At 37.0% G+C, this 72,089-nt stretch overlaps 4 protein-coding genes, 1 long non-coding RNA gene and 4 pseudogenes across 8 annotated transcripts; 5 read left to right on the top strand and 4 right to left on the bottom strand.

The window, feature by feature from the left end:
- The first annotated feature begins 1,260 nt into the window (after positions 1–1,260).
- Positions 1,261–5,196, top strand: LOC143595824 (protein argonaute MEL1-like; annotated as a pseudogene). Its single transcript, XR_013146597.1, has 17 exons — positions 1,261–1,405; positions 1,477–1,569; positions 1,668–1,774; positions 1,886–2,021; positions 2,105–2,221; positions 2,316–2,426; positions 2,513–2,575; positions 2,685–2,804; positions 2,898–3,069; positions 3,141–3,262; positions 3,337–3,474; positions 3,562–3,908; positions 3,996–4,135; positions 4,218–4,284; positions 4,370–4,464; positions 4,555–4,586; positions 4,680–5,196. The product of XR_013146597.1 is annotated as a protein argonaute MEL1-like (transcript).
- Positions 5,197–6,083: 887 nt separating this feature from the next.
- Positions 6,084–10,181, bottom strand: LOC143595830 (aspartic proteinase 36-like). Its single transcript, XM_077074753.1, has 10 exons — positions 9,702–10,181; positions 8,950–9,079; positions 8,589–8,839; positions 8,274–8,501; positions 7,170–7,335; positions 7,013–7,086; positions 6,836–6,932; positions 6,611–6,677; positions 6,445–6,516; positions 6,084–6,354 (listed from the first exon to the last, which is right to left on the bottom strand). Exons 1-10 carry the CDS (start codon positions 9,950–9,952, stop codon positions 6,188–6,190), a joined length of 1,503 nt encoding a protein of 500 aa, XP_076930868.1. The 5' UTR covers positions 9,953–10,181; the 3' UTR covers positions 6,084–6,187.
- Positions 10,182–14,961: 4,780 nt separating this feature from the next.
- Positions 14,962–18,105, bottom strand: LOC143595820 (pentatricopeptide repeat-containing protein At3g09040, mitochondrial-like; annotated as a pseudogene).
- Positions 18,106–22,385: 4,280 nt separating this feature from the next.
- LOC143595819 (cyclin-dependent kinases regulatory subunit 2-like) lies at positions 22,386–23,552 on the top strand. The gene is made up of 2 exons (XM_077074746.1): positions 22,386–22,546; positions 23,230–23,552. Exons 1-2 carry the CDS (start codon positions 22,433–22,435, stop codon positions 23,380–23,382), a joined length of 267 nt encoding a protein of 88 aa, XP_076930861.1. The 5' UTR covers positions 22,386–22,432; the 3' UTR covers positions 23,383–23,552.
- Positions 23,553–28,460: 4,908 nt separating this feature from the next.
- On the bottom strand, positions 28,461–28,958 carry LOC143595823 (uncharacterized). The gene has a single exon (XM_077074748.1). It carries the CDS (start codon positions 28,956–28,958, stop codon positions 28,461–28,463), a length of 498 nt encoding a protein of 165 aa, XP_076930863.1.
- Positions 28,959–32,805: 3,847 nt separating this feature from the next.
- Positions 32,806–34,203, top strand: LOC143595818 (uncharacterized). Of its 2 annotated transcripts, XR_013146595.1 has the most exons (4): positions 32,866–32,927; positions 33,045–33,177; positions 33,741–33,859; positions 33,947–34,203. It is a non-coding gene; the product is annotated as an uncharacterized LOC143595818 (long non-coding RNA). The 2 variants fall into 2 exon arrangements; XR_013146594.1 differs by lacking the exon at positions 33,045–33,177 and having other exon boundaries at positions 32,806–32,927.
- Positions 34,204–36,561: 2,358 nt separating this feature from the next.
- On the top strand, positions 36,562–40,913 carry LOC143595829 (pheophorbide a oxygenase, chloroplastic-like; annotated as a pseudogene). Its single transcript, XR_013146598.1, has 7 exons — positions 36,562–37,086; positions 37,476–37,711; positions 38,157–38,283; positions 38,390–38,526; positions 39,458–39,617; positions 39,716–39,994; positions 40,656–40,913. The product of XR_013146598.1 is annotated as a pheophorbide a oxygenase, chloroplastic-like (transcript).
- An 18,024-nt stretch (positions 40,914–58,937) lies between these two features.
- LOC143595817 (histone H2B.2-like) lies at positions 58,938–59,457 on the bottom strand. Its single transcript, XM_077074745.1, has one exon. The coding sequence runs from the start codon at positions 59,368–59,370 to the stop codon at positions 58,960–58,962; it is 411 nt and encodes a 136-aa protein (XP_076930860.1). The 5' UTR covers positions 59,371–59,457; the 3' UTR covers positions 58,938–58,959.
- A 7,105-nt stretch (positions 59,458–66,562) lies between these two features.
- On the top strand, positions 66,563–68,745 carry LOC143595822 (pentatricopeptide repeat-containing protein At3g09040, mitochondrial pseudogene; annotated as a pseudogene).
- The last annotated feature ends 3,344 nt before the right edge of the window (positions 68,746–72,089 follow it).

Below are 72,089 nucleotides of genomic sequence, written 5' to 3'. Positions count from 1 at the left end.
CCTGACTTGCGAGGAGGTTACAGACCTACCCGCATCATACCCAAAGATCAAGCAGGAAAGTCGGGAATTTCTGCAAGTGACATAAGGACTTCCGCGGGAAGAATCCCCATGGAAAACCTTAAAACTAAACCCTTTTCAAAAACCCTTAGCTCAAGTCCAAAAGTTCACCTCACTTATTAAACACTCATGAGAAGAACATTGGACTGGGGGGACTTGAAGAGGTAGGTCCCAGCAGAGCCCAGTTGGACCCACAGGACTCACCTTGAAGAGAGACGTCTGCGCAGAAACCAACTGGATCCGCAGGACCCACCATGCTCAGAGACATGACGTCCTTACGCGCAGTACGCAAGCTGTTCCCGCAGGAAATGCCTCCCAATGGTGAAGTACTCCGCCTGTTCCCGCAGCTGCGGATACAAGCCATCAGGGAAGGCCACCCGCGCAGCAAGGCTACACGCACAAGGCACTTAGCTCTCAATAATTCAGTAGTCACCTGAAGGAATGAGCAAAGCCTGGGAACAATCCCGCACAAAGGCGGGAGGGGGAATACTCCCGCCCAAATGAGCCAGTCCGTACGATACTGGAAGATCTTTTGTACTGTACCTGACGAGGTATGGGCAAAAGATCTGACCAGAGATACGACAGCCCATTGACAACAGTATGGCAAGCAGCATGCTCTTGTACTGTATGTCACTATTAGCCGCTACCTACTCACCAACTCCTGTCATACCACGTGCATAGCCTGCAGTTGGTGGAAAAGGAATAGTACACAGCAGGCCTGGTCACTGTCAGCCGCTGCCTACCCACCAACTGCCAGCATGGCACGTGCGTAGGCCACAGTTGGTAGAACAGGAATACTATTCAGCCGGCTATACCCTCTTGGAAACCTACCTTCGGCTATAAATACCCCAAATGGTATGATCATCTCATCTTATCTTGTATCTTATATCTTATACCTGATATCTGCTCTAGCAATCTCTTAATATACACTTATATTCAAGAGCAATCTAGTCTGATTCTCACGCCGGAGGGTGGTCACAAGGAGGTACCCCCCTTCTCAGTGACGAGCTCACGGTGTCTGTTTTGCAGGTTATCAGAAGAACCATCTTTGCCGGATCTAACCCCTCGTGGGAAACATCTATTTAACCCCCAGATTATCCGTAATCTGCCCGGGGTAACTTAGTGTTTCTTCATTATCCTTTTGTATATTCATTGCTTATTTATTCAACTATTATTTTGTTCTAAATTGATCTTGATTTGCAGCCGTGAAGTAATTGGGAGATCGTTGTTTAGCCCTGTATTTGGCAAAGGTTTGCTTGGAGATGGTATAGAGTTCTGGAAAGGTTTTTACCAAAGTTTAAGACCAACTCAGATGGGACTTTCACTTAACATTGGTATATGTTTTAAAACTCTTGCTGTATTATAATATTATAAGTTCGAAATGATATATTATTCTTCGTTACTCTTTATTGCAGATATGTCTTCTATGAATCAAAGTTGGTATCTGATTTTGTGAAGGAGTTTCTCAACAAAGATATATCAAGACCGCTTACCGACCAAGACAGAATCAGGGTATAATTCTGTTTTATGTTTTAATTTCTTGTCTGAATAGTCTGAAAAAATGATTGGAACAAGTTAACAGTTTATTTTGTGGGAATTGTAACTCTCAGGTGAAGAGAGCTCTTCGAGGAGTTAGGGTTGAAGTTCGCCGTGGGAATGATTACTTGAGGCGCTACAAGTGTCAAGACATAACCCGCCAACCACTTAACCAACTAACGTGAGTTGTAATAATCATTATATTATTTTTTAGTCTTATTATAGTCGACATGACTTTGTGATCATATGTTTATTATTTTTGGCTATTTCTTTTGTTGATTTAATTTGTTAGTTTTGTGGATGGTACCGGAGCTACTGTTTCGGTTGTTCAGTACTTCCGTGAAAAATATAACACGCAACTTCGCTTTCCATTGCTTCCTGCAATCCAAGCAGGCACAGAAGCAAAGCCTACCTATGTGCCAATGGAGGTAAGCTGTTATTATATTGTTATTAGTAAGTATTTTAACTAAATCATCAAAACTTCTGCTAACTTTCATTTGTGTAATTATAGCTTTGTACATTGGCTGAAGGCCAAAGGTATGCTTCAAAGCTGAATGAAAAACAAGTGACTAATTTGCTAAGGGCCACTTGTCAACGCCCAAATGAGAGGCAACGAAGTATTGCTGATGTATGTATTTCTTTAAATCATAAACTTCACTTTTATAATACTTTTTACTCCATTATAAAATTTTAACTTTTTTTTGTTGGTTGGTGTCGTTTAGATTGTGGAGAGTAACAAATACAATGATGATGCTCTTGTGAACAAGGAATTTGGCATGCGAGTGAGAGAACAGTTTACGTGTATCGATGCACGAGTTCTCCCACCGCCACCGGTAAATTCATACCTTTCTCTCCTCTTTAATAACATTATTCTTATATTGTTATTAATTTTTAATTTAATATGGCTCTTGTTTTCCAGATCAAGTATCATGGTACTGCTGAAGTTAATCCACAAGTTGGACGGTGGAATATGATCGATCTGGTGAAGTTCTATTCACATTCTTTCAGTATTAAAATTTTTCCTATATTGTTGACTTATAAATTAAAGATTATTAGTGTTATCTTTTTTAACCTTCTCTTTTTTTGTGTAGAAAATGATCAATGGGGGTACTGTTAATTACTGGGCAACAGTGAACTTTTCAAGGCAGAGAGTCGATGCTGTTGAGCGTTTTTGCAAAGGTCTTGTTCAAATGTGCCAGGACAAAGGAATTGTATGTATCTATCGCTTTATACTATTATGTCACCATGTTTATGCCAAAACATTTATTGCATTATAATAATTTTAACATCTTGTTATTTTGAAGGTTTTCAATCCCCAATCTGTGATACCAATCTATAGTGCGCCACCTCACAATATTGAGAAAGCACTAGTTGATATTCAGTCTCAATGTAATGCAAGACTAGCAAGATCTGCACCACCTGGAAGCCATATCCAGTTGCTGTTTGTAATCCTTCCTGAAACTAAAGGAACATACGGTAATTTGAATTTAATTAGTGTTGTACACATTTGCTGTTATTATCATTTATATTTACCCTTTATTTTCCAGGAAGAATCAAACGAGTTTGTGAAACCGAGCTGGGAATTGTTTCACAATGCTGCAGGCCACAACATGTTATGAAAATGGGCAAGCAGTATTTTGAAAATGTTGCCATGAAGATCAATGTTAAGGTATATAACAAGTTAATAGCATTCCTTTTTCTATTTTTGCATTAATATATTAATTTCTATTTATACTATATTAGGCTGGAGGGAGGAACAGTGTGTTGTCTGCATCTCTCAATGGTAGGCTTCCTTATGTTACTGATCGTCCAACTATCATCTTCGGTGCTGATGTCACCCATCCCACAAAGGGAGAAGACTCCACTCCTTCTATTGCTTCCGTATGTTACATTTCTATTATCTTATTATTTCTATCTCAAAATCCATTTGACTAAATAAGATTATATGTTTTGATCCTCTTTTAACAGGTGGTTGCTTCCATGGATTGGCCACAAGTCACCAAGTACAAAGCTTTGGTGTCTGCTCAGCCACATAGGCAGGAGATAATTCAAGATCTGCACACTGTAACTACTGATGCACAAAGGGGTGTTGTTCATGGAGGGATGATTAGGCAAGTGTTTACTACCTTTATAAAAACAAATATTTCTTTTGTATTCAAGTTTAGAATAATGAATTTTTGGTTTTGCAGGGACCTTTTGATCTCCTTCAAAAAGTCAACTGGACATAAACCCCACAGGATTATCTTTTACAGGGATGGAGTCAGTGACGGTAGTTCAATGATGTTTTGTTGAATGAGATGGACAAGATTCGGAAAGTAGGTTTCTATTATCATTATTACTATTACTTTTAAGTTTTGCGTTTAACTTTTAATTGGCGGTTCTAAAACGAGGTTGTTTTTCAGGCTTGCATATCATTGGAAGAGAACTATATGCCTCCTGTTACCTTTATCATTGTTCAAAAGAGGCATCATACGCGTTTGTTTCCTGCGAGACATGGTGATCGGGCTACTACTGATAGGAGTGGCAATATTCTTCCTGGTTTGTAATTTATGGTTTCTTATTTCTTTATATTTAAAATGTTCTTTTGTATTCTAATTCTTTATTTATTGATTAAATTTGTTCAGGAACGGTACCAAGATTTGCCATCCCAATGAGTTTGACTTCTATCTCTGCAGCCATTCTGGAATTCAGGTGAGAAATTGTTTTCCACTTGGATGCCATTCCTTTTACACACACACACACACGTATATAATCATATATTATATGAGTTTTGTAGGGGACCAGCCGCCCGGCACACTATCATGTTTTGTATGATGAGAACAAGTTCACAGCAGACGGGCTGCAGATGCTGACTAACTCCTTGTGCTACACGTATTTCAACTAACCCTGATATTTTTATAGATATATAGTTTTGATGTGTAACTTATCTAACCCATTTGTTATTTGTGTTTTCAACTTTAGCTATGCGAGGTGCACACGATCTGTTTCAGTGGGTATGTATATACATTCTCTGCCTTTTGTTTCTCTTCGTCGTTTTAACAGATTATAAGTTTCTAACTGTTTGATTTTTAATATATTAACTGCAGTTCCACCTGCGTACTATGCGCATCTGGCTGCATTCCGAGCCCGGTCCTACATGGAAGGAGGAGATCTGTCTGACTCTGATTCTCGCAGCGGACAACGTGCAACAAGAGACAGGGTTGCTGATGTGCGCCCGCTCCCGGCTATCCATGAAAGCGTTAAGAGTGTCATGTTCTATTGCTGAGTAGCCTGAGTATTGAGTTGGTTTTAAAACAATCTGAGGTTTTGTTGGCTATCTATCTATCTATCTTCCTAGCACACCATGTGAACAACTTACTTTGCTTTTGCTAAAGATGTTGGATTTAAGTTTTAACATGCTTTTGAGCATGCAACTTTTATGCTTTGTTGTTACCTTTTAAGAATGCAAAGTATTTTCCTTTTGGAAAGAAGCTTTTTTCAAAGACCATTTGATATCAGTCAACAATTATTTGTGTGGTTGTGTTAGCGTATATTTGACCTATTGCACGAGCCTTAGGGTTTTGATGATGATTTAATTGTTAGAATGTGATTCACTCATGGCATGAGCCTTGGTAATCACCATAAGATAGTCAATCTAGCTTTTATTGGAAAGCTTGCTGTGTAGTCTGTATAATACTCAATGCTAACAGCCTTTGTATAAAGAAGATTGTCATCAAACTTGTGTTCCGGATCCCAACTAAATGGTATGATGTATCATGTATCTATCAGGTTAAATGGGGTTCAATTAGACTTGTTTCATATCTACAAGTTTAAAGTTTAAATAGGGTTCAATTAGACTTCTTTCATGAAGTTAAATAGTTAATAAATTCATCTTGCAACAATATACAAGTGCGAATCATATGTAGTAGCAATTTTATGCTAAATAAACATAACTAGCTTATCTTAATGTTAATTTTCGCTTTCAAATTATTTGTATTGTTGGTTTTATCGTAGTACACACTTGAAGAATCACTTCCCAACATTAAATGAACAACGAACCGATATAGATAGAAACCCTCTCAATCATAACCGTAGTTCATGGCACATTTTTTTTACTGATAACAGATGAGATGTATTAACCATTAACCAAGCAGAGGTGCCACTTCAAGTTTCATCTTGTTCTTACAATAGACAACAACCTGTCAAAATTATCGTTTTTCCAAGACTCGACCAAAAATAAACTAATTTTGTCATTTTTAAAATCCGTGGGATTCTGGACATACGATTTCGAACTTCTTCCCTGATTTAACTCATGATGTTGCAACTTTTTTACAGTTCGACCCTGTAACATGTAAATCTGGATTTTTAAAACAAACAACCCAAAACACTCCACAAAACAAAATAACAAAGTCTCAGAATGTTTAAATGAGCAGCAGTTAATTTGTATATAAACGTAATACGTTTACAACGTACAAATACGTATAAATGTATAAATCTCAATTAGCTATTGCTGTTACAAATAATAAATATTAATGAACAATTCCTTTTTTTTCTACTATACAAACAAAAGAATCAAACTCTAGAAAAATTCTGACAAGTAGAAATCCAGTTTTCACTAGGAAAAAGCAACAATTAATGCTAATTGTAGCACGAAAGCCACAGAACCGGTTAAAATCAGTCTGTAACGGGTATCCTGCAATGAAGTGCTACCACTGAATTGGCCCGACACATATTCACTTCTACCACCACTTGAGGTGGTTGACACATTTACGGACGATGTACCTAATAAAATGAAGAAACAAAGTTCGACTTTTCAGGGTCCAATTTTATAACTAACAATAAAGAACTGTGTTTCAAATGAACATAACTTACAGTCATAATTCGCCCAACCTATCCGTTGACCACCAAGATCATATACCACAATTTTGTCTTTTAAAACAAGGTCTGCATTGTTCATATACAAAGTCAAAACCAATAAAAAGTTAAAAGAAATTCATTTAAAATTCGAAATAGTATATAAATGAAAAAAAACTTGTACCTCCTAAAATTGTAATTCCTTGACCTCTAATTTTCTGGAAACCTATACACCACAATGCAGCTCCACCCTACACAGATCACATAATATGTGATAAATCTATTTTGACTGGATCAAACATAAATAATAATAGTATTCAAACTACATGTCAAGTCAAAAAAAAAAATTTAGGTGCAAATAATGTCCACTTATAAATGATAATAGTATTAAAACAGCACAACATCTTACCACTGAGTTCTGCTGTAGAAGATAATCCTGGGGTCTTAAAATCATTGAAGCATCACCCGCGAAGTTCAAGCTTACTGTAGGAAACATATCAGGTGTACTGAAATATAATTAAAAAACTAATTTTAGTTAACGAAAAAAATAAACTATAATTAAAAAAATTATGGGAAATATAAAAACCTGGAGGCAACTAAATAACATTGACTATCCTTTGACACGAGCGGCCGGACAGATTGTGAAACCGACCGTGTAATCTGCAATAACAAAAGCGTTTTCTCATAATTCTTGTTATTTTGAAGTGAAAAGTAATCTGATAACTTTGCCCTTGACAACTTACAGCATCTACAAAAGGGTCATAAGCCTCTTCCGCCAGGTAAGCAAGGGTAGTTCCGGAATCAATTATGGTTCCTCCTCGGTTGCCTGACGTGGCAAACATTGACGGGTCAATGGATAACGTATGACCGTTGACTGAAATGCTCAGCAGATTTAAGTTGTAATGTGGCCTGGAACATGATGTTAACATGTCTATGAGGGGTATAATGGTCAAACTGTAGGCCGTAGCATACCAATAAAGTCAAAGGTCAAAACTTTACAAATCGGGCCCTTTCATATCATTAAAACAATAATGTTAATAATGTCAAGATAAATAAAACGTGTAGAATGCTTCAATCAAGATTTTTGGTTCTTTTGAGTTAGAAATATAAATGCCATTAACAGTTATGTGTCTCTAGAAGTGTAAACGAGGCAAGCCATCGAGATCGGCTCGCAAAAAGTTCCAATCGAGCCAAGCTTAAGTGAGCTTGAGCTTAAAAAGAAGCTTGTTTAATCAAGCCCGAGGCTGAGCTTCACTTATCGAGCTCCAGCTGGCTCTCGAGCGTAAACGAGCCTATTATTTATATAATTTACTTTAATATATATTTTTATTAAAATAATTATTATATTTAAAGATACGATGAAAATAACTAAATAGCATACATTATGTCATATATAAAAATTATAATATTTATATACATAAATAAGATATTTATAAATGTATATGAATTAATTAATTATAAAAATAAGCAAAGAGTCAAGGTCAGGCTGGCTCATGAGCCTAAAGAAGCCTATTATTTATATAAATTTGGTTCAGTATATTAAATAGTAAATACATATATTTACAATAACTAAACAGAATATATTACGTTGTATATACAAATTACAATTAATTACACACACATATATACCTATATAATTATTAATTGTATATGAATTAATAAAAAATAATAAACGAGCCGAGCTCTAGGTGAGCCCAAGCCAAGCCCAAGCTGTTGAAATAAAGCTCGAAACAATCTGAGCTCAAGCTCTTGTAATTCAAACGAGCCACTCGGCTTGTTTACACCCATTTATTTGAGGGGCATAATGGTCAATTCAATACCGACTGAAAGTCAGAAAGAAAACTTACTGTGACGGAATAAGAGGAGTATACACCATGCTCGGCTCAATTATCTGTCCGAGAACTAAAATTCCACCACCCGCACCGTTCCCTACAAGACAATGAGAAAACGCGTCCGGTGCGACCCCTTGTGACGAAAGTTGTGAAATTACCGATAGGCCCTGCTGACCAAACCCAAATATCCCATCAACAGCCCTGTCAGATTTGGTCAAATCTCCAGTTTGACTCATACTGCATCTGTTTCACAAGCCAACAACGTTTTCACAACAAATCCTAAAACAAGTTCACGAATAATAACAAAACTGTTAACAAGTATCAACTCACCCGAATACAATAGATGCTGAGGCATTTGATGAACTCGAATCCCCGACAACTGTATCCAAATGGATTTGATCCGATACATAAAAACCTGATGTTCCGCTACCGTCTCCGTACTGGAACGTGTATATGCACCGATCGTTTGATTTAGAACAACTGGAATCTAACGATTGGCTTCCTAAAGAACATTGTGGGTCTGAACAACGGATTAAAGAAGCTGTTGATGAGCTAGATGGATCATAGAATTGAATTGGGATCTGTTGAATATGGAAAATAATAATAATAATATTACTAATCTAATGATTCTTTATAGTTTATATACTAAAATTATAATTATAATATTAATAAGAAATGGTGAAGTTAGTACTTGGAGTCCACTAGATCTAGGGCAACCGTCACACGAATCGCAGCTAATCCATAACACGTCGCTTCCGGTATCGATTTGTACATAATATTCCTTTGGTGGTGAACCCAATTGAACTCTTGTGAAATAAAGCCTACAATTTCAACCAACTTTTTCAATATAAATAATAAAAAATAATAATAATAATAATAAGAACAAGATTGGATTTACAAAAAGCCCAAAAACTAAAGGAATCAAAGCAAGAATCTTTTCCTTTTGGTTTATAATTGGTGAACCCAATTGAACTCTTGTGAAATAAAGCTTACAAATTCAACTAATTTTTCAATATAAAATAATAAAAAGTAAAGAAAATAATACCCTTTATCAAGAACAACAAAGAACAAGATTCAACTAAATCCTACAACAAATTCAATTAATTTTTCAACATTAATAAAAAAAAATTAAAGAAATTAGCACCCTTTAACAAGAACATATTAAACAAATTTAAAAAACTAAAATCTCAATATAACAAAATAAATTAAATAAAACAAGACCCTTTAATAATAATAACAATAAAGAAAAATATTGGGTTTGTTTTACAAAAAGCCCAAAATGTAATGGAATCAAATCAAGAATTAAAGAAAGAATCTTTTCCTTTAGGATAATAATAACAATAAAAATTAATAAAACACATAGCTTCAATTCAAAGCAGCTTCATAAGAATTCAATTTATTATGAATAAAATATGAAACAAACAATTGAATTAAAGAAATTACCCAACACGAAACGGATCATAAGTCCCTTGAACCGGGAAATCAACAACACTGGCTACAGACTGCAAGATTCTAGGGTGACGTAATCTATCTCTGTATTTAAGTTCACTCAATTCAACATGATGATTATGTGGGTAACCTCTCTCCAACGTAAGAGTTGTTGGAAACCCACAAAGAACAAAACCAGTCTGCAACAATACAGCAACAATTAAGGTCAAGATCACCGGGTTTCCGGCAAGAAAATGAGCCTGCATTACTTTGCTTTCACTCAGGACTTTCGTCGAACACTTGGTGTGCAACCACAAATTGATTGGATTTTGGGTGTTATTTGAAGTGGGTATTTGTGGGCAAGAATCAAGGAGGTGTTGATTGTTTATTGGAGGTAAAGAAGATTTGAAGAATTGGATTACGTTGGCTGGAGTATGATATGATAGGGATACTTTAACACAAGTGAAGAAATGAATGAAGCCACATGTTCATTTGATGGTTTATAATAATATAAGTAATAGCCCTTTGATTTATAGCCATTATACAATTGAAGTCTATTTAGTATTTACTCTTCTAGTCTCGGTTTCAAGGAGGGGCGTGTTAGCTTTAAAACCAATTTTATATTAAAAACTGTGACAATTGACTACTTGTATACAGTGCATTGTTTAACCTTATGGAAATGAGAAAGTTAGCGGGTAGATGGGTTATGTATTACATTTAAAGTGAAATAAAAAAATATTGCATACAATTCTTGTTGCTTAAAGATAACGGCTTTTTATGATATACAAATTATTATTACTGCTAATAAAATATAATCAAATTTTACATTGCAGCATGATTATAGCTTTTAAACAGACAGATGAGTAAACCTATAAAAACGTTTATTTAAAAAGTAGTTTTATGGTGGCAAGGGACTCAAAATCTTGGTTAATTTAACATAGTACAAAAGTATACGGTGAATAGAATTTGAAAAGAACCAATGATAAATAAAAAGCAATCAAAATTACGAGAATGTTCGCTTATATATTTTGTATTAATTGTGATACATAAGACGATTATTTAACTGATAATTGGGGTATATTTCAAACTTCTGTCTTATATTCACAAATATATTATATAGTGTTTGTACTTTGGTCATATACATGGGAGTTTAAAGATAAAAGTGTGGGGCTGAAACTTGAGGTTCCAGAGATGTCAAGTTATTATATACAAAGGGGGTACTTGTTACATTACCCTAACCAATTTTGTTACGCTTTCTATTTTATAATTTCAGTTGAAGGAGTTCATTATTTAGCTTTTCTTGGTGTACTTTACACGTTTCATTATTTAATCCTTAGTTTTATTTTTATTAATTTAATAAAGTAATTTTACATAATACTATAATCATAAGTTCGTATTTACTTAGTGTTTAACCTCCTAATTCTTGCACACACACACGTATGAAAAATGAAAAGGTAACCGAATGTTCAATTTATCGTTTGATGAGAAGTCGTTTATATTTATTTATCTAAAATAAAATGAAGAAATTTATTTGTTTCTTTGGTTAAATGAACGAATATGAACACGTGTTGTTTTTCATTTATGTTTGTGAATGGTCGTTTACGTTGTTCATATTCGTCCATTATGCTTTTTCGTCGGCATTCGTTTATTTTCGTTTGTTTACATACACATTAATGCTTGACTACGGATGGTCTAAATATTACAGCTTTATCATTATTTATATTAACCCAAATATATAATAATCAATTAGTTATCAATTAACAAAATAATTAATGCCAAAATTTATATTACGGGTCAATATCTTTCTTGGCTACAAATTTTAAAGCTCAAATGGAAAAATTGAAGTCGAAATGACCTGAATCCAAACAGAAAACCGGAAAAACCAAAAAACGATATTTTGATTTTTGGTTCGGTTTTAGACCAACCAAAACCGGCCCAAGCAAACCCCTAGTTGGGATGTAGCTAAACAGATGAAACAACCACACACCATCTTCTCCGTCTCGTTCTAATCTATAAATTTATGAAGAACTCGTTAGTAGTGGTCCAAGTCTGAAGCCCGAGGAACATCTATGTATTCGAGGAAGAAAGAAGATCCATTAGAGTATTAGACCACTACTATGGAGATAAAATATCCCTTGTATTAGAGGTGCATAAATCGGGTATTAGAAAATAATCGGGTTTGGATATGGAACCGGGTTCAAGTATGATCGGGTATTAGCAATACCCTGGTCGGGTTCGGGTCCGAGTATTACCTTTAACAACCATACCCTATGTATCGGGTTCGGTTCGGGTATAGAACAAGATATTCTAAAACCGGGTATTTGAATACCGTATTTACGGGTATTGAAAAAAACCATATTTTCGGGTTTTTTCCCGGGTATATATTGGAATTTTTTAGGGGTTGCACTTTTTAGGGGTATTTTTCGGGTATTTTCAAGTTATTTTTCGGTTAATTTCGGTTATAGATCGGGTATTAGAAAAACTCGATTTCGGATATTGGAAAAACCCGGTTCCGGGTATGGAACCTGTTCGGAGTTTCGGGTATTACCGGGTACAAATCGGGTCCGGTTCGGGTACGGGTTTTGCTACTAAAATGCATACCCTATCCGTACCCTACGAATAGGGTTGGGTATTAACAAAACCGATTCCAGTTCCGAGTTCAGGTTTTTTTTTTCACCTCTACCTTGTATAGTTGTATCAGGCTTCTATGTGTTAGGCCAAACCTATTGGGCCGCACCCAACTAGAGGTAAACTCTACAGTCTACACTCTACACTCAACACATATAAATTTTTTTAAAAAAAAATACTAGCTAATGATTTCTTGCGATACTAATTATACGTATATTTAATAGCTATGTTCTGCTCTTCTAGTAGCCACTTTTTGTTCGAAATGATAAAGTTACAAAAGCAAAGTGGTGAGTTTATATGACAGGTTCACAAAAATAAACAAAATAAAAGTAAAAAATAATGCTCACCAATTTATATAATCTTTTATTAAATTTTGCTTTAAGTGACATTATCTTTGAGTTTTATACTAAAATAGAGTGGGAGGAAAAATTATTTATCAATATAGGTGATTTAAAAACTATTTACCAAATTAGGGAATATAGTGCAATTATTTATTACTGGATGAAGTATATAATCGTGAGCTTCATTTGAATTAATTTTAAATTTAAGTTGTTCTGCCAATTTTGTTTTTTCAATAAAATCTTCTTTATTATTATGCGGTTTATATTTTTTTTCCTTTAGGCCCTACAGTATAACTTATCGCTTAGGGCGTTAAAGCTGAATTGGCAAAAGTTAACAAATGGGACACCACTCTCTTCATGAGTTAATGGACGTTAAATGCAAGATAAGTTAAAATGTTAACGGGTTTTAAAACCCTCTATACTCACACACAATCATTTAAGAATTGTTTTTAAATTAAATTGAGATGTGTTAAGTGAGGTTAAACCATTTCCTTTAGACCGGATGGAGTAAAAACGGGCCTAAATGGAGCTAAGGTGAATGAATGCATATATACCCCATGACCTCAGAGAACGTATTATGGAATTTAGTGTTGTGTGCCACGATCTGGCACCACACCCACGTTTCCATACCTTCAACTCGATGCCATGCAAATTTTATATGTTCTTTGTATTGTGTAGTTTGATAATTATCTGTTTAGTATCTTTGTAGTGGGTAGTTTATTAGGTAGTGGGTCGGTTATGTATCTTGGCTATATAAGCCACTAGTTCTTATGTGTTATGGATTATGAATGAAAAATGATGATTTAACGATCAAAGTCTCTTCCAAAAATCTATGATTTCTAATCTGGGTTCTATCTATTTTCTTTGGACCAATTGATTAAAGAACGAGGTTCGTATCATCTAGGTCCGTCATTTATGATTAGCTTTCCCTATTATACATTTTAATTGAATTTCTTAATTAATGATACAGGTAGAAAAAATAGTTGTTATGAGGATAGTTACAGCCTTACAGGTAGGAATATTAGTTATTGCTGCACCAAAACATGTAAAATGCAGCTTAACAAGATCAAACGAGTCAAACAAAAAAGTGCTTACAAGAAAAGCATGTTAAACGGGTTGAAAATTAGAGGTCATTAATTAAACATGTACGAGCCTGACCCAAAGCTTTACATACCAAGCTTGAGAAGGCTAAACGAGCCTGTTACTTGTATTCGAGCTTGAAAAAAAATATTAACAAGGCGAGCTCGAAAGCCCAAACTCGGCTCTTTACACCCCCTTATGATCATAAATAACAGAAACATGTTAAGTAAAAACCTTTAACTTCTCAAATTGAGAACCTAATACATGTGTTCTGTTATTGAACAATCTCCGAAACATGTGAATTGACATCCAAGCCCTCTTCACGGATTAGATCATCATCATTATCGTCTTTTCCCAAGCATCCATTATGCATTTAGTGCCTTCTGACCAGTAATTCACATGGTCCACCTGCAAACATAATAATATCATATGATGAAGTTGCCAAATGTGTTTTTGATCTCTATATATATACAATGTCTAAAAAGTCAAAATATTTGTATCAAGATTCAAGGGGTCTAAGTAATATTATTAACAAAGATAAAATATTTATGGTCACCATTGTTTTATGATTATAACAATTTAGTCTCATTCCCATTCCTACACCCTAAAGGGAAATCAAAACCTATATTTCAGTCAACATACAGAACCACCTAATGTGATGTGTTTTATATATGGCTAATAAAATAGTTTTCCATATATGTATTCAATATTACACAATTATGTGGCAACCTCAATTTTCAGTTGACTAATTGTGTATAGTTTTATATAATAGCATAATACCATAAACATTATTAAACGTGATGACAGAATGTCTACACTGCTAAGAGATGAAATCTAACATATACTGTATTTGTATATCATGGGACATACTTGCAATTATGATTTTGAAAAGATAATACTAAACAGTTGATATATTGGGTTGAAGTCTTGAATTTATTTCAATACATTATGACTGGAAATTTTCTCATTCGTTATTCAGAATATTATATTTCCAATATTTTAGAGTAACAAACTCAATATTTTAGTCATCATGGCTTTTATTTCAAAAGTTTGATCTTTGACTCCTAACGATTAATTTGTTTTGATGTTTCTGTAACATTGTTTTTATTTCGGATTATCAGATTCTCGCCTAGACTTAGTTTATAGTCACCATTAGAATTGCTTTGGATAAAAAAATCCAAGATTCAATAGCCAAAATTATGGTTTTTGGCAACTGAACATTTAAGAAGATCAACTGTATGAATAATAAATGAGAAAAGAAAGGAATAAAGATAAAATGCACCTTATATCATATACATCACAATTCTCCTGCTGTAACACGGTCTCGTTTCCATCTTCTAAAAATCCGCGGTCCCGCAAAAATGCCCCTTTTGAGTAAACATATTACTACAACAACATCACACCATTAGTGTAACACATCCTTGATCCTTCATTGGTTCTCTCAATTCTTTCAAAACCGCATATATCTCGCTACAACTTGAATGCGAGTCGTCCCCTGAAACAAATATATGTGTACTCTCTCCCAACTTAATCCAACTACACCCTGGGTGCTTTTTAACCCCCTTCTCTCTCATCTCCCTTCTAACTAACTTCACTTGGTCCCACCGTCCCGAATCTGCATATATATTAGACAACAGCACAAAAGAAGCTGAATTTTCAGGCTCCAAACTTGCCAGCTCATCACTCGCGCGTTTTCCTCTTATCTCATCGCCATGTATTCTACACGCCCCGAGAAACGTAGCCCAAATCATAGCATTCGGTTTGAAATCCAATTTGTCAATAATATCCTCAGCCTCCTTTAGATGGCCCCACCTTCCAAGAAGATCAATCATACATGAAATATGATCCATACGCGGTTCAATCTTGTAGTGATTAATCATACAGTCGAACATAAACCGCCCTTCAGATACTTTACCTGCGTGACTACAAGCTGTGAGTACTCCAAGAAACGTGATGTCATCAGGATTTATGTTTGACTTTGACTCCCTCATTTCGTTAAAGATTTGCAGTGCTCTTTCAGCATACCCGTTTTTTTGCAAAACCGACCATCATCGAGTTCCATGTGATGACATCATTTTTGTTAATTATTTCCTTAAAGACTTGTGAAGAGCTTGGAATGTCCCCACATTTAGCATACATGTCCACAAGACCGCTGCAAGTCAACTCATCCGAGTCAAAACCTGTGTGGAAAATAAGCGAGTGGACCACACGGCCGTCTTCTAAAGATGCTAAAGCTGCACATGCTTTAAGAACGCTTACAAACGTCGCTTGATCGGGAATTGAACCGTTTAACCTCATTTCTTTGTATATTTCCAATGCCACGTTACTACAATCGTTTTGAGCGAGTCCCAATAAAACAGCCGTCCACAAAACCGTGCTTTTATGGTTTGGTACTCTGAGAAGACAACCATTGCATCTGGCGGGACCTGCGTGTTGAAATACATACCCAGAAGAGATACAGCCAAGAATTCATCATTGTAACTAGAGAAAACCATGTTTTATCACTAAACCGTGAAGTTGACTTCCGAGAGCCAACTTTGAAGGCTCATTGCAGCCATCCAATAAGCTTGCTAATGTAACCTCTGATGGGTTTAATAATCCTCCAAATAACATATTTTTAAACAGACTTATAGCTAATTCAATACAATTTTGACCAATATGACCACTAATTAAAGCATTAGTAGAAGCTACACTTTTCAACGGCATCGAATTATAAACCTTTTGTGCATCTGAAACGACCCCACATTTGGAATACATGTCAAGAAGAGAGCTTCCGGCATAAAGACTGGTTTCCATATTTAACTTAACTAAAAGGGTATGCAATTGTGTTCCTTTGGTAAGAGATTGGATATTTGCACAAGCGCTGAGTAAGCTAGCAAAACATACCTCATCAGGGGTAATCATGTCTTTTCTCATCCTATGAAACATGCTAAACGCCTCGTGTTCTTCTTCTTCCTGCACAAACCCGACTATCATCGCGTTCCAAGAAACATTATCTCGATTTATTATCATGCTAAACTGTCTTACAGCGTCCTGTAAAGAACTGGACTTTGCATACATATCTACCAACGCATTTCCCACAAATAAGTTCATGTTGAACTTGTATTTCACAACAAGTGAATGCAACTGTTTCCCGAATTCAGCATTTTTCAAATTAGCAGACGCGCTCAAAACACTGGTGTAAGTGAATTCATCAGGTATGAAACCAAAATGTCTCATTTTTATAAACAAACCGATTACTTCATCGGCATTTCTATTTTGTGCGTAACCTCCAAGCATTGTGTTCCATAAAACAATGTTCTTGTCATCTAATGCATCAAACACGCTCCTCGCAAGACCCATTTCTTGACACTTTGAGTACATGTTGATTAAAGAACTTCCAACATAAACATTGGAAAACAACCCTTGTTTGGTTGCTAATGCATGAACTTGTGAACCGCAATCAAGATCAAACATACTCGCAATGGCACTCAAAACACTACCTAAAGTGGATCGTGTTGGTTTAATCCCATATCTAATCATACTCTTGAAATAATCAATAGCTATATGATAACAACCGTCCCGAGCATGTCCAGAAATCATGACATTCCAAGCCACAACATTTGGTTCACACATTTTGTCAAACAGTTGACATGCATCATCAAAACGCCCCGACTCAACACACGCGCTTATCACTGTTACAAATGCTACTTGATCCGGTATATGGCCTAATTTCAACATATCCTTAAACAACCTTATCGCCTTATCGGGAAGACCAACTTGAACATAACCAGCAATCATCGCCGTCCAAGAAACCGTATCCGAGTAAACCGACCCATCAAATATCTTTGATGCATCATCAACAAGGCTGCATTTTGCATACATGTCAATAAGTGATCCTTCACAAAACACATCACACATGAACCCTGTTTTGATCACCCGACAATGCACCGTCTTACCAAACAACACGTCTGTCAATCTTGCACAAACCGATAAAACAATTCGCATAAGTGAACTGATTCGGGTCGACCCCAGAAGCCCACATAGACCCAAAGAGCTGCAAAACATGTTCCAACTTCCCACGCCTCGAATACATGGATAGAATTGAGTTCCAAGCCAATGTATCTCTTCGTTCCAAACTGTCAAACACTTTCTGAGCAAACGTTATATTTCCGCATTTAGCGTGCAAGTCGACAATGGCATTGCCAAGTTTCCCATTTGAATCAAACCCAAGGATGAAACTTTGGGCGTGGATGAGGTTAATGGCTCTGGAAGCTTGTTTGAGTCTTTGAGGCATTTCGTCGAACACTTGGTGGGCTTGAATTTGTTTGCAGTATTGAAGACATATTGCCAAAAGATTGGAGTATGCTTGTTGTTGGTGAATGAATATGGGTTGGTGAATTTGGAATTGGGTTAATTGTTGTTGCAAATTTGGTCTGCAAAATGTTCGTTTGCTTAGCTTGATGTATGCTACAACATGGTGACACATTTTCAGAAGATTTTAAGATTTTCAACTGCTTTAATAATTATTAAATTATAAAATAAATTATCCTTTCTTTTCAATTTTGTTAATGGTAAAATCACACTCATTTATCATACATCTAAATATGCAATTTGTATTTTACGACTTACGAGACTTGAACCTTCAACCACATAACTAGATACGCATTTCCAGCGTACCTTTATGCATGATACGACATGCTTGTCTAATTTGACCTATTTGAATTCTGGTCCGACGCAAGTGTACACCTTGTCGTTATTTGGAGTGGGGGTGCAAGGTTTTTTATTTTCTTAACGGATAAGTTTTATTACTTAAATTGCTAATTGTTAGCCTTTTGAATTTGTTTGAACTCGTACGGGCCTTTTCCTATTTAATGTCTTTAGTTTTGATAATTAATAAGAATCGTTTGATTGAAATCTCTCGTCTGCCCTACTATTTTCTCGTAGATTTGCGGTTGTCTCGAATATATTGTATCAATGTACCTCTACATACCCTTCGGTGACAATGTATGGTTGTTAAGAGGTTTAAATGGTTACCAAATCGATAAGGTTCATGCCAAAGCGGTCGGGTTTATTTTCTTTGGGTGGTATGTGCTAACATGGACCGACTTTGATGGTCTTTACTCGAACCTGTGCACAAAACAATAAGTAATGTTTTAAATAAATCAAAACCCAACATTACCATTGGTTTGGGTTTATTGATTTATTATATAAGGGCATCTATAATTGTTTTATTAAAAAAAAAATGAAAAACTGATGTCATGTATGTGAAAAACGTCCCGCCTATTGTTCAACCGACAGTTGGAGTTTTACACCAAAATTCATACATTGTACTCAAATATTTATTGTGAACTCAACACACTTGTATATTGCAAAAAAGAATCAAGCGTGTTACCATCGTGATTTGGCTTATGAAAGGCACATGGTGTATTGAAAAAACATACCAAATCACTGGTTTAACATAGAAATAAGCCTTTCACTATGTTTATCATAACATGTATTACTCTATTTATCATAACATGGCGCAGGTTGAACAATGTAACATTAGGTTCTACGTACCATCATATTACCGCTTTACCTACAAGGAGGCCATGGGTTTACTTTTTTTGTTGCCTCAATGAATACTTCCTATAAAGTCACCAATCAATCAATCATGATACTACATACACCGGAATACACTTAACCTTGTAGTTTTTATATTCACCGTAGTCAATGCGCTTAAAACGCTTTGGTGATATTACAAGCAGTGCATTTTTGTGAACCAAGAAACTTGAATGTCCATGACCGATGTGGATTTGTCTATGTTTTTCAACACCCGAATCTCCAAAGGGTCACATGCTATAAGTTTATTATTTTTAATGAAAAAAACAAAAGCTTAAAAATCATGAATATAAGTTTATTATAGTTTTATGAAATAAATGTCACACTGAATAAGTGGTTGGTACGTAGTGTCAAAAGAACATATAAAAAAGAGTAAAAAAGCAAAGAAAAAGTGTAGGTGGTCGTTGGATATCCCATGGAAGATGCTGGCATACCTAAATTGTAAGTCACTTCATCAAGTGCCCACCACATGAACATGATCACCATTCACCACAATCTTGTTCTTATATCATTACCACAACCACTAACAAGTAACAAACCCCTCTATCTCTAACAACCATGGCAGGAAATATCATTGGGCTTGGTGGCTCATGTAGATATTATTCGACTCGTTAATATATGATGGGATCTTGAGCCGGAAACCAGAGGGTGGCAACACTTGTTCGGTTTATGTACCTCTTGATCGTGTCCATTTACGGGGCAACTTAACTCCTTTGGCATTTGCAACTATCTTATAGTTATCAATGGGAAATCAGATTTTGGCTTGTGTGTTGTTCTAGATTTTCCGCTTTATGTGTTTTCATGCGAATGAATGAATGAATAAATAAATTTCTATTATTATTTTACTATCCTTTACACGTCATACTTTATGTCGAGCTGTTATTTTTTATGTTTTTTTAATACAACTCGATATCTCGTCTTGTTTTTTTATGATTCATCTTTTTAGAGTGTAAATGAGCCAAGCACTTGTAGTTGTTCAAGATCGGCTCACCAACAGCTCGAATTACGCTAAGCTTAGACGATCCAAAAATAAGCTCATTGAAAAAAACAATCTCCGGCCCTAGCTTGACTTTCCAAACTCTTGTAAATTAAACGAGTCAATTTTGAGCTTAGACTAGGCTTGACCTTAGCCTGATGCACCCTTATTATCTTTGTTCACATGTATCGACGTAAATTTCTATCATAGGATTCTGGGTACATGGGTCACAACTTTGGAAGATTGAGCACCTTAGAAAAATCATATGATGCAAAACTAAAACATCATTAGTCTTGTCACATCAAGAAGAGATTCTCCTATGACCGACTTCCGAATTGGTTTTGAGAGAGATAGTATAAGCAAAAGTGAGATAGCGTACTAACCTTTTCCCTGTGGATCCCCATAGCATTTATATTGTCTTTGTGGCGCAATGTGCCATCCAGACATATAGAGTAACAACAGGTACTTTGGGTAATTAACAGTATGTGGTTTAACCGTCGTTCCACGTCTTTAGCGATACTTACTTTGTCAAATTTTCCATATATCTCACCGCACCCCGTTTTGGTGGGTCAACTCCAATAAGTTTGATTCAAACTCGGTCAACCTGAGACCAATGAGTTGGGTTAATACGAGTTATTTTCGTGACCATGTCCCGCCACAAAGTAATGTATCATTGGACTGTGATTGGGGTCAGTTGTCGGTCTTTCAGTTGGTTGTGTTTACATTTTTATAAACACATTTTTATGTATATTATTGGTTTTAAGTTTTCAAGTTGAAAAGTATATATAATATATGGTGAGTCTTGGACTCGGTATTTGAGTTGTTAAAAACCATTGTTTCATAGTTCTTTTAGTTCTTACTAGCAAGAGGTAATAACCAGTATATTCAGTTACAGATGTTATTGATTACGTAATACAATTCAACATCTCATCTTATTGAAAAACAATACCAATTTTTTAAAAAAGTTTTATATCTATTATTAGGAAATGTAAGTAACTCGTAATATGTATATCTACTCTAGGGAGTTCTATATTTCTCCATTTTTCCTCATTTTTGTTTCGCATGCTACATCACTTTTTCGCTTTCTATCTTTTCCTACTTTCTTCCCATTTTGTTTCAAACAGCGCAATATCATTCCATTTTGTCACAATTTTTCCCATTTTGATTTGTTTTAGAAAACAAAAACACGAATTATTTTTAAATCAAATTAATTTGAAACACTATGTAAAACCAAAATTAAAATCTCAATATTTTAAAATTAAATATTACAGTAAATTTAAATAAAGCAACAATTCAACAATTAAAATAAACTAGTAAGGGAAATGTCGTCCCAACGTTGTGTCATTTGACGCTTTAGGCTTAAAATTATCTCCAACATTGGCCCATAAAATGTAGAGTGGTCGGTTAAAATGAAAGTCATGTGTTTTTGTTGTTTCCGCATCTAATCTTCCCGATATTGGTTGGCCGTTGTTGCGGTTGTGTGTTTTGGCAAGGCTTTTAAAATTGTTTTCGGCTAGCCCATGATGTTGATTTCATTTTTTGAAACAACAAAAACACTAGAATGTTGATATAAAGATTTGAGAGAGTATGTGTAAAAGTTATATAAAGCTTGAGTGGTTTTATATTGAAATAAAAAATTGATAAACATATATTTCTTAATATAAAACGGTCTTCATATCTTTGGGAAACGAACAAATCCCATCCATAAGAAACCAACTAATGATTATACACCGTTTTGTGTAAGAAAAAAACCAGATTCATTGATGATGTTACTATTTATTCTCGCCTGAGTCGGGTTTTCCACGGGCTTCCCTGTTAAGTTAACAATAACGACTAGACTATTATTTTCGTAACCTTTTGAAAGTGGGCAAATTCAAAATTCAAAATTTGAAAATGAATATAATTATTATTCCAACCGTTACTTAATTTAAGAAGGTAACCCACTACTACTACTTATTATATGTACCTCTCTCACTTGGTCTCGCCTTTCTACGCTCCCTCTTATCATTTCATATCACACAGGTAATATTATTAGGGTTTCTTCAATTTCTTATTTTCTAATAATTCATTCATTCATTCAGTTTATTTAATTATTATTACTATCTCTAACATAACAGGATTGAAATCAAAGAAAAGAAATAATGGGTCAGATCCAGTATTCGGACAAGTACTTTGATGATACGTTTGAGTATAGGCATGTTGTTCTTCCTTCTGAAGTTGCCAAGCTTCTTCCTAAGAATCGTCTTCTTTCTGAGGTACTATTATTATTATATTATTATTGATTTCTGTTTCTAATTAGGGCGTCTAAATATCTTCGATTAATTGCTTAATTGATGGTTGTTAGGGTTTCATATGTGTGTAAATCAATCACTTAATCGCTCAATACAGAAGATATTTATTATTATTATTATTATTATTATTATTATTATTATTATTATTATTATTATTATTATGTGCATCTTTGATTACAAAAACAGTTTATTTATTCAATTTGTTGCAAAGTTATGTTAATAATTTTTTAGCTTTATTTGACAATAAACCCTAATCCCCAATTACTTGTTTCTATTATAGCGTTTGAAACATGAAACATGTTGTTATTATTATGTTTTACGATTGAATGCTAAATGTGTTAAAAGCAACAATTATGTTTATGATCTGTAATTCAGTATCCTACCGGAACACAATTTTCAATGTTTTTTGATATTGGTAACGTTCGGTTTCGGTATTAATTTTCAATGATATCGGAATCTGACCCCTTTAATTGGTATGGTATTTGGTTTATAATTTCACTCGTTTTCGGTATTGAAATTTTTCAATGCAGTACCGTTTTGATACTGATCTCATCCCAATGATTAACGATAAAACCGAGTTTGTATCTAAACATGTATGTAAATGATATTATTATATTTTATTGATTTGTAATATTGTTTGTATGTAGTCTGAGTGGCGTGCAATGGGAGTGCAACAGAGTCGAGGATGGGTGCACTATGCCATCCACAAGCCCGAGCCACACATCATGCTGTTCAGGAGGCCGCTCAACTATCAGCAGAACCAAGAGGCTCAGGCTCATCAGTCCCTGCGTGCTAAGTGATCTGGCTAATGCATGTTTCATTAATGTCTCATTTCATGTAGAAATTTATTATTATATGATAATCTTCTGATCTATGAATCTTGTTTTAGAATGTTATGTTGCAGCTGTGTTTGTTTGAATTTTAGTATTATCTTTGGTGCATCATGTGATTCAGTCGTGTTGATCATCGGATGATATAAAATTGTTTAGTTAACCTACAAAGTACAACCACCCTTCAAATGATTTTATAAAGTACTTGCAAAAATGTCGGAAATACTAAACGATATACAAAAACTTGAAAAATGTTATGATACATTGTCGCCTTTACTTGCTGATGCCAGTGTTGATATAATACACGACATTGCGATCTTTTTGTAAAACTATTGATGTGTTTTATATTAATCGAAATCCATAAAAATGAATACCAACTAATAATGACAATGGTACCTATGTTGTTGGACAATATTTATTTGGTTTGTCTTGGAATCAATATGGTAACGGCACTCTGTATTATAAAAAATGTTTTATTTGGAACACAACCCTGTTTTTAACAAACTTTTGAAGGTTCGACAAAACAAAAAACTTAATTACAATTTTGTGTTTGAATAAAATTGCTTTTTTAACCATTAATCAGGTTTACATAACAGTCATCCACGATTGTTAAAAAATAATGTGCCCCTGCAAGAGACGGATGTGTATACCTCGCCCGTATATCACAATGAATCAATTCAAAGCATTCCTGGCATTTAATAGAGGTTATTTGAAAGGGTGATCGGGCATGTTTAACCTCAACACACGAGTCACAATCCATAGTTTTAAAATGTAACATCCTACTTTCGGTTATATTAATAAAATAAAGTTCGTTTATTTTATAGCGGGTCGTTATCGGTTTAGTTGAATAGAATACGAGATGGACTTGTGTTGGATAAATGGATATGGGTTATGGACTTGGGTTATGGAGGAATGAAGGAAAGACCATGGGCTTAAGCTCATGATCAAAAATATATATACCCTTAATCCTCCATTTAATTCATTTACACATATCCCTTACACCATCCAAAACACACACTTAAGATTCTCTCTCTAGTTCTCTCTCTCTAAACCGATATCAAGAAGGAAACCGAGAACCGACCCGAGGTAATGATAGTATTATATTGTATGAGCTTAACCCGTTAGATATAGTTGCGAAACGACGAGCCGACACCGTTTAACCGTTTAAATCACGAGATCCGGGTGGAATCGGGTATAAACCGAACCTATGATGAGCTTAGGGATCACCCTAGCTCAGATCTGGATCGAACGGGGCGAAAAACGGCAAAAAACGAGTTAAAACTCGTTTTTCCGGTGAGTTCGCGTATTTCCGGCCGCTTTCCGGCAATGGCGGCGCCGGAAAAGTTAATACGAGGTTACGGGTGTCAGGGAATGTTCTGACATCCCCTGACCTAACCCTAGTTCGCTAGGGAGTAATTGACGAATTAGAAGCGATTCGCTAGCTGATTCGTCTAAGGGAATATAACGAACTAGCTTTGATTCGTGTACTAATTCGTTAAAGAAAGACGGACGAACTAGCTTCAGTTCGTTAAGTCCAATTCGTATGTCGACCAGTTCGTTATAAGGTTTAATTCGTTATGAGGACTGGTTCGCCAAGAAGACCAATTCGTTAAGCAGACCAAACGAATATGGACCAATTCGCTAAAAAGGCCAATTCGTTATGAAGTAACAAATTAGCCAGTTCGTTATGAAGGACAGAAGTAACGAATGAACACCAATTCGCTAAAGAGCATCTTAACGAATCAGAACTTTGAAAGAATGACAGAACAATCCCTGGACTTAGAGAAAAATGATTTAATTACAAATAAACCCTTGAACTTTTAAATAGCATATTATTCAATGATTCAAAATGCTAATGGAAAATGCGATAAGACAGTTAATGAAAATAAAATTTTTCCAAGCTGACCTGGCAGCTTAACCCCAGGCCCCTTGGACCCCGCTAGGGGCTGCCGCCCCTAGAACCCCGCTGCCAGGGGCACTGCCCCCGGACCCCCGTTCGTTGAGGGTAATGATTAAACTAGAAAGGCGATATGTGTAGTGATAGTTTACTGAAACGTATAATTATTATACAGTTAGTCGTGCACAGCTCAAGAAGGGAATAACCGTAAACGGTGAACGCAACCGCATTGAGGTGAGTTTCTAGCCCCACTTCCTTGTTATGTTTTCGGGGCTGTGTGCATACTCGATGTGATAGTTAATATACTTATCTTAAGTGGTAAGTGTATGCCTTGTATGATGATTGTTTGACGACGCGTGAACGATCTTCGGATATTGCAAGTACCGTCAGGTGGTAGTTAAGATATGATTGATAAGTATGATGAAAGATATGATGTATGTATGAATATATGATGTATGCATAATGTATGTATGTTATGATGATGGTACGTGAACGCTCTTCGAAGATTGCACGTATTGTCAAGGAAAGTATGTATGAACAGGTACGGTACAGTTACACGAAACAAAGGGACCGGACCCTAATAATATCTGTGATGTTAGGGACCAGACCCTAATAATATATGTGATGTTAGGGACCAGACCCTTATAATATCTGTGATGTTAGGGACCAGACCCTTATAATATCTGTGATGTTAGGGACCAGACCCTTATAATATCTGTTATGTTAGGGACCAGACCCTTATAATATCTGTGAGGTTATAGGGCGAAAGGCTCTTTAAAACGTATGATTATGTATGTAAAGGAAGTATGAAGGTAAGAATGAAAGTATATGCACTTACGTGCGTATGTAAGAAAGTTAAGATGTTAAGTATGAAATGTAAGAAGGTATTGTATGATTATGTGATTAACTAGAACTCACTCAGCGTAGCTGACTTTTAGTATGCACGCAGGTGAGTAGGATGAGGCAGCTCGCTTGAGGAGACACGTGGCACTGAATAAGGGGCTGGCATCGGAAGACTCAAGACGTTTAAGTTTAATGTTTTGTTTATTTTGAAAGACAAGATGTTGTTTTAAGACAAGAGGTGTTTTGTTATGAAATGTTTTATGAAAGCTTTTATATTCCGCGAATGTTTTAATTAACTCTGATATTTAGAACTGCGTTTATGAGTAAATCCAACACGAAAGTAGGGCTACCGGTAACGAGACCTTACATAAAAGAAACATTCTTAACAGAATCAAAACGAGAAAGTTTGTTACTAGAAGTACGACCTAGTCTTGTGTCCACATATCGATCATTGACATCATTGCCTTCCTTTTATTCTCTACCATCTCGATCTGATGTGGTCCGCGTTTGCATTTACCCATTCCAATCAATTCCCTCGAACGCAAGTCTTGCCTGTAGCAAAACTCAGGGAAAAATGTTTCGGGGCATTATTGGTCGTTTGCCAAGATCCCATTTAAACTTTGGTACATGTAAGACCCATTTTTAGTGGTTCTGTTTGGCAAACAAGAGTTTCCCCTACGTTCAAAGGGTATAGAATCACCCTTCGGTATCATAACAGGAGACTCATGAATGGATATCGTTTTACCTTCTAGCCATTCGGCTTGGTGTGTTACATGTTCGGCACAAACCGAATCAATTATCCATTCATCACCTTGATTACCTTTAACCGCCATGTTGGCTTTTGGTGGTGGCTCATCCCCATCTCTCTTACCTACAAAGTGGCTCAAGAGTGTATGATATTGTTCGGTGTTCAAGCCGGGTATTGCCAGAAAACTTTGCATCGGTTTACTACTTTCGGAAGCATGAGTATAGGTTGGCGATCGAGTTGGTGTCGGCATGGGTTTCTTCTTTTTTTTTCTTTCCATCGGCCATGGTTGTTGATCAGAGTAGGGCAATAGTTTTTATTTGGTCTTTTTTTTTTGGGTTTGTTTTCTTTGAGCGATTTAGGATATTCGCCCTGATACCATGTAAATTTTGGTATCAATAATAATTTTGCCTATTGATTTCTCGCATGAAAGTTACAGGTCTTAAAAGAAAGGATTGCAATATTAGCTCCACTAAAGTAGCACTATACAAAGAAATGAGTAAATTGATATTAAGGCGTTATAAAAAAGATATGACCAAATAAAGTCAAAAGGAAGAGTAGGTAATAAGCCGGAAATTTATAAATGAAACCAGTTAGGTCATCCGTAATGGATGGTGTTATGATGGTTTTTGAGGCCAAAACGTTGGCCCACACCGCTCCCATGGTTGTTTGTCTTCTAGAGATGTATGTTTTGAATACGATCCACGTCGTCCAAGTGGTCCTTTAAGCAAATTTGCGTTTCCATTTTTTCCAACGCTGTAAAAAAGGTTTCTAACTTGTTTTATATGAATAGGTTGCAAACCGACGGTTCCAATACTACTAATTCAAACCCGGTTCGGTTTACTGGGTTTTCATCTCTAGGTGATAGATCGAAAACGGACCACCCTGAGAGTACGGGTCAAAACGGGTTAATTTTGCCGGATTGTAAATACCCCATTTCACTTGTTTTTTATAGCTTGTTAGAATTGAAACATTAATTAATTATTTTGTTATCATAATTCATACATAAGATAAATATGAATAGTTACTGCCATAAAAGTTTCTTTTTCTTTTTTTTTAAAAAAATTTATTAATTTCCTTTTGGTTTTTATTTGAATTATTTTGAAGTTTGATTAGGTGATTGTGTGGTCTCGTGGTTGTTTTTTAGTCTCTTAGGGTGGCGGGAGTGGACAATTGGACATCCCAGTACTTCGGTTCATTATGACTAACGAGTGAGTATTGATTATTTGTTTACATTTCTATTTTATTCTTTCACAATTTTTACTCAATGGTAAATTGGTAATGTAGTAACGACTAACGAGGTTTATAATGGAAAACACGTGGGGCCACCATTTATTTTGACTGTTGCCGAACATTATGACGATACATGAAGTTCAAACATTTCTAATATTATAAATATGTTAAATAAATTGTAATTTTTTTTTGAACGGCCAATCAAACTTTTATTATAAACAAATCGTTACAAGCAAGACACTATCAACGACCAAAACACAAGGAACAACCCCAAAAAAGAAACACCACAACCAACCCAACACAAATAAAACAAAAGGGACTCGAACACTCTTACAATCTGAAATTAAAACCACGCCATTGCTCCCACGTGAGACTCGTATTCTTTCCCCGGTTCTTTACCCACATAAAACTAAGCACCTTAATCTCACCAACCACATTAGTAAGGTTAATCGGTTTACCCTCAAAAACTAAAGCATTACGCGAACGCCAAATGCACCAAATTGTTGTCATGCACACCGCATTAAAAGTTTTTGCTTTTGTTTTTGGGAAATGGAGGAACCTGTGTAAACCCAACAAATCTTTGACCGAAAAAGCGAAAATAGAGGGAACCTTACACCACGAAGATATTGCACTCCATAATGTTTGAGCGAACACACACGAGATCATCAAGTGCTCCGCCGACTCCAACTCGTCTTCACAAATCGGGCACACCGCCGTTCTCACCGAAATGCCTCTTTTAACAAGCTCAAACAAAACCGGGATCTTATTCATTTCCGCGCTCCACGCATGAATACCGACCTTATTTGGCACCCAATTATTCCATTCCATCACATAATTTCCATTGGGTGGTTTAATATCATCAAGCACTTTTTTTAGATCCCTCACCGAGAAACCATCACCAAATGGTCAGGCCCCCCCCACCCAACACCACCTGTTGACAATATTGCAACAAAAGTCTTAACTCACCCACTTCATTAACCCCAACAGGTTTGTCTGCACCATCCCCATCTACCACAAATTTCCCCCTCATACATCAGAAGCCTATCACATACCAAACAACCTTCACTTTTGTAGTCTCAAATGCAAACAATAATGGAAATTTCTCAAAGAATGGCATATCACCCCACCAACAGTCAATCCAAACAATGCAACAAATATCATCAAATATACACATGATTTAGGTTTATCATCAACCTTCACTTCACCACCCAAAACTGCATAACTTCAACAATGTAAGCTTTATCTAACATAACATAACTTCAGATTCTCATATTATACCAACTCACACAAGTTAGCAAACACCTACATTTCATGAATTACATACCAAGTTCCCTTCAAAAGTCAACAACAATAGTATAACTAAAAGTAAGATTTATATAATTAAGATTTATATAGCTAAGATTTATATATTTGAATTCTTCTAAGATCACCTTCAATCCTCACCCCTTGCACTCTTCTCTTCGCCCTCAAGAAGTTTTCCCCCGGCCGTTGAATCCTTCTCTTCACCCTCAAGAACTTTTTCCTCACCCGTTGCATCCTTCTCTTCACCTTTTAGAAGCCTTTGAGACGGAAGCATTTTCAATAGTTTTAAGCTCCAAGTGGCTGCAACCGCATTGATGAATGGAACAAACAGTGAAAGCGCAACACCGCGGGTGACCCCCAACTTCAACAGCGGAATCAGCTTGGTAACCCAGTCTAACACGTTAATGTCACCGTGGTGCAGGTCCTTCAAAGTCTTCTTTGTCAGATACGCCTCCAAGTACTCTCGATCCAGAAACGCATCAATGCCACCAAGGAACTGTTTAAAAACATAATTATAGATCATTCAAAATGGTAAAAGGTAATCAATAAAACAACCGGTATACTTAAAACAATAACTAAAACATACGGTCTTGTTGCGGGCAATTCTTGCCATTGTTTCCTCAGCAACTTTTATGACCTCCAAATTCTCCTGATAAGGAGACTTTTTCCCACTTGGTTCATCAACTGGGACCTACATTCATACAAATATAAAATGTTTTAAAAAGCATTTTGAATGCAAAACATCTTATGGTTCCTAGAGTTGGAGCTTTTGTTGCGATGATGGATGTTTTAAACAAGAACATGTAACTTTAATATTTTGTATGTTGTATACATCATACATATAATGATTTCCCATAAGAAAATAAGCTCATTTAATTGGTTTTCTTCATATTAATTGCTTTAGGATGGCTAAAGCGCTTCAGGTCTATATCGAGAACGACAAACCATTTTTCGGCATTTCTCTTTGTCTACAACAACTCTTTTGACTTTTGAGTCAAGTGAAGAAAACGTGTGCCTGGTGATCATTCACTATTTTATGTTATATTAATAAAGCGAGTATTATCGTAATCATTTTTATTTATACTATTCACTTGACAAAAATAGAATTAATGACCTACATTTTATCACCTCTGAAGCTATATATAACTATAACACATTACACTGATGCAATTCTAATTTTTAACTTTGTTTAGGTACTTGACGACCATGGGCGAAGCTTCTTTAGGGCCCGGGGTGGTCTAGGCCCCTTGTTTTTTTCGCAGTAGTGTAAATTGACTTTAGAATCTCAAAATTGGTGACAAATCAGATTAAAACTCTACACGAATAGGAGTTGGTTCTAAAAAATAGCAAATTATTTCCATGACAGCTTTTAGAAGTAAAACACATATACATTCGGCATTTTAAGTTTCAAACCAGAAAAGAATAACTTTTTAGTCAAAGCAGCAAACCTTGATTTACAGCAATGACCCCCTTTTTTTTCAAGGTTATCGAGAGTCTCCCATATCCGATGACGACCAATCAACGCGCATGGGCAACTATGAATAACCAACAATATAGATACCCGGTTTGAACGACTGCCACCTGACACCCAAAAATGACTATCAACCGAAGACCTTTTGAAGACCAAGAATAAAAGTAATCTTTTGTAATGTCTTTTTTATCTAAGTATTTTCCTTAATCGGTATTCCTACAAGAGTGCATTTTTTTTCTATGTATTTTTGAAACTTTTAATTATAAAAACGTATTTTTATGTATTTTAGTGTTTTGGAATTTGTTTCACAATCAAACAACACATTTTATTTCATAACTTCACACTGACGAAAGAGTGAACAACTAACATTATTAAAAAAATAACAAGTTTCAAAGAGGTCGTCATTTTTGTCTCAGATTAGTTGGACTTGGGGCGGATTCCGGATCCCGAGGATTCTCTTTCATTCTTTACTTTTTTTTTTGCCGGGCAAGTCTTGTTCATATGACTTCTTTGAGTTGAATTGGCTGTGGCTTTGAGAAACACGTTGCAGTATTTGGAACGAGCGCATTTGTTGTCGTTGGACATCTAACACATGTCATAGAGTTTGAAAGATCTAGGGCTCTCGTGGTATCGATTATTATAAGTTCATAACTATGTCATTGTGGTTGACCATTGGGTTTTTAACTTTGTAACATGAAAACTTGAGAGTTACGATTGGTATCACAGTTGAGAGTGTTTGAGAGAAATGAAGTAGGTGTAATAAAATCTAAACATCCAATATATATTTTAGGGGGGGGGGGGGGTGGTTAAAATGGTCCAAAACTAATTTAGAAAACGGTTTTAAACTGTTATAAATGGTTAGAAATCGGTTTGTTGCACGTGTTCATGCATTATTTAAATTTCAAAACCGGATTGAAACAGATTTTGCTAAAATCGGTTTCAAACCTATACTGATTGGTTTCATTTATAAATTTCCGGCTTATTACCTGCTCTTCCTTTTTACTTTATTTGTCTGTTTATGATGTCTGTGAGTCAATTACAATTTATTTAACATATTTATAATATTATGTGTTTGAAATTCATGGTATACTCATAATATTCGGCAACATTCAAGATAAGTGGTGGCCCCACTTGTTTTCCATTATAAACCTAGTTAGTCGTTACTACATTACCGATTTACCACTGGGTCAAAGATGTGAAACATTAGACTTGCATAGGTGACCAAAAATTAGGAACAAAAATGACACTTTACTCAAAATGAAAACATAATGTATTTATACATGAAAATGATATATTTAGGTCAAACATGTTGTGTTCAGTTCAACATACGAATATGTGGATCGTGTTTGAGCTCACTTGTCACGATTTTCGGGTCAGGTTCGTATCAAATTTCCAAGTTCATGTAGGGGTGCAAACGACCCTCGCCCGAGCTCGAGCAGGCTCGAGCTCGGTTCGTTTAACTTACATAGAGCTCAAGCTCGGCTCGTTTCGAGCTCTATTTCCAAAGCTCGGGCTCGGCTCGTTTACCATTTATAAGTTATTTTTTTAAATAATATATTTTTGATATTATAAATATATATATATATTAACAATTATTAAATATATATTTCAAAAAATTATATAAATGACAGGCTCGTTTAGGCTAGCAAGCCGGCTCAAGCTCGGGCTCGGGCTCGGGCTCGGTTATTAAACGAGCTTACTTTTAGACTCGGGCTCGATTAACCTCGGCTCGTTCGAGCTTTTTGACGAGCCGATCTAAAGTAACCCGCGAACAGCTCGGGTCATTTGAACCCCTAAGTTCATGTCATGTTTTGTTTTTAAATTTTTCATGTCACGTTTTGTTTTTAAATTTTTAAACTGAGTATAGTACATATGTAATTAATATCGGGTCAAGTAGAGCACCGACTATACCTGAAGTTTGACTCGGTTTATATCAGATGGATACACACACGCATACACACCAAAAACAACATAGTTGCCGGTTCATTGCTACTTAAACCAATATCTGCTTTGCTTGGAATCAGGTATTTATTATTTCACTTTTGATTTGTTTAAATCAATTTGTTTGGACTTCTGATTGATCATGTTATTATTAAATAAACATCTTCACCAACTGATATCTGATTGATAATAAATTCTAGGGTTTTGCTTTGCCACATTATTTGGGGCAAACTGATATCTGATTGATAATAAATTATGTACACGCCAAACACGACATCAGACGCATAAACCGTGTCGGTACCCGCATTATCCAGCCTGCTGTTACCAGTGCCGGTACGCCCAAAACCCGGCCCGGTGTTGGCACACGTGTAAATTTTTATTAATTATCTTCTTAAATGATTTGTGCATTTATTTTAATCCAACCTTTTCCGACTTTTCCCGTTTGCCAGTCCTATATGATTCTGGATTTGTTACATTTGTAGATGAATTCTGATGATCTATGCAGTCAATATCGATGTTATCTTGGTTATCGGTCCTCATGTGAAATATTGGTATCGATAATAGCGGCGATATTGACCGGTATTTCACCGATATTTTACCAATATTTTACCGACATTCCCGATATCAGTGTTTTGAGTCTTAGTTTTCAACTCTTAGTGTTTAATGATAGTTTTTTGAGTTTAATTTATTAATAGTAGGAGAGTATGCTGAATTGTTAGCGTTAAAAGTGCTATATATATGATATAAATTCCGCATGATATTAAAATTACCAATATCCCGCCACGATAACCGATATCTCAGATATCGGTCCTCGATCAATATCCAATATTTTTCCGCATTAACTGTTTAGCGATGATTAGTATGTTATTAACCAACATCCTTTTGTTGTTATGCAGATTATCCTTTTCATATTCCCGTGTTTAGAAATCTTCATGTCGAGAAAACGTAACGTCATCATTGCCGCCGGCTTGCTAGCTTTTGCAAGCGCGGGTTTAGCATTCCCCTTTTACATGGCGTAAGTGGATAATTCTTCATTGTTAGCCGTTATTTTAGTCGGTTCGTGTTATCTTTTCTTGAAATGGTAGTTATATGTTGAATTCAGGACTAGGTCGTCAAAGACACCCCTTATTGATTCATCAAAACCACTGCCACCTCAAGCAACTTTTCGGGGACCTTATATCAATACCGGATCGCGTGATGCGGGTCCCGATTATCAAACTTACTCTAAGAAATAATCTTTAGGTGCTCTTTTTTATATGCATTGTTATGTATTTACTGAACTATTCTGAAAACAGTGTAGTTTGTCGGTAGATGTATCCACAATATTATAATAATGCCTGAAAACTGAAATGAATTTGGTCATGTGGGTGTTTTTTGTTACGGTCCGAGTTATGTTGGCTTGAATTGCTTTATGTTCAATTCTGTTTCAGTATAATATGATCAACTAGTTGTAAAAATATGATTTATAGATGTTTTGTATTTCAATTAATATTTGGTTGTTTTTGTAAACTGATTTGAGGATTTGTGCAGTAAAAGTAGGTTAACCCTTTTGATATCTCGTAGTCTCATACACGGTTCCATTTTAGCTAACATTTTTAGTTAACTGTTTGACCCGTCAGCGATAAAGCTTAGTGTGAACTCGTTGATAACTAAATAGGTCAAATTTGTAACTTACTAACTTCCATCAAAGATCATATCCTATACAATTTGACCTCGATTGAAGAAACTTTTACCAATGGTGCTTTGTAGCTGCGTGATGCCCGCCACACAGAATCACTGCCCTTTGATATCACATATCCGGAAACAAGAAGCTTCAACCAATGGTGTTTCGAGAGATTAATAGACCATTCAGCAGGGTGTTCAGTCGCAGTTTGTTACAGCCAGTTGTGACAAACTTCTTAGCCAAGTTGTCAACTGCAGTTGCATAAAACAACAAAGCAGCTCATTGGTTGTTAAAATCTGTCAAGGGAGGTGAGGTTAAAGGTAGCCTGAGACGACGGTGACAGTATGATTGGTGGCGGTGTTAGCAGTTTCTGGAGAAGAAAATGATTGGTTTTGTCAAACTGTATTTTTGTGATAATAACTAGAAGACACAAGAGGTATGCTTGAAAGTCAAAAACTTGTTAAAAGATTGTACAGCTATAAGGTGGATGATAAATCCAGTTTGCCACATCAACTTCCACCTCAGTCTTGCCGGCTTCCGTCCCATGCTTTGTTGAGCTCACTCCATCCACCCTAACTATGGTTTGGAATATGAAACCAGCCAAATTGGGTGGGTCGGCTAGACCAATAAGTTTTACTAATTTGACAGTTTTAATGTCGATTAAACCGTATTTTTTCATATCTAATGAATAAAGATGATCCATGATTATAGACATAGATAATTACATCTCGGTGTTTTTCACTCCAAGTTCTTTAAGGAGATTAGTTGAAATTAATATGTTCCCACATGAAGAATTAGTTTTTGATTGCTCGAAACTCAATATGGTGGCAATTGCTAAACGGAATATTTTCCTTCCGTCGATAGTGTCTCATTTTATGGGGCAGCTATCGAAACATCTGAATTCTTATCATTTGTTAATCTCATGTACAATGGCGGTTGAGGTATGGAAGCTTGTAGGCGAGTGGTGTAAAATTCTAGTGAGTCTTCAGTAAGAGGAGTGAATGTCATCTTGGAGGATACCAAGACTATGTTGTTCTTACGGTTAAGAAATAGAATTAGTTTTTACTCGGTTGATTGGAATATGTGGTGCTCTTTTGACATTTGTATGACATTTGTATGTAACCGGTTTCAATGATCTAGCATCTTGCTAGTTGGTTTTGTTTTTTCTTTAATAATATTTTTCTTTGTCTTTAAAAACACACATAATTAATATTTCAAAAATGAAATATATATATAAACAACAAAAGTTGATGTTGCAAATTTTAAACCAAACCGAATTGTGACTCACAAAAACCGAATCGTGAACAAAAACCTTAGAATTTTCAACGACTGACTTGCTTTGATTTATAGACAACTAGGTAAATTTCAACTTCTTCCTAATACCTCATTCTTTTCAACATGCCGAAAGAGGATTCCACACGATATAAATCAAAATTCAATCCCTTTACTTTCAAATAATTCCATTTCATGATTTCAAATTAAACAAACATTATTCCTTTCATCCCTATGGTTCAATATTGACCGTTAACTGAAATTAATCGACAACCGACTAACTGAAAATTGAATTAACCTCAATTATTGTTTTTTTTTTTTGTAAACTCTCAGTTAATTGGAAAAAAAACTATACCGAACCATTCATATTATCATATAGTTATAGTTTTTATAACTGAAATTAATCGATAACCGACTAACTGAAAATCGAATTAACCTCGATTATTGGTATTTTTTGTAAACTCTCATTTAACTGAAAAAAACTATACCGAACCATTCATATTATCATATAGTTATAGTTTTTATACCTAAATTTCATGTAATTCTATACAAAAAATTTTGCCGAAATTTGGTTTTGATTACTAATCGAAATCAACCTAGCTAAAAACCAACAAACTAACCGAACCGATTTTGGTAATCTATTTCGGTGGATGAATTTTCAAAAACCGAATTCTGATTTTTGATTTAAGTTGAGTGAAATAACCGAATCAAACTGAACCAAACTCATACCCACCCGTAGTTCAAGTACGAAACGTCTAGAGTTCACACAAGGTTGTTCGATTTGGATCTTTGCTGCAAACGTATTACTAACTTACACGCAAAGTCTTCCTCCTATTATCACACATTATTACTTAAACTCACTCCACATCACAAAAAAATCAAATTTTAAAAAAATAATAATAAATAATAAAAAAATGGTTTCTTTACTCTTCCCAACGCCACCATCAACCACCACCACCAACCGTCGGTTACTCCCATCCCATTCCCGCCCTTTCCACCACCGCACACTTCTCCGGCTACCGTCATTTCACCGGAAAACCACCATTCTCCGTCCACTCCACGTATCCGCCCCACCGTCACCCAACACCACCTCCGATCTCGAAACCGAAACCGCGGAACTATTGGATAATTCAAAATTCACATGGAGAGATCACTGGTACCCGGTCTCGTTAACCGAAGACCTGGACCCGAATCTCCCAACACCTTTCACTCTCCTTAACCGGGACCTCGTTATCTGGTTTGACAAAACCAATAACCAGTGGGTTGCTTTGGAGGATAAATGCCCCCATCGGCTAGCACCTTTATCCGTAAGCTTACGGTTTCTGGTTTAAGGTTTAGGGTTTGTAAGGAAATTAGTTTTGTCATTTAGGCTTTGAGCTCGAGCTAGGTTCATTTTGATCTTTATTTCTAAAGCTCGAGCTTGGCTTTTATATTTTTTTTTCAATTATGATTTTATATATAACAAATATTATTTAGTTACTTTATCATAAAATTATATTTATTAATAATTATTAAATATATGCTCGACAAGTGAAGCTCGGGCTCGAGCTCATTTATTAACCAACCTTACTTTTAGGCTCAAGCTCGGGCTCAGGCTCGTTTAGGCTCGGCTCGATTGAGCTTTTTCACGAGCTGATCTGGAGTAGCTCGGCTCGTTTGCACCTCTAGTGTTGATGTGGATGAATATTATTTGCAGGAAGGAAGGATTGATGAGAATGGGCATCTGCAGTGTTCGTACCACGGATGGTCTTTTGATGGGTGTGGGTCGTGTTCTAGGATACCGCAGGCGGCTCCGGACGGGCCGGAAGCTCGGGCGGTTCAGTCGCCGCGAGCTTGTGCAACCAGGTTCCCGACTATGGTGTCTCAAGGTTTGTTATTTGTGTGGCCGGATGAAAATGGGGTGGAACGAGCTCGGGCGACCAAGCCTCCAATGTAATTATCTGGATCTTTTAGCATGCATATCGCTCACTGCATATGTGATCTAGTGTTTAGTTTGGTTAAATGATTACTTGATTAATCTTAGATATCTATTGGTTTAGTGTTGATAAAATATTTCATTAAAAGGCTACTTTTTTAAATAAACAATTAGTGTGTTGAAACAATGGTTAGAAACATTATAATATTATACTTTTTTGAGTAAAATCAAATCATTTAGAAGGTTTTATGCATTGAAAATACACTCTGGCTGCTTGTTTTCGGACATGTTTTGTTTATAAGTTGTCACTTGTTTGTTTTACCCATTTGACCCGTTAGTAATAAAACCTAACGCAAATTGATCGACCTATTGATAAGTAAACGGGTTGAAGTTTCCGACCTGTTAATTAGTAATTGGGTCAAAGTTTCCATGATTTGAATGTTGTTTTTGGTGATTATTTAGGTTACCAGATGACTTTGAAAAACCAGAGTTTTCCACAGTGACGATTCAACGTGATTTATTCTACGGCTATGATACTCTAATGGAAAATGTTTCTGATCCCTCACACATTGATTTTGCCCATCATAAGGTGAACAAATGCAAGCCCAAATATCTGTATATATTTAGCTCAATTCTTCTTTTTTTACCCTCTAAAACCAAAGACAGATTATTATAAATTCGATATACTTTTACAGGTTACTGGTAGAAGGGATAGAGCTAAACCACTGCCATTTAAGATGGATTCAACTGGCCATTGGGGCTTTTCAGGAGAAAATGAAGGGAACCCGAAAATCAGTGCCAAGTTCATCGCACCTTGTTACTATATAAACAAGTAAGTCTAGTTGCATCTCGTACAAAAAATTACCACGTTGTCCTCTAGTCACCGAAAATATTGATTTCGGTCCACAAGGTTCCTCTGTTTTGTTATTGTTGATGGATATTTTGGTTTTCACACGCTTTTATAGAAATATGAAAACACGGAAGGTATTGTGTATTGTTGAGTGCTCATATAGTTATGATAGAAACTTGATACAATTGTAAGTCGTGATTATGAAAAAGATAATCTATAATTAATAGTTCTATCTAGTAACTTCTGTTGAAGTATGTGTTTGATCAAGTGCAAGTGGCCGTCTCCGAGAATTTATATACCTCGGCCGAGCAGAAATGAAAAGGGCCCGTAGGCTCTAACGAGTAACGAAATATATAAGCTAACAACCTAAATTTTATCCAATGGATTATGAATAAAAACTTTTTTTGGCCCGATAAATTTAAAAAGGATCAAAATCCAATTATAATACATAAGAATTATTTGTTAAATATATATATAAGAAAAAAATATAAAAAAAATTGCTCCCCAAAAAAACTGTGCCCCGGCCGAGGGTGCGACTCGCACACCCTAAAGGCCGGCCAAGAGTGTAGCAATTGTTTATGGTTGAGTTTATATAGTTAAATTGAGCATGATGTTGTAGACACTAAATGCATATGTAATTTGTTTCCTTGCAGATAGATCTTTGTTCATATTTGTTAAGGATTATATAATGGTTTTGCATTGTAAATGTACGTACCCGTTGATTACTGTTTTCGTGCTGCTAGTATTATCCAAAACTAATTATCTGGTCTCTAAAGAATTAGATAACCAGAAGTAGAATATGTTTATCCAAACTTAAAGCTGGTCTTTAGATCATAAGTTTTTCATAGCAAATATAATATGTGTGTTAAACCACATATGAAATGATAAGCTTGTATCTTTGTTGTGTTTCCAGAATAGAAATCGACACAAAACTCCCTATTGTCGGTGACCAAAAGTGGGTAATATGGATCTGTTCCTTCAATGTACCAATGGCACCCGGAAAGACTCGTTCCATTGTTTGCAGTGCTCGAAACTTCTTTCAGCTTACAATGCCAGGTCCCGCATGGTGGCAGGTAACACTTTTTAAAATCTCATACAATGCTAGCAGCCTAGCACACCAATTTTGTGGGTCCCGTTTTTGTTTAAACGTCTAAAATGTTGTATATTGCAGGTTGTTCCGAGATGGCATGAACATTGGACTTCAAACAAAGTGTATGATGGAGATATGATTGTGCTTCAAGGTCAAGAAAAAGTCTTTTTGTCACAGTCAACGGATGGTTCCACTGATGTCAACAAAGAGTATACAAAACTTACATTTACACCCACACAAGCGGACCGGTTCGTGTTGACGTTTAGAAATTGGCTCAGACGACATGGCAACAGTCAGCCCGAGTGGTTTGGTCATGCGAATACTCAATCATTGCCCTCCACGTATCTTTCTAAACGCCAGGTACTCCTAGATAACTAATATGTTGGACTGTAGGTGGCAAGATAAGTGGGTCGGGTTTTAATGGGACTTTCTTGTTTAGGTCGAAACGAGCCGGGTAGGATTCACCCGTAACTACTTTTTCTGCTTTTTTACAAAAGATTTTTCACTGTGATTGCAAAAATGGCAAAATGCACTGAAGATATTCACCGACAACTATCACTGATTTTAGCAATCAACCTACATAATATAAATAGATATGCAAGAAATTGTTTGTGTAAGAAAACAATTTCATCTATAAGTGTGAAAAAAATATATTTTGTAATCATTAAACATATACACCAAAGTGGGCATATAACATGCAAAACATCAATTTTTGAAAACACAGCAAAAAGATTGACTCTGTAGTAAAATGTAAATCGGTTGCTAAAATCAGTAACAAAATGTAAGTTGGTTTTTATTTTTTGCCCTTAACTTTTGAAGTTAAAATAATTTAGGAGCTTGTATGTTAGTATAGTCGGCAGGTTTCCAACCCGATCCTATTTTATCTAAACCTTTTTATTCGACTCATATTGGACAAAAGGCCGCAGAAATTGTTTATTCGGATCGATATTGATGCCTCAATGTTGCACTATTCTTGGCATATTTCCCTTATGTTTCATTAAGATTTTGTTATATGTGACAGATGCTGGATAGATATGAGCAACATACTCTCAAATGTTCTTCATGTAAAAAAGGCTCATAAAACATTTGAGACACTGCAAAAGTTGTTAACCGGGACGACTGTTTTATTTTGTGCTGCTGCTGGTATTCCTCCCGAGATCCATTTACGTGTTATTTTTGCTGGGCTGGCGGTTTTGAGCGCAGGTTTGGTTTATTATTCTCATGAACTTCAGAAGAACTTTGTTTTTGTTGATTATGTTCATGCTGAGATTGATTAATTGATGTTAAATACATGTTTTTGTAAGGTGGTCATAGAAATTAGAGTGTTTGGTTCGTTCGTATATGTATAGCTAGATTGTATTATGTCTGAAGTTAAACCAACATTTGTGTGCATATAAACTGGTCTTGTACGCTTGTGTTAGCCTACGGGTTTGGGCTCTTGTGTTTGTCAGTTTCCTTGGGTTTGTTTATTTTTTCGGTTGAGCCGAACTTTGAACAAAACAGAATTCAGAAGTAAAAACCGAACAAAAAAATAATTGTGATTCATTTCGGTTTCGCTTTCAAACCAAAGAAATGAACTTTTGGGTGTTCATTGAACCGAATTCTTGGTTAAATGTTGAAAGAATTTACAAGTAGAAAAATCTGCAGCTGAATTAGAAGTGCACAAATCAGGCTCTAAGCCTAAAGCGGTTCGAGTTAAACGCGTCCGTTGTCAGTCAAAATCAGGTTTGGGCTCTTGTGTTTGTCAGTTTCCTTGGGTTTGTTTATTTTTTCGGTTGAGCCGAACTTTGAACAAAACAGAATTCAGAAGTAAAAACCGAACAAAAAAATAATTGTGATTCATTTCGGTTTCGCTTTCAAACCAAAGAAATGAACTTTTGGGTGTTCATTGAACCGAGTTCTTGGTTAAATGTTGAAAGAATTTACAAGTAGAAAAATCTGCAGCCGAATTAGAAGTGCACAAATCGGGCTCTAAGCCTAAAGCGGTTCGAGTTAAACGCGTCTGTTGTCAGTCAAAATCAGGTTTTGTTCAAACCAGAACAGTTTTGAAACAGGTGTCTAAGCAAATAAATGCACCGGCTTGAACCCAATTTTAACCGGTTCGGTTTTAACCGATTTCAGCAAAGAAGTTGTGCTGATGGTTCAATTTGAATTGGGACTGGTTTCACCAAACCTGTTACATAATCAGGTTGAAAACAACCAAATTTTCTTAATATTGAATTTGGGCATTAGGCTAGTTGTTGTGGGCGGTAAACCCATCGGCGCCAAATCACTTGTTGTGGGTGTTAAACCCATCAGCGCCAAGGCACCTCATCACCGTTGTGGCCAGTGGCTGAGGTACCTTTACGGGACCGGGTTCACCCGAACCCGGTCTATTTTCGGTTTTATACAGAACGTATAGTATCATATTAACGAATAAACCCATTCTTTTTCGACAATCGAACCCGTTACCATTTTAGAATGAAAGTAAGAGAACACTGAAGATATAGTACTGAAGATATAGTGGTGTTTTTAATTTGACGTCGGCGGACTAACTCTGTTTCTAAATAATAAATATAAAGAAGAAGGTTTCCGACTAACTCTGTTTCTAAATAATAAATATAAAGAAGAAGGTTTAAAAGAAGACCCTAGAGTATATATAAAGGCCATTTATCAAACCAAGATTAAACCAAGTTAGAAAAGATGTTACATAACACACACATCATTTAATTCAATAGTTTAAAGTAATTTTATAATATTTTTTATTTTCTATATATTGTTTTATGATATATCTAGTTTAGTAAAAAAATTATGTAGTTTTATCATTTTTATTAGTTTAATCATTTAATTCAATAGTTTAAAGCAATTTTATTTCTATAAATTGTTTCATGATATATCTATTTTAGTATTTTATGATGTAGCTTTATCACTTTTATTAGTTAATCAATAACCGTGATAAATTCCATTCAATGATTTTAACTTTTGTTATTGTAAAAGTAATTGGTTCGGTTAACATTCGACAATAGGCCACCCTTAATTATTCAACTTTGTTTTGTTTATTGTTTAACTTTGTTTTTTATTGTTTTCACAACTTTTGTCGACTATGAAAAAGAAAATTTATATAAGGCCGTGCACATATTTTTAGTATTCGTTCCAGGGCACCCAAAATCTTGAATGAAAACAAGTACACAAACACAACCTCCCTGTATATGGAGTGAGTTTATTCAACTTACCCTACTCAAAACTAATATATAGAAACCACAAACGAGGGAAACATAACTTGAACCAACCCAATCTCCTCCTACACTTTGGGCTTAGCGTTGCGAAGGCCATCCCAGCCAGTGTCCATGCCGTTAGGCTTAACGTTGCGGAGGCCATCCCAGCCAGTGTCCATACCGTTGGACATAACGTTGAGAATGCAGAGGCCGTCCCAGCCAGTGTCCATGCCGTTGGGCATAACATTCTTGTTTTGGAGACCGTCCCAACCTGTGTCCATGCCGTTAGGCTTAACGTTGCGGAGGCCATCCCAGCCGGTATCCATGCCGTTAGGCTTGACGTCACGGAGCCCATCCCAGCCGTTAGGCTTGACGTCACGGAGGCCGTCCCAGCCGGTATCCATGCCGTTAGACATGACATTACGGAATTCGAAGCCTTTGCCGTTAGGCTTGACGTTTCGGAGCTTGTCCCATCGTTCTATGCCGTTAGGCTTGACGTTACGGAGCCCGTCCCAGCCGGTATCCATGCCGTTAGGCTTGACGTTGTGGAGGCCGTCCCAGCCGGTGTCCATGCCGTTAGTGGTGATGATGGTGGTTCTAATTGCAGAAACCACAGAATATGCAAAGATGGCCGTGAAGGTGAGTGAAAAAAGTGCAAGTTTTGCCATGTTTACGGTGTTTGATGGTTTGCTAGTGAAGGAGTGTGCTTGATTAATTTATAGTACAAATAGTGGTTGTGCATGCTAACCACGTGGAGAGGATGATGCAGATATATTGGAAAGTGGCTGACTGACCTAAATGGATAAGATCTCCACTTTCATTTGCGGTGATGCCAAATAGGATTATACAAGTGGATTTGTTTTTATATGCAGTTTCGTTTTTACACTGCATGCATCATGCATGGGAAGCACGTGGATAGGATTAATAATTACAAATACTTAATTTAGTTAAGTTTTAATCAATCGCAGGGTGCATGATCTTGAGTTGCGAATCACAATCGCCAGTGTATCGACCTTTGATTTAAGTTTTAAATTATGGTCAATGAATTTTGATTTAAATCAAACGTCAACATCAATGTGTCAAGTGTGAACGAACAAAAAAATAGACTAAATCCTAACCGAACTAAGACCATCTCCGACAGTTGTTGGTTCAAACCTGTCACATCATTGTCACGTCAGCTTTCTTAAAAACCCCATGTTTTACTCCAACAATACACCATCTCAAACCATCTTTACATTTCTACATCATCACTTACTTTTACATTTATTTTAAATAAAAATTTCAAAATACTATAAAATATATAATTGTTATTTAAATAAATAACAATATAATAAAAATTTAGTACTCTTTACTTTAGTAGGCCATGTTGTAACTTTTTTTTTCTGACTTTTTGTAACGTTTTTCTTGTAAGACTCTTTGTAATGTCTAATTGTAACGTTTTTTTTTCTAAGACTTCTTGTAATGTTTTTTTATTCGAATCAAGCGTTGTAAAATAAATAATAAAATCATTAAAAAATAGCCGTTAAAAACTTTAACAGTTAAACTTGCCATTGCGTTAGATAAACAAAAAAAAAACACATAACTTTTGAAATAAAAAAAATATGTATATATGTATGATATTTTAATATATTTTATAAATATAAATATGGGTGTATATATGAGATGAAAAATGTAGTGACGAGGCCCACAATTAGTGGTTAATGGTGGTTTGAAAAACCAAACTTGAAAATTGGTTTTTTTTTAAACCAAGTTCTCCCATGGTTATTTGGTTTTTGGGTTTGTTTGAACCACACAAAAACCACCCATTGAAGATGGTCTAATATAACTTACCAAAAGAAAAAAGTATTAGTCTAACTTTCAAACTCTTTATTGGTCAAAAAATCTGATTCTAAAACTTGATTAAATTGTACATACCCAAAACACGGTGTGTATATTAAACCCATACACATTTGTTTATAAATATATCAAACACATACACATTTGTTTATAACTATGACTCAATTAAATAATTCTACAATATATAATTACCTAACTTCAATAAGATTCTATGATAATAAATATGTTTATTGGTTAACATCGACACCAAGTTAATAAAGTCTCTTAGCGGTCCAAGCTTCTAGTCACAACCGACCAAGTATTCCCGACACAATATAAAAATAGTTAAGAAAACTGGGCGGCGCTAAGGGGCAGTTATAGGAGGGGGGGGTGGTTCGGTTAGCGCTCGAATGGGGGCGGCGCTAATAACAAGTTGTGGTGGGCAAGAAACGTGATGGCGTTCCCGTCGTTAAACCATCACGCATAATCTTATAGGCATTATAAGTTTTTTTTTCTTCTCCTCATGAAGTAAGCAACATGTACACCTTTAAATGAAAACCGACCACGAGAACATACAAATTGCTATGCGACACTTTTTATTAAACTGAAAACTTGAAAGAAGACTTAAAACACTAAACAAACACAGGCCCTACAGATCATACTAAACTAACATAATTAACTTGAAGCAAAGCCGTTTAAGTTCATTCATTTACACTTTAGGAGGGCCGTCCACGCCCGAGTCAAATCCGTTGACAGACTTAACGTTCTTCTTGTTGGAGAGACAGTAATACACGTAGTCAACGGGTATGTTATGACAGGCTTAACGTTCTTATTGTTGGAGAGATGTCATTCGCGTAATCGAGTGTGAACAAACGAAAAACTAGACACAAGATATAAATGAATGAAATTGAACACACACAAACTGACGAACATAAATGAGTGAACTTAAACGAACGTAAATGAATGAACATAAATTAACGAGTGTAAATGAACGTTGGCAAACATAAATAAACGAATGAGACGTGCGTTCATGTTCGTGCTTTTATTATATAAACGAACATAAACGGACTTCCTGCCAAACAATTTTGAGTACATTAATCGTATCGTTCGTTTACAGGCTTAACATGTCGTAATAGAAACTATTCATACATGTCAAAAATTGGCACCTCAATGTTTAACCATTCTTCACATGCGGGTTTCATATTTCCTTTATGTTTTGTGACAGATGCTGAATTATAGATATGAACAAAGTACATAGAGATGTTCAAAACGGTTTGGGACTAGGAACCGGAACCGGTTCCGAACCGGAACCGGTTCCTAACCGGTTCCTATATTCAAAACCCCCTTTTAAACCGGTTCCAGGCTCGAACCGGTTAGGGAACCGAACCGGTTCTCCCACCCTCGGACCCCTAACCTATCTAACCGGTTCTTACCGGTTCCTAAACCGGTTCCTACACTGTAACCGGTTCCAACCGGTTACAGTGTAAAATTTTTTATTTTTTTTTCGTTTTTCGTTTGCGATTTGGATTCTAAACTACGATTCGTATTTGTATAGCATGAAAAATAAACAAAACAATTAACATAAAATTCATTTTATTAACTTTAAGAAGTTCAAAAAAAAAAGGTTACATGTTTTAAAATCTTCAAAAACAAACTAACAAAACATTAAACTTATAAATATAAAGTTGTGACATATTATTTCTAGAAAAGCCTTCTTGTTCGTCGTAATTATTGAGCGGCGACTTCTTCCTCGGAATTACTTGTAGAAATGCCTTCTTGTTCGTCGTGCACTCGAACATCAAGTGGTGTTTCATCTTCGAGAGTGGTTACGTGTTGAATACGATCGATTGAGTCCAAGTGATCCTTTAAGCAAATGCACATCTCCACCGACTCCGAATTTAGTCTTGTTCTTCTCACCGATATTACCCTGCCACTAAAAGAAAAAGCGGATTCCGAAGCTACCGTAGAAGCTTGGACGGTTAGTAAATCACGGGCCATGGTGTTAAGAATCAGAAACTCGGTTTCCTTTACCTTCCACCAAGCCAAAACATCAAAAGTGCCATATTCCTCTTCGGATAAACCGGTAGAGTAATCATTTGCACTATACCTTCCTAGTTCGCTTGAAGGGGTGTTACCCCTTTGTTTTTTAGCCGTTACGTAGCGAACGGTGTTCATAAGGCTAATCATGGGATCTCGTACTCTAGTAGCACTTGAACTTGATGAAGACCCCCCCGGCATAGGCATGTGTATGTTTGACCCATATTTATTTAAATAAAAGTCATACATAAATTTAAAATTCAAGTTAAAATAATTTTTTGCCTCTGTTGAAAAGTTTGGGTCAATTTCATGCGTATCTAAGGCTGAAAAAATTTCGTCTATCACACATTCAACCCCCGTAACATTTAACATTGGGTTTAAAGCGGCGGCGCAAGTAAAAACCGGTGGCAATTCAAGAAAGTATTTTTTTAATTTAAACTTCATTGGTAATATGATGTTTGAAAACATTGGACTTTTATTTTCAAATTCTTTAAGATTGTTAACCATTAAAAATAACTCCGAAAGAACCAAGGGACTTGTCGGATAATACGTTCCCGATAGTTTCGTAGTTGATGTTTTAAAAACTTCAAGAAAAGTCGATAAGTCATTGATAATTTCTCATTTGAAAAGGGGATTGCCAAATCATTCTCGGCAAGACTAGAATGAAACATTTGTAAAGTTTCTCTTTGTTCCAAAGCACTTTGAAACATTATGCAAGTGGAATTCCATCGATGAGGTACATCCCAATTAGCTCCCAAAGCTTTTCTTCCCGTATCTTTACAAAATTTTCTATAATCCATTTGTCTTTTTTTACTTTTCTTAAAAACTTCATGTATCATTAGTCTAAAATCGTTTATAACCGAAGTAACCTCATCCGAAGCAAGTCCGTCTTGCACGATTAAATTAATGAAATGTGCAACACACCTTGAGTGAAAAAATACACCATTGCAAATCGGCGTATATTTTAATTTTAATTTATCAACCGCCGATGTATTATTCGACGCGTTATCAAATGCCATTGAAAATATTTTATTTTCTAGTTTATAAGTTTTTATAACATAATCTAAAATTTCAAACAAATTATCTCCCGTATGTGGATACTCAAAGAGTTCGAAAGCAATGGTGCGTTTCATCATTTCCCACGATGACGGGTGTGACATCTGCCCCGATCCGACCCAACCCAGGTACCCGTTTCTCTGACCCGATCTCTCTTTTATTATTTAATATTTATACTTATATTTTACTTTTAATAATAATATATATTTTCCTTCCCGCCTCTTTCTCTCTCTTTCTTTCCGCCGTCCCGTCCCTCTTCCTTCTCTCTTTCCGCCTTCTTTTCCCTCTTGTCGCCGTCCCGCCCTTACGCCTTGTTTCCCTCCTCTTTGCTTGTCCTTTGGTTCTTCCCGCCTAAGGATGTCTGCAGCCCCACGCGCCAGACTCCTTACATGGAAGCCTGCGTGAAGACATCTTGTTCCTGCGATGCGTGAAGAGAACTCTTCTCGCAGCGCGCTAAGAATGCACGTTCTTCCCGCAATGCGCTAAGAATGTATGTTCTTCCCGCGATGCGCTTAGAATTCTTGTTCACGCAGCACGCTAAGGATTTGTGATTCTTCCCGCAGTGCGCTAAGGATTGTTGTGCCAGCCTTCGCGCTCGCGCACTCAGCCTTCTCGCGCTTGACCCTTTAGTCTAGTCTTCTGTTTATTCTAGCCGTTTGCTTTTGTAATGTCTTTTCTTCTGTGCTGTTGACCTAACCTATCTAATGTCTGAATAGTTACTTTCGGCGCAGCATGCGTACCAACCCCCATTGGTTGGTAGAAAAAGTGACTGACATTATCTTTTGAGATCTGCTTTTGCCATGCTTGACCAGTACCTTTATCTTATCCGCCCATGCCTGTTACTGTTCCCTGTCAGCTTTATCTTGCCCCCTGCAGCTGCCATATCTTTTGATATCTTTTGCTTTTGGAATCTTTTGCTTTTTGAGATCTTTTCCCCTTTTCTAGGGATTATGTCTCCTAGGGTTTTTTCTATAAATAATAATAATATTTCATAACACATCACACACAAAACACTTAATCTCTCCTGTTCTCTTGCTCCTTGCTCTCTCTGCCGTCTTCCTCTCTGCCTCCGTCTTCCTCCTTGTTCTTCCTGCTTTTCCGGTAATATATATTATAATTTACTTATTAATTATGCTAACTTATAATCAAGACTTAAAACAAATCATTAAAACAATAATCTTTAATTATAGGTTAACTTTGCTTGTTTAAAAGTTGGTTCTTGCTTTATCTATCACCGCATCGTTTATCAAGTGAGTTATCTCGTATCTAATCCCTTTTTATTTTAAATGCTTTGGGATGTTCATGTGTTCATACAAAACTTGAGTCTTAAACTTGTTTATGAACTTTAGTCGCGCAGTATCCCATGTGTTGAGGACGTTTACTTGGCTGTTTATTTGTATGTGTGTATCATTAACCGCTTTGTTCGGCCTATTCCGCAGTTCCGTTGGTACCATTAGTTGAACACGGGAGACCTATCGTTTACGGTTTTCTTTGTTTACACTTGCACAGATGTTTTCTCGTTTTTATGCTCAATTGGGAGCATGGATTGAACTATGATCTATGAACTATCTTAGGCTTGATCACAATCTGATTACACCCTTGTTAAACTCTAGACATACACGTGTTGCGCGCAGATTTACTGTGATTATCTATGATTATCTATTAAACTTGATTTCTCACCAGCACGCAAGTGTTTGACGTTTATTTTAACACATGTTCAGGTTTGCAGTAGCTGTTTTGGAGCTTGTGGACACGTAGGACGTTTTTACTTTTGGACCTAGAATTAAAATGTATCAAGACAAGTTAATGTTGTTTGAATGTTATAATTTATAATATATTGATTTATGTTTGATTTATGTTCTTTATTTTCCCCGCTGCGCGTGCGCGATAAAAAGTGTATTAATAAATATTGACACCAATAGTGTCGCGAGTAATGAAGCAATATGTGGCGCCCCGATGTATAATCCGCCTTTGGTCGGGGTGTTACAGATTGGTATCAGAGCTCGTTGACTTTAGGATAGGTGGTTAGACGTAACGGCCTAGAATACCTAAGAGTCCCTTCTCGCGCATGAGAGAAATCTCATGTTTGCGCGCTTATTGTTAATTACTCGTTATTTGTGAATATGCTCGCGCTTGCGCAGTATATGATTTTATGTTTTATTTCGCGATATTTCGATTTTTACTAAATTTCGATTTTTATTGATTTTTCTTACATATTCGTTTGTTGGATTTGAAAGTCCGAAAAGTCATGGTGATGCATGAATAGCTGATTTTCAATTTCCACTTACGATTATGTTCTGAGGTTGGAGACTTGAAAAGTCATGGTGATACATGAATTGTCAACCTCCAATACTCATTTTCTTGTATATTTTATATTGAAGATTGGAAAGTCATGGTGATACATGAATCGTCAATCTCCAATACTCGTTTACTCGTATATTTTAAATTGGGAATTCGGAAAGTCATGGTGATACATGAATTGTCGATTTCTGATTCGAATTTGTTACCTTTATTAAGTCTGCATTTAAAGTCATTTATTTTACTTTAACTTTTGATAGCATCTAACTCCGTGAAACCAAGCTTTATAAGATTAAAACTTTGCGCTAAAACCAAGATATTAACTAAAAATTAAAACTTTTATAGAATGCCTCCGCTATCTCGCCGATTTCAGAGAAGAGAAGCCTCGCGCGTGCGTAGACAGCAACGTTCCCAGGAAATGGCCGCCGCAATAGCCCAAGCTTTGAGCCAAAACAATGCTAATACCTCCAGTTACAACATTAAGTCCTTTAACGCGGGTAACCCTCCAAAGTTCACAGGTCTTGAAGGAGCCACCGTGATGCTCCAATGGCTTGAGAAGATTGAAAACGCTTTCCTCCATACCCAATGCCCCTCAGACAGACGAACCCTATATGCTTCCAGTGTCCTGGAATCCAGAGCGCTCACATGGTGGAATGGAGTAGCTCATGCGTGTGGCGCAGAGGCTGCTTCTAGCATGACATGGGAGGAATTCAAGGAAATTCTTACGCGAGAATTCTGCCCTCCCAACGAAGTTAAGCGCCTGGAGGAAGAATTCTGGAACTTGAAGCAATACAGCGGTGAAGCGCGCGAGTACGCGACGCGCTTCCACGAGCTAAGCTTACTGGTCCCTCACCTTGTTACCCCTTCCCGCCGAGCCATCGAGAAATTCCTTGGGGGTCTCCCCATGGAAATTCAAGATTCTGTATGGGCCAGAAACCCAGTAACCCTCTCTGACGCCATCGAATTGGCCGCTGTGCTCAGCGACAACCATGTCAGAGCAGGAACCCTGTTCCTGCGGGGAACTGAGAAGACCAAACCCAAGACTGTCCCTGAACCAACAGAAACCAAACCAGAACCCTCAAACCATAACCAGAAACGTAGGCGCAGACAAGCCTATGCGCTTACCAACCCGCCCATTACCCAACAACCCATTTACCAACCTCCAGTTTACGCGCCTAACCCACTGTCAACCTACCCAGCACCTCCTGTAGTCCACAACTATGCCTTAACCAATCCAGCACTTACTGCCCCGCCAACTAAGAAGCCTTACACAGGAAACCAACCCTTTTGCCCAACCTGTAGACTTCATCACCCACCTCAAGTCCCGTGTCGACAATGTAACCGATGTGGCCGCGTAGGTCACTCCGTTGAGTACTGTAGAACCCCTCCCTCCAATCCGATTGCGCCAACACCACCAGCCTACCCGCAGAACCCACAGCCAACTTACCAAAACCCACGACCCAGATCGTGCTTTAACTGCGGTGATCCAAGTCATTTCCGGAACGCGTGCCCAAGGCTACAAGTTCAGATTACTCAAGCGAATCCGGTGAACCAAATTTCGAACCAAGTGACGCGTGGCCGAGCTTTTAACATAACCGCGCACCAAGCGCAAGCGAATAACGACGTAGTTAATGGTACATTTTTGCTTAACGGATTTTATGCATCTATGCTTTTTGATACTGGCGCCGATAGAAGTTTTATCTCTCGCGCCTTTGAGCGGAAGCTTGCGCGACCGCGCGATAACTTAAAAGAAGATTTTTCAGTTGAATTGGCTAATGGCGAAACTGTTTTAATAAACTCGGTAATTAAAGATTGCACGCTTAACCTTAACGAAAACGATTTTCTGATCGACCTCATCCCTATGCCCCTTGGAAGCTTTGATGTTATCATTGGTATGGACTGGCTCTCGAAGAATCGCGCCGAAGTTATTTGCGCCAAGAAGATGATTTGCATTCCTCGAGAAAATGGTGATCTTCATATTTACGGCGAAAAACCCTCCAGTGGTCTTAAACTTATGTCTTGCGCCGAAGCCCAAAGACTCATGCGGAAGAAGTGTATTGCATTTCTAGCCCATGTGGTTAAACCCGATGAAGGAAAGAAGCTTCGCGATATCCCTGTTGTGCGTGATTTTCCTGAAGTTTTTCCTGATGATCTTCCTGGTATCCCTCCCGCTCGTGAAGTCGAGTTTCGTGTTGATCTTGTCCCTGGTGCTTCCCCCGTTGCTAAATCTCCTTACCGTCTTGCGCCCGCTGAGATGCAAGAATTGGCCAGCCAACTTCAAGAGTTGACTGCTAAAGGATTCATTCGCCCTAGCTCTTCGCCCTGGGGTGCTCCGGTGTTGTTCGTTAAAAAGAAAGATGGATCGTTTCGCATGTGTATAGATTACCGCGAGTTGAACAAACTCACCATTAAGAACCGGTATCCCTTACCGCGTATTGACGACCTCTTTGATCAACTCCAAGGTGCCTCTTGTTTCTCGAAGATTGATCTCCGCTCTGGCTATCATCAGTTGCGCATCCGCGATGAAGATGTTCCGAAGACTGCTTTTCGAACTCGTTATGGCCATTTTGAATTCTTGGTCATGTCCTTCGGTCTAACCAACGCACCCGCCGTTTTCATGGATCTAATGAATCGGGTGTGTAGGCCTTTCTTGGATAAATTCGTGATTGTGTTTATCGATGATGTTCTGGTGTATTCTAAGACCAAGGCCGAGCATGAGCAACATCTCCGATTGGTATTGCAAAAGCTTAGAACCGAGCAACTCTATGCTAAGCTTTCCAAGTGTGAATTTTGGTCTGATGAAGTACAGTTTCTTGGTCATGTTGTAAACAAGATGGGTATTCATGTCGACCCATCCAAGATTGAAGCAATCAAGAACTGGATTACGCCATCCTCTCCTTCCGAGATCCGTTCCTTTCTGGGCTTAGCTGGTTATTACCGGCGCTTCATTTCGAACTTCTCGAAGATCGCTTTGCCTTTAACAGCTCTAACGCACAAAGGTAAACCGTATATTTGGGGCTCGAAGCAAGAAGAAGCCTTTCTGACGCTCAAGCGTTTGTTGTGTGAAGCTCCTGTTCTTGCGCTACCTGAGGGTAATGATGATTTTGTCGTGTATTGCGATGCATCCAACCAAGGTCTCGGTTGTGTTCTTATGCAACGAGGCAAGGTTATCGCTTACGCATCAAGGCAACTCAAGGTTCATGAAAAGAATTATACAACTCACGACCTCGAGCTTGGTGCAGTTGTTTTTGCCTTGAAGATCTGGAGACACTACCTTTATGGTACTAAGTGTATCCTCTACACTGACCATAAAAGCCTTCAGCATATCTTTGATCAAAAGGAACTTAACATGAGGCAACGCCGATGGAGCGAACTCATCAGCGATTACGATTGTGAGATCCGGTATCATCCTGGTAAGGCTAATGTGGTAGCCGATGCGCTCAGCCGAAAACCCTGCCAACTTAACTGTATCTTGCCGCGCACCCAGCTTCACTTCGCGCCGATTCAAAGCAACCTTGAATCGCGTATTCGTGACGCGCAGCGCGCATCCATCAGTAATGGTAACCTTCGCGCCGAGTTAGCGTGTGGCGCGGAAGCACTCTTTGTCCCTAATCTGAGTGGAATTCTCTGCTATCTCAATCGCATCTGGATCCCTTGTGATGAGAATCTTCGCGCTGATATCCTTTGTGAAGCGCACAAATCTCGATATTCTATTCATCCTGGCGCTGATAAGATGTACAAGGATTTGCGCATTACTTATTGGTGGCCTGGCATGAAAAAGGATATTGCTGTGTTCGTAGCTAGATGTCTGACTTGTTCTAAAGTGAAAGCTGAACACCAACGCCCATCTGGTTTGCTCGAACAACCAGAAATTCCTACGTGGAAATGGGAAGGTATAGCGATGGACTTTATTACCAAGTTACCTTTGACAGCAAGCAAACATGATAGCATTTGGGTAATAGTGGATCGATTGACTAAATCTGCTCACTTTCTGCCCATTCGTGAAAACTACCGTGTTGAGCAACTCGCGCAGCTTTATGTCAAGGAAATCGTCTGCCGCCATGGTACTCCTTTGAGCATCATATCCGATCGCGATGGCCGTTTTATATCTCGCTTTTGGAAATCTCTCCAATATGCGCTAGGAACTCGCTTGGACATGAGTACGGCATATCATCCTCAGACTGACGGTCAGTCTGAGCGAACTATTCAAACTCTTGAGGATATGCTCCGATCTTGTGTTCTTGATTTTGGAGGTAATTGGGATTCACACCTGCCTTTGATCGAGTTCTCTTATAACAACAGCTATCACTCCAGTATTGGTATGGCCCCATTTGAAGCACTTTACGGTCGTAAATGCCGCTCCCCGATTTGTTGGAGCGAAGTGGGTGAAACTCAAATCACAGGACCCGAACTTGTTCAAGAGACAACCGATAAAATCGCCAAGATCCGTGATCATTTGCTGACTGCCAGAAGCCGACAGAAGAGTTACGCAGATCGTAGGCGAAAGCCTCTCGAATTTCAAGTTGGTGATCTTGTTCTCCTCAAAGTGTCGCCTTGGAAAGGTGTTGTCCGCTTTGGGAAGAAGGGTAAGCTTGCTCCTCGTTATGTTGGTCCATTCAAGATTCTCGCGCGTGTGGGAAAAGTTGCCTACAGACTTGACATGCCGCCCGCGCTCAGTAATGTGCATCCAACGTTCCATGTATCCAATCTCAAGAAGTGTTTAGCTGACGAGAACCTTCACATTCCACTTGATGAAGTTCAAGTTGATGAAACTATGCATTTCGTTGAGAAGCCTGTTGAGATTATGGATCGCGAGGTTAAGCAAACCAAGCGCAGTCGTATCCCTATCGTGAAAGTTCGCTGGGAGTCCAAGCGCGGAGCCGAGTTTACATGGGAAAGGGAAGATCAAATGAAGATCAAGTACCCGCACCTGTTCTCTGCGCAACCTACTTCGAGATAAATTTCGGGACGAAATTTCTTAAAGTAGGGGAGACTGTGACATCTGCCCCGATCCGACCCAACCCAGGTACCCGTTTCTCTGACCCGATCTCTCTTTTATTATTTAATATTTATACTTATATTTTACTTTTAATAATAATATATATTTTCCTTCCCGCCTCTTTCTCTCTCTTTCTTTCCGCCGTCCCGTCCCTCTTCCTTCTCTCTTTCCGCCTTCTTTTCCCTCTTGTCGCCGTCCCGCCCTTACGCCTTGTTTCCCTCCTCTTTGCTTGTCCTTTGGTTCTTCCCGCCTAAGGATGTCTGCAGCCCCACGCGCCAGACTCCTTACATGGAAGCCTGCGTGAAGACATCTTGTTCCTGCGATGCGTGAAGAGAACTCTTCTCGCAGCGCGCTAAGAATGCACGTTCTTCCCGCAATGCGCTAAGAATGTATGTTCTTCCCGCGATGCGCTTAGAATTCTTGTTCACGCAGCACGCTAAGGATTTGTGATTCTTCCCGCAGTGCGCTAAGGATTGTTGTGCCAGCCTTCGCGCTCGCGCACTCAGCCTTCTCGCGCTTGACCCTTTAGTCTAGTCTTCTGTTTATTCTAGCCGTTTGCTTTTGTAATGTCTTTTCTTCTGTGCTGTTGACCTAACCTATCTAATGTCTGAATAGTTACTTTCGGCGCAGCATGCGTACCAACCCCCATTGGTTGGTAGAAAAAGTGACTGACATTATCTTTTGAGATCTGCTTTTGCCATGCTTGACCAGTACCTTTATCTGATCCGCCCATGCCTGTTACTGTTCCCTGTCAGCTTTATCTTGCCCCCTGCAGCTGCCATATCTTTTGATATCTTTTGCTTTTGGAATCTTTTGCTTTTTGAGATCTTTTCCCCTTTTCTAGGGATTATGTCTCCTAGGGTTTTTTCTATAAATAATAATAATATTTCATAACACATCACACACAAAACACTTAATCTCTCCTGTTCTCTTGCTCCTTGCTCTCTCTGCCGTCTTCCTCTCTGCCTCCGTCTTCCTCCTTGTTCTTCCTGCTTTTCCGGTAATATATATTATAATTTACTTATTAATTATGCTAACTTATAATCAAGACTTAAAACAAATCATTAAAACAATAATCTTTAATTATAGGTTAACTTTGCTTGTTTAAAAGTTGGTTCTTGCTTTATCTATCACCGCATCGTTTATCAAGTGAGTTATCTCGTATCTAATCCCTTTTTATTTTAAATGCTTTGGGATGTTCATGTGTTCATACAAAACTTGAGTCTTAAACTTGTTTATGAACTTTAGTCGCGCAGTATCCCATGTGTTGAGGACGTTTACTTGGCTGTTTATTTGTATGTGTGTATCATTAACCGCTTTGTTCGGCCTATTCCGCAGTTCCGTTGGTACCATTAGTTGAACACGGGAGACCTATCGTTTACGGTTTTCTTTGTTTACACTTGCACAGATGTTTTCTCGTTTTTATGCTCAATTGGGAGCATGGATTGAACTATGATCTATGAACTATCTTAGGCTTGATCACAATCTGATTACACCCTTGTTAAACTCTAGACATACACGTGTTGCGCGCAGATTTACTGTGATTATCTATGATTATCTATTAAACTTGATTTCTCACCAGCACGCAAGTGTTTGACGTTTATTTTAACACATGTTCAGGTTTGCAGTAGCTGTTTTGGAGCTTGTGGACACGTAGGACGTTTTTACTTTTGGACCTAGAATTAAAATGTATCAACACAAGTTAATGTTGTTTGAATGTTATAATTTATAATATATTGATTTATGTTTGATTTATGTTCTTTATTTTCCCCGCTGCGCGTGCGCGATAAAAAGTGTATTAATAAATATTGACACCAATAGTGTCGCGAGTAATGAAGCAATATGTGGCGCCCCGATGTATAATCCGCCTTTGGTCGGGGTGTTACAACGGGTCTACCCAATGAGCGGTGACACAAAGATAAGATTCGGGTAGACCATGTGGAGCCGACCAAACATCACTAGTTAAGTTTATTCCCGTATTTATATTTTCAAAATATGCAATTAGTACCTCTTTGGCCTTCTTCCACAATTTTAAACAATAACGTTTAAGAGTATGACGATTTACGTGAGTGTATTGTGTTTGAAGCGTATCTCGAATCATGGCGGTTAAGCGAGGGTTGTCGAAGTGGCTAAACGGCAAAGCTTATTGAATCACAAACTTCGCCATACGATCTTGAACTCGATCAATTTGGTATGTAAATATTCCGCCTTCACTATCCATTTGCGTTTGTTGCGAATCGACGTTCTTTTTCAACGCCTTGCAATACGGTTTTTCGATGTGTTTCTTCAAATTTGAATTCGAAAGTGGGTTTAAATAAACCCCACAAAACTTGCACCGAGCCTTCAATGAATGGTCACTCAATTCAACCAAATCCCAATTGCACCAAATCTCTTGATTACGATTATGAGGTACAATACGAACGAAACTTGGTTTGGCGTTGGAACCTTGACCAACCGATGATTGTGAGGCAGCCATAACAACAAATATGAATATAGAAGAAGAGAAAACAAGATATTAGAGAACTCAAAACGTTGTAATAGCGTTTTTTTGTATTTTTTTGCGTTCGGGTTTGCGTTTTGAGTGTTGTGATGAACCCATGACACCAAATACCTATTTATACTAGTAGTGGGGTGCTTGGGGGAGCCAAAAAACGGCTATTTTTGACCCCAACGGTCAAAAAACGGCCAAAAAAAAACGATTTCCAACGGCTTAATCAATCCAACGGCTAGAACCGGTTCGGTTCCGGTTCCTACCCGCCCCCACTCAGAAACGCAAGAACCGGTCACGGATCATCGGGTTGAATCAGATAGGGTCCGGTTCCTACCAAAAACGGGTAGGAACCGGTTCGGTTCCGGTTCGGGTCCACCGGTTCGGTTCCAGGAACCGGTTTTTTTGATCAACTCTAAAAGTACATACTTTCAAATGTTCTTCATGTAAAAAAGGCTCATAAAACATTTAAGACATTGCAGAATTTGTTAACCGAGATCCAATTACGTGTTATTTTTGCTGGGTTGGCGGTTTCGAGTGTGGGTTGGTTTATTATTCTCCTAAACTTCAGAAGAACTTTGTGTTTGTTGATTATGTTCATTCTGAGATTTATTGATTCATTTGTCTTAAAAATGTTTAATAGACGTTTTTGTAATTTGGTCATATAATTTAGAATATTTGGTTGGATCATATGTGTATAGCTAGATTGTATATAATCAGACTTTATGTTTGAAGTTTAACCATTTTTTTGCGCATATAAAATTCGTCTTGTTTTAGCCTCTCCCCATTTGGTCTTGGACATCTTTAATTTTAGGAGTGCTTATCAGTTTGGGTTTCGGTTTCTTGTGCTAGTTAGGTTGAATCATAATTTTAACCGAAAAGAATGTAGAAGCGAAAACCAAACCAAAAGATAACATTTCGGGTGTTCTTTATTCCAAGTTATTTAGTTCGGCTCTTGAGTTTGAAATCAATTAAATCCATTGAAAGAGCAAAAATTGGATTCTTAACTCGAACCAGCACAGTATTGAAACCGATTTCCAAATGATGAGAAAGTCAAACACCTTTAAAAGTTCCATTTCACAAGATTAAGCCAAATTGAATTTCTTAAAACCAAAAACAACTAACACTATTAGGGTTAAACATAAACCAGGTAAGACCCGCAAACCTAAATTTGTTTAAACTCCATTATTTACAATAGGATCAGTCCTCATGTCCTAAAGATTCAGTTTGTAATTATATGCTATTAAACACCTTAATAAATAAAAATTTTAATAAGTCAATTTCAAACAATTTCACTTCATTTTCTTACAAAATAATAAAAAAAGAATTATGACAATACCATTATAACCCAAACTGTGATTACTTCTTGTTCTCATAAAAAAAACATCTAACAAATAAACCATCAAACCACCATACTAAATTTTTACAAGCCAAACATCTAAGAGCTAGTAAACTTAGTAACCGCCTTCGTCCCCTCAGAAACCGCATGCTTCGCCAATTCACCAGGCAACACAAGCCTCACAGCCGTCTGAATCTCCCGGGACGACAAGGTATTCTTCTTATTGTACCTGGCAAGCCTAGACGCTTCCTGTGCAAGCTTCTCGAATATATCATTAATAAACGAGTTCATAATCCCCATTGCCTTGCTTGAGACCCCAATGTCCGGGTGCACCTGCTTCAACACCTTATAGATGTATATCTTGTAAGTCTCCACACTCTTCTTGCTTTTCTTCTTCTTCTTGTCGGCTGCGCCTGCACCGCCTTCCTTCGGTAGCTTCTTCCCGGCTTTCGGCTTCTTTTCGGCTGGGGCTTTTTCAGCTGGTTTCTTTTCTGCTGCCTTTGGTGCCATTTTTTTGAATGATTTGGGTTTTGTAGAGAGAGAAAGTGTTAAAATTAATATTGTTTTGGGTGAGTATGAGATGTGTAGGTTTATTGGGTATATATATGGGTTGAGAGATGGGGTGTGATTGGTGGGTTTTGGTTTGTGTTGGATTGTGAATATTAGCCGTTGATTTGATTGGTTTTTTAACGGACCGGATTTGGTTTACGGAAAGGTGTGGATAGGTGGATTGACGCGGATCGATGAACTCGCATTATTTTGCAATAATATAATATTTTATTAGTGAATTGTTATTTTGCAAAAATATGATAATTTATTTTAAAAAAAAAAAGATCGGTCAGCGGTATGATTTAGACTTAAATACTAGCGTAACAAGTTCTAATACAACGTAAAATATAGTCATGGAATGTACATTAGTTGCATAATGCGATAATGGATAGTTCGTTAGAAAAATCATGTCGTTTAAAAAATCAATAAAAGCCAAGTTTTAGTTTATTCAAAATATGAAGTGTTGTGTGATTATATATGATATCAAATAGTGACATATGAAAAGTTATAAAATGATCATTTGGAAACCTTTAAAGATGTTAAAACCGGGTTTTATGAAACGGTAAATATAATAAAATAGTAAAATACTTATAGTTTTTACTATTTCTCATGCATTAAATATCATTTTACTGTTGAAATGAAAGAAAGTCAGTAAAACAATAAAATATCTTGTAAAACAACTATTTTTCAACTAGGGTGAATAAGTTTCTACACATGATATTCTTTATAAATTGTAATTTGTTTGACTCAACTATCATGTGTCTGCCCAAGATTGCTTTATGTAGCTAGTACAAGTGAACCTAATTAGGTATCCATGAGTAACTTTACCCACACAAGTTAAACAATGGCTAATCGTAACCGCCAAAAGTTAACAATGAACTAAAGTTAGTAAGAACTCATGGTGTACCGAACCACACACAATCAATTCATATGTTTTTCTCCCAACAAACTATATGTTTCATGCCTTTTCCGTCAACGAACAGCCCACTCCGGCAAAACTCATCCGTGACCCGATCAACACCCTTACGCGACTAAGGTAACCTATAACAAGTTGGTAACTCTTATTTTATAGTTATGTCTGTATATACGTGAACATGCGTGAGATTTTTTAAAATTATTAAAAGAAAACATAAAAAGACACTACGGAAACAAACAAAATATGAATAAACAAACAAGAAAGGACATTTCTTGTTAGGCCGGGAATCATGTTGTACCGCCATCACATGACCTCTCACGTGACTTTCTACTATAAACTTGTTTTTTTTTCTTTTTAGCCCACTTCAACCACACAAACTTAATGAATTCACATTAGAGGTGGCAAATGGGTTGGGTTGGGTCAAAATGGGTCATGGGTCGGAACGGGTTAGGGTTGAAACGGGTTAGGGTCGAAACGGGTTAGGGTCAAAACGGGTCACTTAAAAAAAGGGTTGTTTTGGTTCGGGTCGGAACGGGTTAGGGTCAACAGGTTCGGGTTATAACGGGTCAAGGTTGGAACGGGTCAAAACGGGTTTGGGTCAAAACCCGTTTAAGCGATTTTTCAGTTCGTTTCAGCGCGTAACAGCTCGTTTAAGCGATTTTTCAGTTCGTTTCAGCACATAACAGCTCGCTTAAGCGATTTTTTAGTTCGTTTCAGCGCGTAACAGCTCGTTTAAGCGATTTTTCAGTTCGTTTCAGCGTGTAAGAGCTCGTTTAAGTGATTTTTCAGTTCGTTTCAGCACGTAGCAGCTCGTTTAAGCGATTTTTCAGTTCGTTTCAGCGCGTAACAGCTCGTTTAAGCGATTTTTCAGTTCGTTTCAGCGCTTAACAGCTCGTTTAAACGACTTTTCAGTTCGTTTCAGCGCGTAACAGCTCGTTTAAGCGATTTTTCAGTTCGTTTCAGCGCGTAACAGCTCGTTTAAGCGATTTTCCAGTTCGTTTCAGCGCGTAACAGCTCGTTTAAGCGATTTTTCAGTTCGTTTCAGCGCGTAACAGCTCGTTTAAGCGATTTTAAAGTTCGTTTCAGCGGGTAACAGATCGTTTAAGCGATTTTTCAGTTCGTTTCATCGCGTAACAGCTCGTTTAAGCGATTTTTCAGTTCGTTTCATCGCGTCACAGCTCGTTTAAGCGATTTTTCAGTTCTTTTCAGCGCGTAACAGCTCGTTTAAGTGATTTTTCTGTTCTTTTCAGCGCGTAACAGCTCGTTTAAGCGATTTTTCAGTTCGTTTCAGCGCGTAACAGCTCGTTTAAGTGATTTTTCAGTTCTTTTCAGCGCGTAACAGCTCGTTTAAGCGATTTTTCAGTTCGTTTCAACGCATGCGATTTTTCAGTTCGTTTTAGCACTTAACAGCTCGTTTAAGCGATTTTTCAGTTCGTTTCAGCACGTAACAGCTTGTTTAAGCGATTTTTCAGTTCATTTCAGCACGTAACAGCTCGTTTAAGCGATTTTTTCAGTTTTTTTTAGCCTCAAATTGCTCGTTTAAGCGATTTTTCAGTTCGTTTTAGCATCCAATAGCTCGTTTAAGCGATTTTTCAGGTCGTTTCAGCACTTAACAGCTTGCTTTAGCGATTTTTCAGTTCCTTTCATCACATAACAGCTTGTTTCAGCATGTTTTTGTTTCGTTGTTGTCGATATTTCAGTTTCGGTTAATTTGTCGATTTTTTTTTGAACGAGGACTACGGACGAAACGTTTTAGTTTTTTTACATTTTTTGTTTTTGTTTTATTTTTTGAGTTATGATTTTTTTATTAATTTTTTTGAATATTTTTTGATGATTTCTATTAAGATCAAAATCCCTCAAAAAAAATTTTAAAAAAACAAATAAAAAATCATAACTTAAAATATAAACAAATAACGAAAAAAGTAAAAAAACCAAAATATTTTCACCGTTAACCTCGTTCATCAAAAAAAAAAAAAAACCAGACAAATTAACCGAAACCGAAATGTCGACGAAAACGAATCAAAAACCTTAATCGACCCGTCTAGTGCGAAAACTCGAAAGAAACCGAAACCCAACCCGTCCAGTGTTAAAACTCGTGTCGGCACGAAAGCTGATCCGAGCCGAAACCTAAACCGATATCGTTCCAATCTAAAACCCATTTCAACCCAAATATGTCACTTTTCCTTAATACACTAACCCACATCGACCCATGTAGTTAAATTTGTCAACCCATTTTGACCCAAAAATAAGAATGTGGAATTTCAAGTGACCCATTTTGACCCATTTAATTAAAACCTATGACCCAATTCAACCCATTTGAATTTTAAAACAACCCAAATTGACCCATTTGGAATGGTTTGGGTCAAGGTTGCCACCCCTAATTCACATATTTCCTCTTTGCAACATTATTTGTTTCATGTTTTTTCCGGCATCAAACGACCTACTCCATCAGCGAGGGCCTCCTAAATGGGGGTAGGGAGGTCGATCGTCTTAGGGCTGATCATCAAGGAGGCCCGAAAAGTTTTTAAAAATATATATATGTGCTAGTAAACCTATTAACTCGTTTTTATAAGCCTTATAGACCAATTATCATTGTATTATTTATTTTTTATATATGAGTTATCGAATTTATATGTTACTTAAGCCCTGAATTTATGTCTTCGTACTAAATTTTTTTAGTGCGTTCAGAGACGGCCCTGCCAGTAACACACACCCATGCGTACGAAACTAAGGTACCTAGAACAAGTTGACAACTCTTATTTTGTAGTTGTGTGTGTATTAAAAACCCGGGTATAATAAAACGGCTACCAGGTTTTTTTCGGGTTCATTTTTAGGTTCGGGTATACCCGTCGGGCTCGAGTCTTTTTACCATCTCTAGTTAAAATCCTTATGGAATCTTCTAATGAAAAGCTTTACAATTCCACCACCTCAAAAAAACTTTCAAACACAATTGTTAATTCCAATTCCAATTACATGAAAATGTAAATATAAATAAATGAAGTCAGTTTTCAAATCAATCGAATAATCGCTTCGGTCACAATGATTTCGCCGTTGATCACTCCGCGTCTCCAACCTCAACTGATTAACTGTGTTCTTCCGTCGCGTTTGTCGGATCCAACTTTGAGGGTGAGGGTGAGGGCTTCCTCTAATGATCAGCTTTCGTCACGGTACACACTAATCTCATTTGATTTTAACTTTAATCGCAATTTTGTTTGATAAACCTAGAACAGTTCTGATCGATTAACAACGCTAGGAAGTAATTTTTTATTAAACCGTTAAAACAATTCACTATAGTGCTGGAGATCGCGGCGGATGAAGTCAAGGAATCAGACACTGAATTGTGTACTGTAAGTGTTGTTGTTTCATGAGATTGCATTAAGAGTCTGTGATTACTGATTTTAGGTTCGTTATTCATACAGGATTAGGTTCGTACTCAAACTGTGATTCCAATACACGTTCCGGTAAGCTACTATTGTTATATAGTTGTTTATTAATTATTTAATTTTTGTTCCATTCATTAATGCGTCTGCATCCTCTTGGAGCTTAAAATTATTGATGATGTTACCATCTCAAAAGCTTCTTGAAGGTGATGAGAAGAATTCAACGGTGAGGAAAAGCTTCTTGAAGGTGATGAGAAGAATTCAAAGAGTGAGGACATTGATGTGAATCGATGTGTGATTGGAAGACTACTATCAAACCATAGGTGGTTAAGGTAAATAAAGAGTTTGGTATAAAACCTTTGGTTATATTTTTAGGCAAAACAAGCTCCATCGAATTATATTTCAAACAAAACCCACGAAACCGAATAGAACCGAGATCATTGAAACCGAGCAGATACCGAAACGGACTGAAATAATAAAAAAAAAACCGAACCGAAAAAATCAAACATGAATCTATACAAAAGCCTTTTTTTATTAACTGAGATGACGGAAGAAACATTTTAGTTATTTTACATTTTGCGTTTTTTATTTATATTTTGAGTTATTATTTTTTTCGAATTTTTAGGGGTTTTTGAAACCTTTTTATTTTAACCTTCACTTGGGCCAAGAAGGGTTAGCTTTATCCATCTTGACCCATACCCAACCTAACTCTCTCTTTTAAAAATCTATCTTGACCCATACACATAACTCATCGTCCAAATCCAACCCAACCCACGTACATTACCACCTCTAGTTATAATGATCATGTTTATATCTTTCTCATAAAAGACACGAGCCCGCCGGCCCTCAAAGCAACTATAAGTAATTTATTAATGTTAATTATATAACATACATGTGCTAAGTAATTTTTTTTTTCAGGAACAAGCACTAACACTTAAGGAAGGCTACCTCACATATCTTTTAAAAGATCAAATACCTCTTTTGATTATGTTGGCTACTATCATGGATTATATTGGCATGAAGAAAATAATCCAAAATATCTTCGTGAAGAACGTGTGGCTTGTGCCGTCGACAATTGCATCATGGGTGGTTTACAATCACGCTCTTTATACCCAATTCACAACTCCAATGAAAAAAACAAATGAGCCAAAAGATGAAGATGTTGGGGAAAAGAAATAAAAACGGTTACTTTAGATTTAACTTTTTAGTAGTGGACTAATGTGCTAATAGTAGTCAAATAAAAACATGTTAATCTAGACACTAAATAATAAATTCTAGACTCTTAAACTTAACTAAAACTACTAACCGGCAAGTGAACAAATCAACTCTAGTATGGCTAAATAAGTTCGGATATCGAACTCACGAGACTCTTTAAATGACGTATATTAACTAATTAGACTCAACTGACTGACATGACTATTTATTATTATCATAAAAAGAGGGATTTTAATTTAATTAATATCAACCTAAATAAAACAACTAATTAAGAAAAGACAAATAATAAAACACAAGAGAAATAAGTTTAACTGATTAAGATGGCAATGAAAAACCACCTAGGCTGGAATCCCAAAGTTTCAGTTTTCAAATAATTGAAAAATAATAGTTATTGAACTGGGAACGTAAAATATATAATTAAAAGAAAACCGAATATGACCCCGACCCTTCTCAAGAAGACACCTATGGGTTTCTAATAAGTTTTAAGACACACTAGTTTTATAAATCAAACTCCCTTACGGTTATCTAATTTATTATGAACGGGTACCTTTATAACGAAATCCTACCTTACAACGTGGAAATCAAAGGTAATTTGACAAACTTAATTGACTAGCTAAACAATATTAATTAATTAAACCTAAACGGACTCCTTACGAAGAACTAAATCTAGCAATCTTAATCAACAAAGAACTAACAATAAACTATCACCCTACAACTTTCTAGGTTAACAACACACTTTTATTCGTGTAATAATATTATTCATATGATCTTATTCAAATTCAATCATAAACTAGTCAAAAACACACAGTAGATGACCTAACAAAATTCTATCAGATTAAACAATCACCAAGGATTATGTGGAATAATAAATCCAGAACTAACAAAACCAAGTGTACATACGCATCAATCAAATAAAATTAAATAGTTTACTAAATCATAAAACCATAACGAAAAGAAACAACCCAACTAAAATCAAAACATCAGCGATGTTTCATCATAAGCCTAGACAGTCTATAAAGTTTAGTCTGGCATCTTCAAATCAAACAAAAAGATAATAGAAGAAAACATGGTGAAAATAATAAAGACAAAAGATCAAAGGTGATAAAACTCGTAATCTTCAATCTTGAATGTAAAGCTCTTCACCGAATGATTCCTTGCCTTCAAAACCGCCAAGAATCTCGAATAATTGCTTCAGTAATCTCCAAATTCGTCTGGTGGCTATAGGGTAATTTTCGGGTTAAGGTTAGAGGTGTTTTATATAGTGAAACAGGGCTCAAAACTGATCAAAACGGCAAAACTTTCTGGAAATATGGGTTTATGCGCCGCACGACTAGGGTCTGACCACCTGGCCGCGCGGCGTGGTCAAGTGAGAGGCCGATCTGACCGGTTCTTCTTCTGGTTCCTTTCGTGATGCGGTCTGGCCGATCTGACGTGTTTTTTCGCCATTTTCAACCAAGTTCAACTCCCAGAACCTACAAAACACAAATATGTTAGTAGTATACAAATCTTAACTAAAAACGAACAAAAACTAATACAATATTATATAAAAAAATACAAGTGAAATATATATATTTATCATTATATCTTGGACTTTATGATATACTGAGTCGTTAAATGAAAGAGACTTGGTTGCAGCAGGTAAAGGTGCATTCTCTGTTTGCTTGACTGTCATGTTCATATAACTGATAATAAGAATTGCCAAAAACCATGTTTGATCTTGATTGTGATTCACAAGTTCATGCTTTAGCAACCAAACAGGGGTTGTTTTACAATGTTTATGTTGGAAGATCCTTAATAAACATGTACTCAAAGTGTCAAGAAATGGGTCTCCCGAGGAGTGTGTTTGATGCATTAGATAACAAAGACACTGTTTTATGGAACAAATGCTTGGAGGTTAGGCATAAAATAGAAATGCTGATGTAGTAATCTGTTTGTTTAAAAAAAATGAGACATTTTGGTTTCATACCGGATGAATTCACTTTACACCAGTGTTTTGAGTGCATCTGCTAATTTGAAAAATGTTGAATAAGGGAAACAGTTGCATTCGCTTGTCGTGAAAGAATTGTTCATCATGAATTTATTTGTGGGAAATGCGTTGGTGGATATGTATGCAAAGTCCAGTTCTCTACATGATGCTGTAAGATTGTTTAACATGATAAAGAATCGAGACAATGTTTCTTGGAATGCAATGATTCTCGGGTTTGTGTATGAAGAAGAAGAAAACAAAGCGTTTAACATGTTTTAGAGAATGAGAAAAGACAGAATTACCCATTATGTGGTATGTATTGCTAGCTTACTTAGGGCTTGTGCAAATATCCAATCTATTACCAAAGGAACACAACAGCATGCCCTTTTAGTTAAGTTAAATATGGAAAAGAATCTTTATGCCGGAAGCTCTCTTCTTGATATGTATTCCAAATGTGGGTTCGTTTCAGAGGCGTATATAGTTCAATGCCATTTTAAAGTGTAGATTCAACTAATGCTTTAATCAATGTGTATATTGTTCAGAATTGTATTAAATTAGCTATAAGCCTGAGTAAAGATATGTTATTTGGAGGACTGTTAAACCCATCATAGGCTACATTAGCAAAACTTATTGGATGGCTGCAATGAGCCTTTAAAGTTGGTTCTCTGAATTCAACTTTTCGGTTTTGTGATAAGACACGACTTCTCTTGTTACAATGATGAATTATTGGTTGTATCTCATATGGGCATGTATTTCAGCACGCGGTTCCCACCATACGCAATTGTTGGATTCTCATATCAGAGTTACCGAACCCTAAAGGCACAGTTTTGTGGACGGCTGCTTTATCAGGACTCGCTCAAAACGATTGTAGTGAGGTGGCATTGGATTTATACAAAGAAATGAGGTTAAACGATTCAGTTACCGATCAAGCGACGTTTGTAAGCGCTCATAAAGCATGTGTAGATTTAGCATCTTTAGAAGACGGCCATGTGGTCTCGCTTTTTTTCCATACGGGGTTTGACTCAGATGAGTTTACTTATAGTGGTCTTGTGGAAATGTATATATGCTAAGTGTGGGGACATTGCAAGCTCTTCACAAGTCTTTAAGGAAATAACTAACAAAAATGATGTCATCACATGGAACTTGATAATAGTCAGTTTTGATAAAACGGGTATGCTGAAAGTGCACTGCAAATCTTTAATGAAATGTGGGAGTCAAAGGCAAGCATAAAAGTGATAAAACCCAATGTCATCACGTTTCTTTGAGTACTCGTCACGACTTGTAGTCATGCAGGTAAGGTATCTGAAGGACGGTTTATATTCGTATAATTTATCACTACAATATTGAATTGCGTATGGAATGATTGATCTGTCTTTGAAGGCGGGGCCAACTAAAGGAGGCTGAGGATAGAATGCTATGATTTGGGCTACGTTTCTCGGGGCATGTAGAATACCTATAGATGAGATAAGAGGAAAACGCGCGAGTGATAAGCTGGCAAATTTGGAGCCTGAAAGTTCGGCTTCGTTTGTGTTGTTGTCTAATATATACGTGGCTTCTGGCTAGTGGGCCAAGTGAAGTTAGTTAGAAGGGAGATGAGAGAGAAGAGGATTAAAAAGCACCCGGGGTGTAGTTGGATTAAGTTGGTAGATAGTACACGTTTATTTGTTTCGGGGGATGAAAGAATTGAAAGAACCAATGAAGGATCAAGGATGTTTTACACTAATGGTGTGATTTTGTTGCAGTCATATACTCATATGTTACTCAAAAGGTGCATTTTTGCGGGATCGAGGATTTTTAGAAGATGGAAAAGAGACTTGTGTTACTGTTGCAGCAAGGAAATCATGATGTATATGATATAAGGTGCACTTTATCTTTATCCTTTTCATGTCTCATTTTCTGTTTGGTTGACAGTCGTCAGATTAGTAGAATTTCTAAAGTTGATCTTCTGTTATAATTTATAATTACTATCTTTTCATATTTATAATTATAAGTATGTCCAATGATATACAAATAAGCATATGCTAAATTTCATTTTTAGTGGTTTAACTTTCATTTGCTGAAAGGTCACTATTCTCAACATCTACTGTTTTTTTACTCTTGGTGGGCCCTTGGGCTCAAAATATAATTTTCAGTTTTAGACCTAACATGATATTTCTCGTTAAACGTCTATTGAAAACTTAACTCTCACATTTATCTGTGTGAATTGTGTTGTTGTAAGTTTGGTAGAATTGCGGTGTATAATATATGCACAAAAAGTGTTATTTTTAAAAGAAAATTAAATCCATTTTGTGTTTGGTTAACCTTTTGGGAATAAAACCTTTCAAGTAAGATATGACAAACTTTAGGGACCAAAGCTTTAAGTTTGAAACTTAAAAGTTGTAGTTCAGAAACATGGCATTCGGGTTTGACTTCGTTGACCAAATTCAAATTTGTTTGTGCACCTCTAGAGCCGGGCTTAACTTGTATCAACCGGGCTTGATCTGGATCAACCCAAGAGAGTTGGCCGAATTCCGAAGCATGCTTCCTTTTTTCTTTTTGACCCACGTTACGTCCTCTTCCGGCCTAATAACCTAACAACTCATTCTTGTTACCTGGTTGTAACATCCTAAAATTTATAATGTTGAATAAAGAAAGTTACGTTTAGTGATTTCCGCGTTATTAATTAATTAATATCGAGTAAAGAACGGATCATGGATTTAGATTAATTGAGATGGGTTAAATGAGAATGGGCTTTAGGTCCATGGGCTTTAAGGGATATAAATATCCCCTAAACCAACCTAAAACCCTAAACCCTCATTTTATTTCCATCATAATCTCTACACACTCTAAAACACACACACACCACACACCGCCATATACGGCCGGCGGCCGAGGGAGAGAAACGAGCAAGATTCGAGAGAGAGTAAACGATTAGTTGTGATTAAACAAGTTAAACGAGATCCAAACGAGCACAAAAGGTATGTTCTTGACCTTTAAAGTTTATGCTTTATTGAATGTCCTTAAGCTTAAAGATCCAAGCTTTATAGTATATACGGGATATATATACGAACGAAATGGTTAGGGAACGTTAGTGGGTGATGTCGAACCATAACAAGGGTATTAAAATTGCCAAAATGCTTGATAAAAACCAAACCCGTATCTGAACTGGGCAACTTCGCCTGCGAACTGGGCAACTTCGCCTGCAAACTGATAACTTCGCCTGCAAACTGGTAACTTCGCCTTAAAAGCTTAACTTCGCCTTCAAAGCTTAACTTCGCCTACGGCCAAGTTCGCCTAGCTTGTAACTTCGCCTAAAGCTAAGTTCGCCTAAGGTTTAACTTCGCCTAAAGCTAAGTTCGCCTAAGGTTTAACTTCGCCTAAAGCTAAGTTCGCCTAAGGTTTAACTTCGCCTAAAGCTAAGTTCGCCTAAGGTTTAACTTCGCCTAAAGTCAAGTTCGATTAGAAAATAAATTAAAAACCTAATGGAAAATGTGTTAAGACAGTTAATGTAAATAAAATTTTTCCAAACTGACCTGGCAGCTCGACCCCAGCCAGGGGCTCTGCCCCTTGGACCCTGCTAGGGGCTGCCGCCCCTAGACCCCGCTGCCAGGGGCGCTGCCCCCGGACCCCCGTTCGTTGTGGGTTGTATAAAGATAGAAATACAACATGAGTAGTAGTAGTTAATTGATACATGTAAATATTATACAGTTAGCCGTGCACAGCTCAAGAAGGGAATAACGATTAACGGATAGCGTAACAGGATTCAGGTGAGTTTCTAGCCCCATTTATGTGTTATGTTTTCGGGGCTGTGTGCATACTCGATGTGTTGTTAATGCATTTATCCTAAGTGATAAGTGTATGCCATATGTGATATATGTGATGGATATGAATGATTGCTTGTCGGTACGCGAACGATCTTCGGATATTGCGCGTACTGCCAGGTCAAAAATAAAGGTACGAATATTATATATCGAAGATGTATGAACATTACAAATGAATACTTGTCGGGGCGTGAACGATCTTCGGATATTGCACGTATCGACAAGAGGTATGGTTGTTAAATGAATGATGTAAAGAACGCCTAGAGTGTTCTTATGCTATAATGTAATTATTGTATATGTGAAGTATGTGTATACAGGTACACGAATGGTATGTGAGTTCTACGTTCGACATAGTAAGTTAGGATGGCAAATCCCTCTAGCTTTTATCGGACATAGACTCGGCTGGTGATGGCGTAGTTAAGGACTGCGGGCCTTATACGTAATGTATATGATAGATGTAAACGTAGATATGGACGGTGGGCCTTATACGTGTTACATATAATAGACGACAACGTAGTTAAGGACTGCGGGCCTTATACGTAAAGTAGATGATAGATGTAAACGTAGATAGGGACGGTGGGCCTTATACGTGTTACAGATAATAGACGACAACGTAGTTAAGGACTGCGGACCTTATACGTATTATAGATAGGCATCAGCATAGGAAAGGACTGTGGACCTTATACGTGCTGTATTTGTATTGTGGTAGCATAGGGGAGGACTGCGGACCTCGTACGTGCTATGGTTTAGGTTGCAACATAGGGAAGGACTGTGGACCTTGTACGTGTTGTGGATGTAGGATGGTATGGGGAAGGACTGCGGACCTTGCACGCACCATAAATGGTGAACATAGGTAAGGACTGCGGACCTTTTACGTGTTCACGACCTTGAGTACGGGTATAGACGGCAGACTATGAACGTACTCTCGGTAGACTGAGGTTAGTGATTGTAGATATGTATGTATGTATGGTAGTAAGTATGTATGTAGAACAGAAGGGTAACTAGTTAGATATGGATATGTATATTCGGATATGTATGTATGTGTATGTATTGTATGGCGTCCGATTAACTAGAACTCACTCAGCGTAGCTGACTTTTAGTATGCACGCAGGTGAGTAGAATGAGACAACTAGCTTGAGCGGGCACATGGTGGGCGAATAGGAGACTGGCATTTGAAGACTCAAGATGTTTTAATGTAATTGACGTTTATTTTGAAAGACAAGAATGTTTAATTAAGGCAAGTTTTGGATTGTTGTAACGTTTCATGAAAGTTTTTATATTCCGCGAAAGTTTTAATGAACTCTGATTTGTAAGAACTATGTTTATGAGTAAATCCGACGCTAAAGTAAGGCTACCGGGTTCGGGGCCTTACACTAGTACTAGAGATGCACAAACTGGGTATT

This window comes from Bidens hawaiensis, unplaced genomic scaffold (assembly GCF_021521415.1).
Source record: "Bidens hawaiensis isolate Kalapana, Puna unplaced genomic scaffold, B.hawaiensis_p1.1 tig00045541_1, whole genome shotgun sequence".
NCBI classification, from domain to species: domain Eukaryota; kingdom Viridiplantae; phylum Streptophyta; class Magnoliopsida; order Asterales; family Asteraceae; genus Bidens; species Bidens hawaiensis.
The sequence above is the reverse complement of the archived record's forward strand: the minus strand, read 5'-3'. Positions and strand labels throughout refer to the sequence as shown.

Bases quoted from the DNA above. Each gene is read 5' to 3' on its own strand.
- LOC143595817 (XM_077074745.1), bottom strand. From the start codon at position 59,370: ATGGCACCAAAGGCAGCAGAAAAGAAACCAGCTGAAAAAGCCCCAGCC.
- LOC143595823 (XM_077074748.1), bottom strand. From the start codon at position 28,958: ATGGAATGGAATAATTGGGTGCCAAATAAGGTCGGTATTCATGCGTGG.
- LOC143595819 (XM_077074746.1), top strand. From the start codon at position 22,433: ATGGGTCAGATCCAGTATTCGGACAAGTACTTTGATGATACGTTTGAG. The intron at 22,547-23,229 runs GTACTATTATTA...GTTTGTATGTAG, and splicing joins AGAATCGTCTTCTTTCTGAG to TCTGAGTGGCGTGCAATGGG.
- LOC143595830 (XM_077074753.1), bottom strand. From the start codon at position 9,952: ATGCAGGCTCATTTTCTTGCCGGAAACCCGGTGATCTTGACCTTAATT. The intron at 6,933-7,012 runs GTTTTTATATTT...ATTATATTTCAG, and splicing joins TGTTATTTAGTTGCCTCCAG to TACACCTGATATGTTTCCTA. The intron at 6,517-6,610 runs GTACAAGTTTTT...TGAACAATGCAG, and splicing joins AGGAATTACAATTTTAGGAG to ACCTTGTTTTAAAAGACAAA.